The following is a 63965-nucleotide window of genomic DNA, read 5'->3' as shown; positions in this document are numbered from 1 at the left end:
TCATATTTTTATCAAAAAATCATCCAAACTTAGGAACGAAACATTTATATCGTTACTCAAATATGCTGTCATCAATGCGTAATGCATGTGGTAGCAAAGAAACTGGACCTGGTTAAATTTATACTTGTAGTTGAGTTATGGCTGTGAATGATTTTATCGATCGTTTTTGCGCCAACTTCAAAAATTATGTTTAAAAGTATTATCGAAGGTGTTTAAAGAATAAAATTATTTTTCACTTTTTAGAGCAATTTTGAAGTCGGTTCTATTTTTTTTTTCAAAATTTTTTTTATTTATTTATTTTTTATTTATTTTTTTGCGTCAACTGTGCCCACAGATATTAATGAAATGTTTATCATAGGACTCTAAAATCAGGGGTCGAAGTAGTCCTATATATCCTATATTTCCTATATTTTCAAAAAAAGCATCAAAATCGTCCTATATTTCCTATATTTTTCAAAAATGTCCTATATTTCCTATATTCCCGTTTTATACCATATATATCTTTTAAAAAGAACTGTAAATAAACTTTCTGACATCGAATTTTTCGCTGAAAGTACGTGCCCGAACGAATTTCAAATTAAAAAACACAAATGACTAAATTCTGCAACAGGCATCTTCTCTCATTAGCTACAGCAATGTGACGTCACAGTGGGTGGAGTTTCGAGAACTAGTGCTGGTTTTAGTATAGTATGGTATAGTTGGTTTTAGAATTTTGCATTTGGGGGGGGGGAGCAACAGCCGTTTGTTTTGTTTTCTATCATGGTTTTCGTTGGTATATTTTTGTGTTCGGTGCATTTTCTGATCGGAATGTTCTAATTTTCTTTTTGCAATCTTTTCTTTTTGTGGAATTTTGGGATCGTGGAATGGTTAGTTCCTTATGATGTTAAAACGTAGTTTGTTGTAATAAGTGGAATTATAATGGCGAAATCGCATTGCTTAACAACATTTCGTGTGGAGTTGTTGAACCAGGAGGACATTATTTCTTCATAATATGAAATCTAAGAGCAGTGGAATTAGTACTTGGGTCATGAGGGAGGAAGAAAAAATAAAAATTATCTTTGTTCAAATTTTGGTTAGTTATTTAGTCTGTAAAGTACACTTTTTTCAAAAATTATTCTTTTAACTACAGGAAAGTCATTATAGATGTAAGGTATTTTGTTTGAAGTTTTTTTTAAACAAAATCATTGATAAGAATAACTGAATAATATATGATATGTATTATTTCCTTTTTCATAGCAGAAATATTCATATAATGTGTCCTATATTTGTCCTATATTTTTTGTGGAAAATGTCCTATATGTGACAAGTCGGTCACTTCTACCCCTGCTAAAATGCAATTTTAAAATAATTTTATCAAAAATATTTCTTTTACGAGCCGTTTTTATACTTTTGATGCCTTCACTTTGAGAATTGCGATCTCTTTGCATCCGCTATGGGAATCCGATTTTTCGAATTTTTTATGTTTATTACACTTTGTTAAGAGGTAAACAATTAAAATATGTTTTTATTTTTGTTAAAATAACGGAATTTATAAGTTTTAATCGAAATTCTGTGTTTAAGATTCTCTTGGGTCAAAAAGTTAAATGCTGAACCCTATTCTGAAATTTATTTTTTTGTTACAATTATTTTAAATGCTGTACAGAAATATTTCTAGTATAATTTAACATAATGTAGAATGGTAGATAAATATTGATACTTGAGAGAGCAATGCCCCCCCCCCCCACCACCTACACCCACCCACCCCCCCCCCCCCCCCCCCCCCCCCCCCGCCAAATATCAGAAAAACACTCCAGAATGATTTTCTCGACATAGAAGAGTAAAACACTCAACTTTAAGTTTAATTGATGCAGTTTGTGCCATCTCTAAATTCTAAAATTTCGTTTTAACAATTCATTTTTCACAAAATGAATTCATTTTTCACAAAATTATTTGATTTTTCACAAAAAACGGACTTTGTGAAAAATCCTGGACAGACCCTTGGAGACTTTATATTGCATCTTGAGAACCTGTGCAATAATTTTGGGACACAGTTTACTTGTTGTATAATTCCAGTGTCTCCGATATTACTTTTTATCTCATGAAATATTTTTGACTGAGGCATTTTCACAAAACAGAGTTGTTATGGAAATGTGCTACCAATTATTTAGTGCCTTTAAAGCTATTTTACTCCTTTGAAATGTTTCAAGAATTAATAAAAGTAACTCACTTAATGACCAAAAAATTATTGAAGTACAAATAATTCAAATCTGCCATTCATGTTATGAGATTTTCAGATATTTTTTTTTTTACCTACAATGGTTATTCGTTAAGAAATAAAATGGTTTATTCTTCTGTTTCATTTAGGAAGTTTTTGAAAGCTGTTTTAATTGTTGTCACACCTGTCCCAATGATTTTGTCAAACTCGTCACAAACCTTTGTCACACCCATCACACCAAATTTTCCTAGAGAATAAATATTTGATCAAATTTAAACATTGTACTCATATTCAGACCTGTAAACATTATAACTTAGGAAAGTTTCATGTTTTTCCATGGAAGAATGCATTTGCTATGGTAACTTAAGCATCTTTTTTGTGAGGGTGTGACAACGTGACCTTATAACTTTATTTTTACTAAAAATCTTGTTAAATATTTGTTATGAAAAATTAAGTGTTCCAAAATATAGACAAATGTCACAAATGATAATATGTACAGACACACAACAAATTCTCCTGCTTTAAACAGGAATGAAGGTACTATGTTTTTCCTAAATACAAGTTTGTTTCTATTACGTTAACTTTAAGCTCAAAAAAATAAAGTAACTTTTACGAAAATTTTCTTTATAATTTCATAAACCTCGGTTTATAAGCTTAAATTTGATGTCTTACTTGTAGCAAAAAAAATTAAGTTTCAACCCTCATGTCCTCTTTTTCGTGGAATTACCCGCAGGCCAATCAACTTGCTAAGGCTAGATGAATTTCTGATGACCCAACCAGATCCTCCTCTGCCTCTGCGCAACATTAAACAAATTGTTTTTAACAAACTCAAAAATAACTTGATTTCTTCATATAGTGATGCAGCTGTGAGTAAAAAGTGGAATTGCCTGCTCAATAAAAGTAATAAAATCCCCAATTTATTACCTCGGTCTGATGGAGTGGCTTGTTTTCGTATAATCATAAGGCATGACTGTTTGCAAAAACATCTGCATTGAATTGGAGTAAAGGATTCCCCCCTGTTGTCCTCTTTGTTGCCAGGGTGAGATGGACGGTGATCATGTCAGCAACTGCCCCATTATTTTAAAATTTTTAAACGACAACTCTAAGGGTGCTAAATTTTATTCACATTATTGTTCTACTTCTTCACCTTATTGGGCCACTTGTCAATTAATGGCAGAAATGCCACAGACGGACGTAGGATGAAAAAAAAAATATCGTTAAAATTGTTTTATTTAAATATGAATATTGAAAATGTATTTTGTCTTTTATAGTATCAGTTACTCTTAATACTACTTTTTGTTTAAATTTTAACACAAAATAAAAATTTTACAGCAGATTTCAAGGCACTGCTAGCTTTCCACAACAAAGAAACAGCAACTTTCAACCTTTGGGCAAATTTTCAAATTTTAGTAATTCTCAAAATACTAACCAAGGCAATTACAAAAGCCAACGAGGTAGTTACAAACAGAAAAATTTTGGAGCACGACAGTTTGGAAAAGCTAAAAGACAGATGGATAGTAATAAGGTAATGTTTAATTGGTGTCAAATTAAAAAAATAATAATTAGCATTATTTGTGTTACCCTTTTTTTTTTAACTACAAATATTTCAGATTATAACATTGGGTAAAAGCGCTTTATTAATTACAATGTGCCAAATGCAGTTTCCTGCTATTATCTGTCTGCAAAAATGCATGAAGCCTAGTTTTTATGCCAATCTGCTTTTAAATAATAGCATAAATTCTGTAAGCAAGATAAATAAATCATGCTTTTGATTGTTTTTTTTTTTTTTTTTTTTTTGATTGAATTGTTTAGTAACTAATATGTTATTTTGGGAAACAGGCAGAGTTGAAATCTGTACTTCAAATTATACGTAGATGTAAAATATTACCACAAAAATTCATTTATATGCTTGTGTCTAATCAGCTCATTCCTCTTGCAATAAATTCTTCAATATTTGAGTTTCCTAAAGAATATTAAAAGATATTATGTATTAATTTGATTTTTTGTAAAGTGTTGGTGTATTTTGAAGCAATGTTTTTCATCCACCTTGCAATATATTCCATTTTGCACATTCACATATTTTTGATTATCATGTGGTGCACCAAACCTATTATTTCTAGTTCTAAATTTATGTTAAATTTTACTTTCAATTGCATGCAAGTACTCGTACTCATCAGTGAAATGATTTAATTTCTCAAATGTCACCTTCTTGAAGGTTTTAAGGTCCCTACATACTAGATAATTTTTTTAATGCAAGTGATTATTTCTTGCATTTACTCAAATTTATTGCATAGTTTAAATAAATTTTAAAAAAATCATAACTAATATCCTATTTTATCGTTTTTGAGCCGTGGCGGGGAGAGAATATCTTCAGAAATTAAAAAAAATATGCATATTTATCCTAAAATTTGTTTATTACTGTAATTCATGGTAATTTTTAGACAAGACACAATTAGAAATTTTTATTTTGCATTAATTTATATATTAATTACATTTTTTTGTTAGTTCTTCAGTAATTATCTGTCATAACTAGTGTTGGAATCAATGTTTTCATTCATTAATAGTATACTTTTTTTGTACTTTCTATAGAAGCAGTGGCATTGTGCAGTATGCAGCATAGATTTCACTTCTCAAATTCCTCTAGATATGCATTTGCGGGGTGCTAAACATGCTAAAAAGTTGAAATCCAGAGACATAATGAATGCTATTAATAATCCAGGTATAGCAAGCTCTTTAACTTAATCCATTCTGATTTTTCCTTAAGTAAATCATTTAAATAAATCCTTTAGAAAATTTCAGAATTGTTAAATTTACTTTGGAGGCTTAGCTGCTAACCTGTAAAGTTGTAAATTAGTAGCTTAGTTTTTAAAATAGTGCATTTCAATGAAAATTAGTGTGGAATTAAGTACTCAACTATTTTGAAAAGGCAATCAGAGCTGTTGACTTGTATCATTTTTTGGTACAATGAACAAATTTTGATAAGATCATAAGACTGTACAGAACACGTCTCTTTTTACATGCTTAGTCTCGAATTTAGTCTTTCAAGCCTTGTGAAGGCAGAAAATTAACAGTTTTATTCATACTACTATATAAAGGAAAGAAACCGAGTGACAATATTAGGGAATAATAACAATAGCAGGAAAAAAAGAAAATGACAAAAGGGGGGGGGGGAGGGAATTGAGGATTGTAAGAAGAATCTCCATGTCTGGTTATATGGCTCATTAACTACTGAAGGGGGGGGGAAAATGTGTCAGTGGTGACCTTAGACACAGGATCACTTTCCAAAGGTTTGTTCTTATTTCAGATTTCTGGTATGTCCGTTGAATATTTTACTTTGTATTCCTATTTTTTGATATGTTGAGATTTCTTTGATAAAAAACTATTTGAAAAAGATTTCAGCCATTTCTCGATTCATAGAACAATTTATATATACATTGACATTTCTACTCTGCGCTGAATATTTGAAATTTGGAGCAGGGTTGCTTGCTTCAATGTGAGATGAAAATAAACTTGATTATGACCTCATCAGAAGTGTTAAACTATTACACCACATTCACAGACAGGCATACATATACACACATAAATTCAAGTCTTACAACCATCTAGACTAGATTGACAAGTCAATTTTTCAATATCACAAATGGAGAATAATCTTATTAAAACTGTTCACCCACTTCAAACAACAGCTGTTTCCTATCAACTGCTCCAAATTCCATTCAACTCTTATGAGGTAGTAAGTATTATTAATTTCAAGATTGATTGGGGGGGGGGGGCTTGGGATTTAAAAAGCTTAAAACAATGACCTTTGTACAAGATAACTAAATAATGCTTAGAATGCATAGCTTTTCAAAAAATTGCAGATCAGCTTTAGGGTTTTTTTTACAATGCAAAAGAACTGAGCTTATGGAGGAAAATACTTCCAATAAAAGCTATATTTTGCATCCAGAAGTTAACTTTTGGTTCTTGGTTTTAATTTGTCTTCCGAATATAATTCTAGAAATATCATATAGGCTATTAGTTGCAATAGATGATTTTCCCCAGGCTTCAGGAGATCGTGAAATTCATGAAAACAACTATTGATAATAAGCTTAAAAAGTAAGCTATTTAAAATAAAAGTTTTAAAACCCAAATTTTTCTTCTTCGTAAGTTTTACTCACTTCTCAAAAGATCTCAGCAATTCAGGGCAAAATTTCTTGTTACTAATTGTATAGTTGTAATATAATGAATGTATTTATCTAACACATAGTATTGAATCTCAATTGATATATTATTAATCTTATTGAAAAGGTCTAGCAAGAAAATAGTAGTTTTTGTTTTGTATTTTCATAAAACATATGTATAATTTTCTCATCTGTCGCATACGTCACACTTGTGAAGGATCTGTTTTATATTTTTCAAGCCCTTTTCTAACCAAAGATAGGTGGCATATTCCGAGGTTTGCATGACATTTCATGCAGTTCTTTTTAGAATCTTATTGTGATCTTTGTGCAGTAAATTTTGTGTATTTATCAGAGTTTTTCGACCCTTGAAGCAAATTAAAACAATGCAATAATGCTAATTTCTTCAGTTTTAATGCTAATTTTCTTGTCAATTATTCGACTCAAATCTGCTAAATTGTCAACACCCATGAAATATCGGAGTTCTTTCATGTAGCCACATGGGTGGAAAGATCGCCAAGCTTGTGATTGGGTAAAATTTATCCCTATTAAGTCTTTTGAGTAAAATGGTCAGAAGTTTGCAGTAGTTTAACTTCTGGCAAACTAGTGCTAATAGAGCAAATTCTTTTCCGATGCATTTACTATGCAAATGGTAAAGCTGCTGATCTGTCTATTTTTGTGACTTTTTTCTATATAATGGTAGCCTGTACTTTGCATTTGTGCAGAAAATAATCCAATCTTGAATGTACCATTTTAGATTTTGCTTTAAATATAAATATTGTTTAAATTGATTAATCTGTTCAAAAGACTGATGTAATGAATTATCTTTAAATTGCTCCATCTTTGAAAACTTAATGAAAAAGCAAATGTATTTAAGTCAAAAAAGATCTTTAAACTTAAGGTTTGATATTAAGTAAAACATTTTAGTATTTCAAAATATTAGCTGGTAATGTTTACCATTCTGTGATTTAACATTTTGTTTTCATTCATGGGAATATAAAGCTCCGGCAAAAGGAAATGATCCTGTTCCTCAAGCAAAGGAGTTATACTGTGCATTATGCAACGTGCAGACAAATAGTTCTTTGCAATTACAGACCCATCTTGATGGTAAGTTATTCCTCTTTTTTATATTTTGTATTGATTTGTGAGTTGTGCTACTCTAGAATTTCTCAATATAATTTTAAAATAGTGAGAAATTCAGATTTTATTACTAGCAGTACCTGCACAGTGATGCCTGTGCTAAAAATTTAAAGAAAATCCGTTGAATTAAAGAAAAACAAATTACATCAAAATTACATTTGCAGTAGCTTTCAAATGTAAAAAAATCCATAATTCATCGCCAAATTCGCGGAGCGACTTTCTAATTAAAATGAAAAATCAATTAACGTACGCACTATGAATTCAAAATAAAGTAATAACAGTAAAATATTCATAAGTAACAAAGGCAACTTCCTCCAAAATGTTTAAAAAGAAAGTAATTGAAAAATTGTCTGGAAAGTGAACCTAGTGTTATACTTTTTTCTCCAAAGAGAAGCCTTGAAAATTGGCTCAATTAGAATCACTTATATCTCCAGTTCTAATTAAGTGAGAGAATTAGAACAAACACCTTCTTGTTCAGAAAAAAAAAAAAAAAAAAAAAAAACCTTTTCAACTATATATAATTTTAGGGGGTGGGGGGATTTTTTCAACTACCTATTTGGCGAAACATGTGAATTTTAGCAGACCCTCCGGGGTACGTTTGAATTTTGTGCCAAGTTTCAGGGCTGTAGGTGCTATGGGGGCTTCTGACCATCAGATGCAAACACTGTCACCTTTATATATATAAATGAAATAAATTGTACATAAACAATGAACTTGTTGATATTAATAGCAACAGTTTCTTTTTTTTTTTTTTTCTTTTTTTTTATAATTTTTATTTTTAAATTCCTTCTTCTGGCAGTGAATCTCAATACTGGTGACCAAAATTATTTTTAAAGAGTAGATACAATTTTTTCATCTCTGAAAGATTCAAAAGAAAATGAAGCTCATGCTTATCAATAAATTTATTGATATTGAAGTCAACTTTAATACTACACACGTTGTTTGTGGTGATTGAAGAAAAGCCCAATTTCACACTTTATTGTTGAAGAAAGTTTAGACGCTTTTCATATATTACAAAATCTAATCTGAAATTACTCAACAAAAGAGAAAAATTGTTTCTTACTAAGTTTTCAAATCACGAGTAGGAAAATGAATAATTAAGAATGTAAGTAAATGTTTCAAATGTGCAATAGCACTCAACAGTCTTGAAAGATTTTTAAAATCAGTCACATTGAACAAAATAACTTTAAAAGAAAGATATTTTAAAATGATTGGAAAAAAATCCTTACTTCTGTATTAAAAAAAACGAAAAATATTTTTACAATATTGGGGATCATTTAAGACCCTTAGTAAAAATACTTAGCCTTAAAAATATGTCAACACCAAAATAAATTTCCTAACAGAATATACTGTAGTTACTGAAAGCAAAAGTTTTGAAGCCGAAAGGCAGCTTGAATACTGTTGTAGTTACTCTAGTTTATTTATTACATGCTTTGCTGTAAAAAATTATCAAAATAGTTTTTTTTTTTACAGCTTTCAGTTTTTAAATTTTTTGCTATTTATGTAGGGGAGACCGGGGCAAGATGACGAATACCTTAATTTTTCCGTTTTCCAGAAGGTAACAGCATCAACTGGATACCACGGGCTCTCCTATTCGCTGTTCGCTCAGAAATAGTGTAGAGACGTTGAAATCGCCATATTTGTGTTAATTCTGAAGCTTTGATTGTTTATAGTTGTCACGATATAACTTTTGTGCATATGTAAATAAGCTCTGCTATAGATACAGATAAGATTTCTCGTGTTTCTTTAGTATTTATGAGTAACTTAGTTTAAATACTACCTATTACCATGAATAAATGTCAATTAATCGCCATCCTTTATGGAAATAGAGACGAATTCGTTCAAACAGGCAGTCCGGGGCACGATGACGGGCCGAAATGGGGGGCAAGATGACAAGCTCGTTGGTGATGAAGCTGAGAATAATAGTGCTAATACTCAGTCCTTGATAGTAGAAAACCAACATATAAACCCTCCAGACGAAGCAGAACTTGCAACAATTGCTGATTCCGATGCACCAAATAAGCCTGTTAGTGTTTCTGATTTCAATGCATTGCCTAAAGCAACACAATAAGAGAAGAAAAAAAAAGAAAAGGCAGAAAACTGAGCTCAAACATCCTTACAAGCACACCCATCAGAGAAATGTCAGAACAAGGAGCAAAACGAAAGGAAAAAATAGATTACTTAAGGAAAAAAAAAACAGGGAAAATAATCCCGTGAAGCTAAAAAGGGAGTAAAAACAACTCGAACTAAGTTCCTGTAGGTCCAAGTCTATACAATCTGTGCCAAGCAATCCAGTTGCTTCAACTTCAAAGGATGGTGTTATAATACGCCCTGCTTGTCCAGAGGAGTATTGTGACCATCCAACAGATGAATGGATCCAGTGCTGTAAAAGCCAGGAGTGGTGGCAGGACGAATGTTCCAATTATGAAAATGGCATTTTTATTTGTGCCCATTGTTTGCTGCACTGCACATCTTAATACTTCAACATTACGCTGCAATGTATTACGCTTACTTTGATACTTTGTAAGATGTAAAAACACAGTTATAATTTGTTAAACTAGATAACATATTCAAATCATAAACTATGTCCAAACTTTTTCAATGTTGTCATCTTGCCCCAACGTCAAAGTCATCTTGCCCCAGTACTGGGGCAAGATGACGATTTGTTAAAGTTGTGAAAAACTAAAAATATCCCTCATTATTTTATCTTAAAAACTAAATGGTAATATATTTAATGCTACAAAAGACTACTCTAACAGCTCATGTAAAATTAATTTTACTATCCTTAAAAATAAATTAATAAACAATGAAAATTGTTAACATAGTCATCCCCGATCTCCCCTACTTATTTTCAGTTTGGTGGTGTGCAAGGGCACCTATATAGGGGGGCAAGGGGGGTTCAAGCCCCCTTTAGAAATTGGAACTTCCTTGCTTTTAGTACTTTGCAAAAATGTAAAAACATTTCTTCTTCAGCCATTAATGAATAATTTATTAAAAATGTCAAACTTTAATAACTCTAATCTGTACTGAAATCGGTTTCCATGGGGAAAATATCTATTAAAACTTATTTGATTTCTCTGAGCAAATAGATCTACACAGTTCTAACTATTGAAGGCATGCCTTTCCTTGAAGGATGCGTACAGCATACCGACCAACTTTCCTTTTTTTATTTATTTTTCTTGAAATTTAGTTTCCAAAACTCATTTAACAATTTCTTTTTCCCTTTTTCTTTCAAGGGAGCAAACACAAGAATAAGCTGAAAGGTGATACACCAAAAGATGAAGCAGAAGCTAAAACAGTAGAAATAACAGAAACTAAGCCTAAAACACAAGTTAATGGTAAGTTGTGGTAAAAATACTTTTTTCTAATGCACTATGAAAGTTATTTGGCGAATGACATGTTGTACAAAGATCAAATGCTTAAAATTACAGATTCTTGTGACATGTGGATGATGACAAAATCAGTAGTTAGTGTAGCTGCCGTTGTGGGCTATAACCGTGGCCACAAGCCTCGGCATGGAATCAAAAAGGCTTTGGATGTATTGTAGGGCTATAGCAGTCCATGCTGCTTCCAAATATTGCCAAAATTGATCTGGCTGCAGATGGTGTATCATGGGCCCGGTCGTTGTGCAAGCATGGCACACACGTTTTTGATTGACTATAGATTGGGAGAACAAGCAGGCCAAGAAACAATTCAATCAGATGAGTATAGAACTTTTTGGCATGGCTGATGGCAAGTGCTGAATGTATGGAAGGACCATGGGCTCCAACACCTCGAGATGTAGCACTGGTTGTTCAGTGTACAGGCAATGCGTGCTAGAGAAGTTTAGCAGTGAAATTCAACACCACCCTAAAACATGATACCTGGTGCAGGACTACTATGGCGATGTATAACTCAACAGTTCAACAGCCTCGGTTCAATTACCTCGGTATCTTTAAACTCGAATCCGATCATCGTAATGTTGCAGGCCAAAGCAAGATTCATCAGTAATGTCTTTCCATTCCCTTACCGATATCCGCTTTTCATTGCATCCAGGTAGCGCAGATGCCTGGGGTTACCAGTCAAGGGTAAATGAAGTAATGAAGGCTTTATGGACATTCCACTCTGCGGAAAACTGCGCTGCAGGGTACGAGCAGACACTGAATGATCGGTAACTAACTGAATCTGTTGTGCTATGGTTTGTAATGTGGCTGCCTCATCCATCACTGCCATGCTCAATTTTCATGTCATTATGGGCAGTTGTGTAACGAGGTGGATACAATCAATCCCATCAGTCCGTCGTTCCTTCCTGCATCCAGGGATTATAGATCCGAATCTTTATTTCGTCCAACCCATTGACCGATTTCTCTGAAAAAATAAATCCACAATCTCTGTTGGTGTTCTTCCTTGGTCAAATTCAGATTCTTAATCAAAGGACTGTCAATGTCCTCCATAGGGCATAGGTAAACAGCTTATGAAAAAAGCAATTGCAATACTTCAAATCGCTAATCTGTACTTCTCTTATATAGTGCTTGCGGGTGGCGCTACGGAGACTTACGTGTTGTACATCTGCACTGCAATGCTATTGATTTCCTTATTTTATAACCTCAAATACATGACGTTGCATGCTTCCCTCAGGGTGTTGCATTTTGTTTCGCCAGCAGTGTGTGTGTGTATATATAGATAGATATAGATATATATATGAACAATTTTCTAGAAAAGTGTTATTTTGCACTCTAATTTTTAAACTTTTCAAAAGGGTAGTGGTTAGGCATCTTTTAGAAAGACAAAAAATGTATTTTTGTTTACGTGCAAAAGTTTACATAACATCTTGATTTATTTTAGAGATATTGAGGGTTGATTTTAAATTCGAAAAAAATTGTCATATGCAATTTTTTTTCATAGTTCTCTTTAGCTTTTACTAGCAGTGCCCGCACAGCGATGCCCGTGCTAAAAATTTAATTGAAATCCGTTAAATAAAAAAAATTGTTGCCCCCCTCCCCCTCTAATGTGAAATGATTATTTTTCTTTTTATGAAATGCATACAAACTTTAAAAAAAAAAACTTAAAAGTTTCTTTGGAATTTATAACTTTTCGTCAAATCATTAAATTAGTGTGGTGGAGAAGTGGTTAAATTCTCCAATTGTGGGAAAAGGAACCACCAATTAAAAAGGGGAAAAAAATTAGGCCGATTGTATTTAAAGTGTTTCCTCAAAACTCCAGAACGTCTCAATGTTTGGTGCCAACGTAGAACTAAAAGAGAAAAAGGTTTGACTTACCCCAGTGTTGTAATCAAAAAACACTCACAGATTATGGCACATCACACATCTTTTATTTTCCGACCATCATTTACACGAAGGTCTCGGGGAGCTCCCGCAAATTCAACCACAGATTTTCTTCTCACATGGAATGGATTAAAAATTTAGAATACAAGGTACGATTGTAAGACAGTCTATTGCACGGATTCAAGTTGTCAAAAGGGATGGATCAGCTTCACACATAAAAAAATGACATGAGTTGATGTTGCAGAAAAAAAAAACGACTTCAAACCAAAAAAAAAAAAACGGAGGAAGGATATTTCACATTATAACTTTAGCAGGACGAATGACGTGTTGCATCACTGGAGCTGGGGACGATCCACTGGTGGTGAAAAAGAGAAACTCATCTCACCACGAAAATGGCAATGCAGGTGTCTCAATTAACTTCTGATTCGACCGCACATACCGCTTTTGTTTCGCACGATATCACCAGATGTAGATGCCACCATCATCAATTTTGAACGAAGAAAAACGGGGTGGAACTAAAACTTCGAGATGAAATTTCATGAAGCATCGTTGGAACAAAAAATTAACGTGGACGTGGCCATTTTCTTTAATCTTGGTTCTTGGCTATTATATTTAGCAGAACTCTTTTACTAATCATTTATTTTATGCAGTTAACAGGGCTACTCAGCTCCTGTATCCATAATTATAGCATCTCATCACTTTATTAAAAGATGGATCGGGATTCATAATCCCCTTCATCGTCATTACTTACGACGACCTTTCACTGGTCTAGCGTCCGTGCTCCTCAAAAAGCAGCTCCTTCACATGTCACAGCTAGCACTCCACTACTCACGAACTTTTTTGAAACATCCCAGCGAAAACCCCATGCGGTCGCGTGAAAATCAGATATTCATGCATGGCGTCACTTAGCGCAACGAATGGGAATGCGGAAAAATGACATCACCGAGGCGTGATCATGCCTACAGCCAATGAGCGAAAAAAGAGGGAGAATAACACATCGTGGGAAGAAGGAGGCAAAACATGGCCGCCAAAAACTCTGGAAAGACGCCATTAAATTGCAAAAAATCTGAAAATGCGAACACAGGAAATAAAAACGCGAATCGATGAAAATATATGTGATTACTATATCACTATTAGATTTACAGTTGCTTTAAAACCAGGGATGAGATTTTTCTGGCTTTTTACGGAATTCCGGCTTTTTCTGTTGGTTTTTTAAACCTTTCCTCCTTTGTCTCTTTCAAGCCTTATTTTTCTCAAAAATCTGAAAATAAATACGATTTTTTTAAATTTTCAGTCCCCGATTTCTTAATCTTTCTATTTTTCCCCCCTCGAATCTTCATCTTCCGCGATATCTGCCGAAAACGAATGTTTTGGAATCATTCCAACGACGTCAGACACGTGCTGCGCCGAAAGTTGCATGCCTCGTTTGAGATTTCAATCTTTTTGCATCCTGCAAGTATTTCGATTATTTTTAATGTTGAGTGGGTTTTTACGATATGCTACCTTATATCTGCTTATTTTATTCATCATTTTCAATAATATCTGTATTACTTTAATTTATTTTAGAAAAAATGCAAAAGTTAATCAAAAAATGTGGCTTAACACCCACAGCCTCAAATTTTATTGAAACTTGGCATGGTTACTTTTTTTGTGTATTTAAAAAAAGTAAAAAATATTTATTGTGAATCTCAAACGGTTTAGGCTTTACAGCCTGTTAAAAGTTTTCTGATTTCATGAGGTAGCTGCAAGTTGTTCTTTTGATTCTGAAATCGTATTAGAAAGTTTTAAAAACAAATTTTGGGATCCAATAAGAGGAAAAAGATAACCAATTGTTTACATGCATATATATTTGTTTATTTCTAATTCTTACTATGAAAAGTATGTTCTACCTCATAAAGGAATTTTGGATTTTTCTCTGTGTTGTAAATTTTTACTTTACAAACAGACCTAATTTTGAAATCTATGTTCTCACTCATTTAAAACTATAAACTCATATGTTTTTAATGAAATAAATTTATTTTTCTCTAAAACAGGGTTCGTTCACTCCTTCAAAACTCCTCCAATACTCCTTCATTTATGAAATATTTTTGAAAGGCCCTTCATACTCCTTCATTTTGGTTTTAACTCCTTCAAAACTCCTTCTTTTTTAGTTCAAGACTACATAATCTTCCTCTATGACAGTAACTTAAAATACTTCGATTGACAACTAACTTCATCACAAAGGCAATTTTAATGTAGTAATTTCCTGCAATTTTTTTTTTAATTACAAATTGATCATAGTTAATTCATAAAGTTGAAGGTGAGAATTTTATTAGAAGACTAAGACATTTCGTAAGTGAAGTAAAACACGCTTAAATGGTGCTTGGTTATGTTTTCAAGTTTTATGATTATTGTTTTTCCCTCCACTGCACTCTCAGCAGCAAAATTCAGGTTGTCTAATTATTATTTAAATATTTAAAAATACATAAGTAATTGTATTACATTAAGTGATTGTATTTAAAAAAACAATTATTTTGTTAATTGCAGTTATGATATTGTAAAAAGGGTCATCCACAAGTGATGTCATGCTTTGAGGAGGAGACGGGCTCATGAAATTGTGACAAGGGGAAGAGAGAGGGTGACAAAGTGACATCACAGAGTTATTGTAACAATATGTTTGTGAAAAATATGACATGACAAGATGAGTTTGGGATGACACTTTGTGATAAAGGGCGCAGATGCTCAAAGATATTGAAAAAAAGTGTGACATCATTTAATGACACTCCATTAGTACTCCTTCAAAATCTCATTTTACTCCTTCAAAACTCCTTCATTTTATTTCTGAAGTTGAGTACGAACCCTGTAAAAAGTATAAAAAGTTGACACTATTGTGTGATGCAGCCAAGATTGATCTCTGACTCCCCCAACCCTTTGTTCAAGGACTCAGGGGTTGGAAATTGTTGCCTCTTTTACAAAATTTAGATTTATTTAGGATTAAATACTCTTGCAAAAAATGGTGCAATGCAGCAAATTGTACAAAATTATTACTCATACTTAATTAAATATGTATTATCTTTAAAACTGGTAAATTAGCCATTTTTTTTGTTGAATTTTTGAATATCATGGCTTCCAGGTTCTATTTTGATGCAGTTTTGGATTTCATCCCTTTCACAAATTTTTTTTTGGATATCATTCCCTTTACGAAATTGTTTTATATTTCCTCCTTTTTGTTCCCTGACCACTCTCATCCCTGTAAAACTCTATTTAGCGTGTGAAGCGGTTTTTGCTGCAATTTAAAATATTTTGCCAAATAAAAAAAAAAGACATCAAATTATATCTTTCAAATGTAGAAATAGCTTTGCAACTCTAATGTTTGTTGCCATTCTCGCCCAGGATCCACGCCATCATAATCCATCCATCTAAAAAAAAAAAAAAACCATCCAGTAGAACATTCAAAAATCATCGTCAGAAGAAAAAAAGAAAATGTCGCACATTTCAATCGGATAAAAACAAATCAAAAGTTTCTTTTCTTTCAAAACAATTAATTACATTCACGGTTGCTTTAAAACAATAATCCTAGACTGAACTGCTCAGTGCCTAATGCGCCAAGCTATCACGCCACTGGAACCCAGCCCTTTTGCGAGTGAAGGGGATGTTTTTCCTTTGGCAATAATAAATGTTTCGCCAAGCAAACAAAAAAGTCTAAAATCACATTAACAATAGCTTTTAAATCTTTATGTATTAAAAGCTGCGTTGCCCGTTTTTACCCGGTCTACCTTGAGAATAAAAATTGTCAAGTGACATATAATATTCAACAATCAGGCTTAAATAAGAGAAAAAAAACATAAAATTACCCTTCCAAACAATGACGACAGATATTAAATTACTTTTAAGAAATTAAAATGCGAAAGATGGATTTTAAAAGCGTAACCATGGAAACACGAAATAAAATAAGTTTAAGAAATTAAATGCAAAATAAGGAAAGAAACAATGGATTCAAAAAGCGTAACTGTGGAAACGCGAAAATAAAATGGTTGACAACCTGAATCAAAATGACATTTTTCGAATTTGATTTAAAAACGCTTGTAACTTTTTTTCCTTTGAAGATAGAAGCTAAGTTTCAACCATAGGTCAAAAGAGATCTGGAGTAAAAAATGTCGCTTTTTAAAGTGGTGTCAAAAAGAAAACTGTGGGACAATTCCTTCACTTTTTATTGATAGATTTAATGAAGAAAGTAGTGCCTACATTTCAGCTAAGCCTAAAAAAGTTTGAGCTAACAACGCAAATTACTCCCGCCATAATTAAGTTAGAGCATTGAAACAAATTGTTTAGAACGTGGAAAATTCTACCCTTTTCAACGATATGTAATATTTGCAAGTAATTTTTCACTCCCATATTCGGGAATTTATGTGAAATTTGGGCCTAAATTGGTATAAAAGAACTATTTATCGGATTTTTTCGAATTATAGCTTATGTCACTCTATAAGAAAGCATCTTTCATATAGTGAAGGAATTTTTCAAATAGGTGCAGTGGTTCTAGAGATTACCTCAAGCATGTAAAACACACAAAAATCCTCCCTCTCTCTTTATAATATTAGTATAGATTTATGAATCAATTGATTAAATAATTTTCATTGATTTTATCATATAAAATCCAAATAAATGCACTAAAAATGCTTATGTATTGAAACTTGTTTTAAATAATCATCAACCAATTTTTTTAAATGTCCTCAATTAAACTTATCTATTTAAACATTTGTAGTTGAAAAAAAAAATCTTTAAAAAAATAAAGCATCTAAAATATTAGAAGTATTGCTCTAAGTATCATTTTGCACTCAGTCTATGATTCCAACCACATATTAAAAACTTTTGTGTTGGATAATAATAACTAACAACCTGCCCCCCCCCCCCCCTCCCAGTTTACTTTGATATTAAACACACTCAGTCGGGAAGCATAGAAATTTTCGAATGCAAATTTTTTGTATTTTAATTATTACATTAATAAACAAAATAAATTGGCTATTCATTTTCTGAAAAACAATTAGTGTATGAATAAGCAAATTAATGAATTTCGAGGCAATCTTTCTAAACTCTCAGAAGATGTACCATTGTTTAACGTAAACTTCACACATGTACATACAAAATATTAAAAAATGAGAAATTTCATAAAATATTTTTGGCAGCAACTTTATCTGAGAACCATGTTTAAACCATAGACTAATAATAAGAGTAGACCGAGCTATGGCAACCCTTTTGCTGCTCATAAACCAAACCATGTGACTGGTGGATATCCTAGCAACAGCGGGCGTTAATCGTAGCAGACGATCAACGCCAACGCGAAATAAAATAAATAGAATTGATGGAACACGGAAGAATGATCTTTTATGGAGTCCGATTTGTAAATCTGTTATTTTAAGTTGTAAATATTTTGTTAATATAGTGAGTTTTTCGTTTAGATAGTGTGCATTTTCTTTAGTCAATTTCAATAACTTTCTAAGCAATAAAAGATGCAAGCGACCAAGAAGAATCAGCAAACGGTGAGATTTTTACCTACAGTTTCAATTTAAAATACCGATTAGTACATTTTTGCGTTAACGCAAAACGTTTACGCCATTTCGTTCACGCCAACGCTGACAGCTCCAAATGAAATAAAAGTTACCGAAAACTGATCAAAAACTATTACTAATGTCAAAATAATGCATAACTAAAAGAAAAACAGTTCAATCTCTGCACCTGGAAGTTTTTTTTAATGAAAACACAGTCTTAAAATACATGTCGAGTGCCAAACTATAGATAATGCTGCCATCTAGCAACCATGCTGCCAAAGTCTTCGCCAAGTCCTTCCACTAGTCACATGATACATCTATGAACCAATTTTCTTTATCAGCAAGAATGAGAAAGCTCGGTCTACTCTTATTATTAGTCTATGGTTTAAACAGATTTTTTTTTCTTTTCTCTCTTTTAGGCAATGGATCTATTACTAGGACTTTGCCTTCAGATTTTGATGAGCCTCAACCATCAAAATTAATGAAATTTTCTTGTGACATTTGCAATATTTGTATGAATTCTAGTATACAACTTTCACAGGTATTTTTGCTTTTTTATTTTAAGTAATTCTTTAAATTTTAATAGTCAATTACTTATTCTATAGCTGTTCAACAAAGAACAAAACCATTGTATAACATAACAGCCAGAACTAAATAAGTTTATTTGCCCGTATACTAAATTTAAACTAACATCATTAAAATCTTTTTCTGAATCGGCTTTGGCTGCAAATCCAAAATTCAAAAGATACTGTTCTAACACTTTTTTTGAGAACATAATGTCTCTTATGTTCTAAAAAAATATATTTTAGTATATTAAACTTTTCCAAAGAGTAGATTTTCCTACTATTTATTGCAAAGGTTAACCAGTTAATGAATATTCAGAATAAACATAACAATGACACTCAACCATAGTTGAAGATGTTTGTTTTATAAAAACATTGACTGTAGACTTTGTGAAGCTGGGCATTCATCCTACCACTAAGCCCCTATGCCCAGATTCGCATAATGGGCATTGCCGTTGGCTTTCAATTTTTTTGAGAAAAATACAGTTGCTTTTAGCACCAGTTGGTAGAGATCAGGAGTGAGATATTTTTCTGGTCTCTGGTGGCAAGAAGAAGCAAATTTATTATTGACCACTCTTTCCTTTCTACTTGTTACTCGTTTTGTTGACCAGAAAAGCAACTGAACCACAAAATAAAAGTTAAAAAATATCGACTAATCTGGTAAAAAGATTTTGATTTTGTATCCAGGATAAAGGGCACTGTTTTGAACATTATTGTGATTTGTCTATGTCTGACACCTGACAATAAAGATAATCTTTTAACCTTAGTGCTTTATTCTGCTGGCTTACATAATCCATCTATCTTTTAAATAAAACTCAACCACAAAGATTGATATGTGTGATTTTTGAAACACCCTGTACTAATTTTATTGTTTGTTTGTTTTTTCGTTTGACTTCTACCTGCACATTACGGTTGACTTCTACTACATTTGGCAAGGCCGTGGTGTCCTATCTTTAATGGAAAACAATTCAAAGCAAAAAGATTAATTACTGAGATTTAATAACTTACAAAATTAAGGTGGATATTGGCTTGTTTAACTGAATAAACTTAAAACTTTGTACCAAAAGTGTTTTATGAAATAATGTTTGTCAAAGCTGAAACAAAACCTTTTAATTCTATTTTAAATGCTATACTAGGCTGCAACATTTCCTGACAATAGAGAAGTAAGCTATGATCAATCATGCAAAGTAGCTCCCAGAGGGATGGTAAAATTTTAGATGAAATTAGGCGATTTGCTTAAGAAATCGAATAAGTTTGTTAAACCCAAGAATGTGCAGCCTTTTCTCCCCTCTTAATTTCTATAAATTGTTAAATATTTTCAATTGATGAGTGGCACAGCCTGAATTAATACAGCCATTTAAAGCGAGCACCCGAGTCTAAGAACTCCCAAACGGGTGATCTTCTCAAATTTGCCCAGTAGATAGCTATGAAGTTTGACATTTTTTCGATTCAAGCAGCTTTTCTTCCTCGCCTCTCAACGCCATTCTCAAGCAACATTTCAAACAAGTATGGATTTACATTTGTAGATAAATATGGGTAATTTATTAGTATAACCCTCTGAAATTTCATTCACTGCTAAATAAATAAATATTTAAATTTTTTGTGCTCATTTATATATATATATATGTATATATATATATATAATGAAAACACTTTTTTACAGCATTTAGCAAGTAAAAAGCATCAGGCTAAAGTTGAAGGTAAACCTCTGCTGAAAGGGAAAAAAGCAAAAGAAGCTACAGTAAGTGATTTTTCTACTGCTGTACAATAAGTCTTGAAACACTCTTATGTATCTTATATATCATCAGAATACTTTTCCTTTCTTTTCAATCCTCACTTCCCTCTTTATGTATTTAAGAAAGAATATAAAATATTTAAGGTTAATCTTATAGGGTTTAGGTTTTACAAGTTAGGTTTGCAAAATAATTTTGCAAAGGATTTCAGGATTAGATAACTGCTAGTTGCTCATTTAGAAACAGTAAATTATGTCTACATTCGAATTTTTGGAGTTGCTCTTATTTATATTCTTGGAATATTTTTTTCTGTGGAAAGTCTAATTTTCGAAATTTTCTACTACTTGATGCTTTTTTCCTAAAGTTGTCCAATGAGTCCTTCTTCATATAATGATGTTGAAACTTTCCTATTCTGTCGGCTAAGAATACTTCTGTGTGTTATGAGGATACTAATCACAGCTGTAAGCAGCCTGTCAGCATTTCTGCACATACTCAGCAAGAAGCTTTTCATGCTTGGGTAAAATAATTTGTCATTCTTAAAAATTAAAAAAGTTGGGCTCTTTTATAATAACTGAAATGTATAATATACAAAGAATACTTTTCTAGGAGCATTAATTAAAGTACATTGCAGTCATTTTAAAGTTAAATTAAATGTCAATCTACTAGAGTATCAAGTTGGTCAGTGAATTATCTAAGAATTTTCTGTATTCCGAATACAAACATTCAATTCTATTTATTCAGCATTTAAATACCCTTAATGTATGCAGAAAATATAAATTTTAGAAAGTTTCAACCAAAATTCTATACTGAGATGGAAAAGTTATTTTTTAAAATAACTGAGATTTATGAATTCAATTTAAAATATCCATAAGGATATTTTTAAAGATAAGCTTGCAATATGAAACTAATATATGAAAACTAAATATTTAAACCTTTTTTTCTTTTAGTCAGAAAATGTTGTAGGATAGGTCTTTTTGTTTGATAATTTGGCGTTGATCATGGTACGCCAAATTATCAAACAAAAAGATAGTAGACAATAGACATCTGGTGCGGCTTATTTCCAGTAAAACTATGTATAATTTAAAATTCAATTCTGTAAAATATTAACCCTTAGACTCCGGCTACGTATGATGCATATGTAGTTTGTACTACGTGCATAACAACGACTTTGTACGCTTCGTACATAGTGTACTTATTTCACTTTCATGCACAAAAGACAGTCATGTCGTTGCAAGGGCAATAAAGTTTTCTTGTGTCTCATAGAGAAGATATGATGCTTTTTTGCACATAGGATAATGTTGGCCCTTTGAACTAATAGCCTACCAGAAACATTCACTCCAGGAAGGAGGGTCAATGGACCTGATTCACATGGACACTTTGAACTAATAGCATATTAGAAACATTCACTCCAAAAAGGGGCTACAAGGAATTGTTATTTGTTTTGTTTGTGTTTGGAGTAAGTCTGTTTTTTAATGTTAATATATTAGTCCAGTCAATAGATAGATTTTACTTTACAAAAAATCGGGTCAAAGAGTTTTTTTTTTTTAAAATTTGTACATATTGGTGCCGACATGGAAAAATCAAGTTATCCAACACGAAAGACCCCGAGAGAACTTTTAAGGGCCGAAAAACCACAAAAATTTATGACTTTTTTTGTTTTTTTCCAAAATGTCTCCGAAATGGTTCAACTTAGAAAAAAGTATTAAGTATAAAGTTTAAAGAACATAAAATTTCCTACAACTTTTGTATTCACAACTGTTTTGTAGCACAAATAGCAATCTTGCTATAGCTCTTTGAAAATAGAGTTTTCCTCCACTCCGAAAAAAGAAAGCTTTCACACCGAAAGCAAGGCATCATAATTATTAGAACTTGAATAGAAACTTTAGTTTCAGAGTTTCAGAGAATTTATCTACAGTTAGAGTAGTTTGAGTTTCTCTCCCCCCCCCCCCCCCCCCCCCCCCCCGCTGAACACAGAGTAGCAATTCTGGCTGACAGATTAGTTCCCACTAGACTCCAAAAACAGACGATGTATTATGAAACTGAAATACATATATACACATTCATTTAAAGCACATACGACGATGAATTAATAAAAGAAAACCCGTCCCCCGCTGTACACGGACTGACATGTTTGGTCTGACAGAGGTAGTCTTCATCAGACTCCAATAACAGATGATATATTGCAGTTTGTAACTGGATTACACAATATATACATTCATTTGAGGCACATAATTCGTACATTCTAGTATTGCAAACAAAGATGCGATTTTTAAATATTAATGTGAAGGAATGAATATTAGGCAGCTAATAAGCAAACACAATCAACACAATCATGCATCCTATGCTCTGATACAATAATAATAATAAACCCTCCCCCACCGCTCACGAACTAATATTTCTGGTCTGACAGAGGTAGTCTTCATCAGACCCTAATAACATATGATTTATATTGCAGTTTGTAATTGAATTACATAATCTTCTCATTCATTTAAAACACATAATTTGTACCATCTATTCTATTACAAGCGAAAATGCGATATTTGAATATAAATGTGAATGAATAAATATTAGGGTGATAATAAGCAAACAATAGACATAGTAATGCATAAATGAAGGTACAATAGTAATACGTAATAAACTTTGAAAAAATTCTGCAGAAACTGACTTTTTGAGGCATAAAATCCCAAAAGAATTACTTTCAAAATGAAAATCCAACTGTAGAAGCTTAATACATACACCTAAATTACAGGGAGATCGACCTTAAAGCAAATAGGGAAAGGACAACAAAATACGCTGTTTATCCTCTTCGAAGCCGTTTTGAAGGCCCAGGTTCTCCCGGTTCAGAATCTGTAGGGGGTAGAAAGAAGCTGTGGTCCTTTAATTGTTCATCTCCTTGTTGCGGTAATTCCAAAAGCTCCTGGAACAAATAATCTTCAGCAGTCTCACCCAAAGATGAAATTTCTGCAACATTTTCACAATTTGTACCACTGCAGTGTTTGCACGTGCTGGAGCATTTTAAACCTGCCTTGCGACAAAAACAGGCTTCAGTACAATTTTTCTTGCAGGTACAAGGTACAATCTTCAAAAGATTCTGAGTAATTGAATCTCTTTTAGTGGCAACAGGCATTAGACCTTGTGTTCTGCGTTCCCAACCCCATTTCTCTGGATCAATTATGTTGCCCTAACAACTTTGAATTTGGTGGTAGCACCAATATGAGTGATAACGTCCAGCATCCCCTCCCCCCCTTGGGCTACCCCTCTTGGAGGTAGCCCTGCAAGATTTATTTTTGCCCTGTATACTAGTTTTATATAAAGATTAAATCGCAAAGTATCCAAAGATAGGTTCAAATACTTTACGTCGCCTGTGCATAATATTTTCAAAATGTTTTCTCCAGCTGCAGCTACGGCATCATGATGACTGATTGGGTACATAAATACTTCAATAGCTTCTTTAATTTCAGGAGTTTTTTTTTTTTTTTTTGACTATTTTGTACAACTTAATTTTGCCTTCGCCAAAGATTGCCGAAGTCGTATCACACCCACTAAACGCATGAAAAGAATATTGCTGGGGTCAAACTTAAAAGATTTAGTGGGGGAAAAACAAATCACAAGCATTCCCTCTTCCATGTTTTAAAAAGAACAAGTTGCTGAAAGGCTGTCCTAAAGCTGTCATCATCATCAGCACCAACAGATCTATATGTGAATTGCAATTGGCAGTGTGAATTGTCACTTCTTTTAACTCCTTCAAAAAACGCTGATGTTCTTCATTTTGACGCTTTGCGCTGCATCTTTGAAGATTTTCTATTCCCCTCTCCTTCACAATCTTTGTTTCGCATTCATTAAAACTGCTTTCGTAAAAAAAAAAAAAACACCTGGGTCAGGCCTAATCATTTCTAGAAAAAAAAAATTGTAATACAGATCACACAGATTGATAAAACATACTTTCGCTCGAACTCTGAAGTGACCAACATGAGTAGCTATTGAGTCGATTCATCTCATTTGGAGAGCAAAAAAAGGGGGGGGATAGAATGGGGGTGTTTTGTTTAAGTTAAAGGGAACGGAGGCATTTACCCTCAGCTCACAAATCATTTCCAAGGTCCCACTGACGGCGTTTCTCCTTTTTTCCTCCATTATCCGATGCGCAGGGGCGGCAAATAGGGGGATCAAGAGGGGGCGGTCGCACCCCCAAATATTTTGAGAGGAATGACAAAAAATGAGCAAATTCAATTTACGTAAATCGCAAATCAATGTTCATGAAATCTTGCTGGTTCTCCATAATGGTTGATGAAACTCGACACATTTCCAGACCAGAGCAAGTGTTTTCCGTTTTTTGAATGATTAATCAGAAATTCATCAAGCCTTTACTGACCTTTTCAGAACAGAAAAAACTGATGAAGAATCACGGTTAGTTTTAACTGAAGACGTAATTTCTTCATATAGACTAAATATTTCATTCTTGTGTGCTCTGTAAAGATGGTTATAAGAGGCTCGTGCAGTGGTGTAGCTGCATGATTTTCACAAGAAAATGTCTCGGTATTTTACGTTCATATTTTAAGTGTGTTTAATTAATCAGTGTTTATCACTTTCTTCTGCTAGAAACAGATTTCAACTACTCAATGCATGTTATGCTTTCATAGATACTTCGTAAAAATACATACTATTTTTGATAAAAATATTTGACATCAATAAATATCTTTTCTGGGGGCACTTTAATTATACAATCTCGAATTAACACAATATTGTCTTCAAGAGGGTTTTTTAAACCATAAAAACCCTTCTCGATAATTTCGAAACGGGGTCATTCCATGCGAAATCAGCAAAATTCGCAAAAAAGTAGTGGCCGCATGGTAACAGATTTTTATGAAATTTGGTATACAGGTTCCTTTTATGCCTATATAAAAATATCTAAAATATTTTTGCTTAAAATTTTTTATTGAAATAGTTACATGCGATTGAAAATTGGTCAAATTGAACAGCATTCTCATAAATGCTAAATGTTGCACTTTTGAAGGCTTGTATCTCATTAACTATTTAATGAAAACATAAAAGTTATATGTTTTTGAAATCTATGGAGTACGGTAATCAATCTGATATCAGTAAAATTTTCAAAGTTATTATAGTTAACTTTTAACCAAGTCTCAAAAACTGAAAATATATCAATTTTCTCATAATTAAGCATTTTATTTTTTAATCTCAATCTTTAAGGAATGCATTAGCTTTGATGAAATTAATACCCAATAATGTGCTAAGTATCATAAAAGAAATACCTTACTTTTGAAGTTGTATTTTAACTCCTTTGCCTTCAAAATCAGTTTTAAACTTAGTGACATTTTATAAAATGATGATTTTCCCTTTCACAAAGACACAAAAATTCAAATGAGGGAAAATTCAGGCAACTTCAAAATTTTACAAGAATATAGAGCTGTGTTTCTACTATTTGCTTGAAGAAACTCGAAATTGGTTTTTGATTTCCAAACGTAAAATAAAATTCAGAAAAATTGCATTTTCTTTCTGTTTCATGGGTCAATCCATACAGGTTCGACGGATGGTTGCGCTCGACCATTTTTAATTTTTTTGAAATTCATATCCCTAAAAGCTGCATGTGGAAAATGTTTAAAACCTCTTTTATTTTTTCTCTCAACTTTGATTTTTTGGAGGTCATCAAAAGTGATTTTCGTAGTCAAAAATGGGACTTTTAGACCTTTGCATTTTGGCCAAAATCTATTTGAATTACATTTATGACAGCTAATTTAACGTTTTGATGTTAAAGTGCATAAGTTGATAGTCTTACATGCTGAGTTACGTAGCTGTACGTTAATAATTAAAATAATGGCAACAGGTTAAAGTTCAAGACCAAATGTAAAAATTTTACTCATTTCGAAGGGGGATAACTCACGTAGGGGACGGAAACACAAAATGAAATACGGCAAAAACTAATCACTGGAACCATGCTAAAAAGAGTATGTAACTGTTGCTGTGTGTTTGTGTACCCTTTATAGATTACAGCCCCTCAAAATTCGGAAAAATGACATTTTTAGACCCCTATAAACCAAAAGGGGATTGAATTAAAAATAAAATTTCCTGGTCAATTGAATATTCCATTCAAGTACTATACATGTCATACATACTGTTTTTTGTATTTGGTTTGTAAAAAAGATACAGGTCTTTGAAATTAAGCAATTTCGCTAGTCAATTCACACACTAAAACAGAAATAAAAAGTGTAAAAACTTCATGGCACCTTCTTAAATTACGTACATTGTGCCCTATATAGTACATTATACTGAAAAAACATATTGTAATTTTCAAAATAATTATTTTAATTTGATAACTTAGAAATATTTGGACATGAATGAGTTGTTTATACTGTGTGGAACCTGCATAGATTGACCCTTATGTGAAATTACAAGAATTCAAAGAACTTGATAAACGACTAAATGATACAAAAGCAAGTAAAACTGACATTTATTTCAATTTTAAAAAATGTACATTTCAGCATATACTTCATAAACATGCTTTTGAGAAAATGAAACACGAAAGAAATGGTTAGTTTTGCTAAACTTACAAAATAAAAAGAAATAGCTAATGAAATTTTACCTTAGTTCAAGTTACTCTAGTAACAAAAATACGCTAATACCAATGATTAAAAATTGAGTAGCATCTAAAAGACACTTCAATATATTATGTAAAAAAATTGAGCAAATTTAGATCATTCCCTCATTTTCAAAAAAACATCTGAAATAGAGGAAAAAATTAAATTTTTGGAAATTTTCGATTTTTTTAAGTACAATTTCGTCATTAAGAAATTCATAAACAGTTACTAAATTAGAGCAGATAGTTACTTTAGATAGTTTTTCAATCTGAATCATTTTTACTGTTATTTTTTCATTAAAAGAGCTTGAAGAGTGATTTAAAAATCTGAAGTAAATTGGCAAAATTTTAATCTTTATTAATATCTCAGATTCAAAAAAAGATCCGAATAAATTGTACTTTGCTTTTTCCAATAGAGATTTGTATATAGAATGCGGAAATATTTATTTTTTAAGTGTACGTTTATAACTTATGGAGTTATTGAGTCACAAACTGGCAGCAATGAACTCTGAAAATTTAGGCTTAGCATAAGCATCAACTTCTAATTTCAATAACAAAGCAACAAACAGTTTTTAAACTTTCATACTTTGCATATGCTCATAGATATGCATGGTTTACCTAAATAAAAATTTTCATTGAAATCTGTGACATGTCAGCCACAGCTGATTTGCTCATTTCGCATGGAATGACCCAAAGGTGATTTTGGAAAACGACTCTTTCAAAAGTTAAAAAGCTAATATACTTTAACATGTCTTCGTTTGATTTTTTATTCGCTTTGTTTGTATTGAAGAGAGTTTTTGAACAATGCTTTCTTCAACCAACTAACCTTAATTTTTGGACTGTTCAAGCTTTAATTCAAGCTACAATTGAAACTATTAATAAATTTTGCTTAGATGGATATTTCGACCAAGCTTGAATCTTTTCAAAAAAACAAAAACAAATGAATTTAGAAGAGCTGACCAAAATGCACATGATGATGTAAAGTCAAACATTGATTTAACTTATTGTAAAAAAGAATAAACTCAGTTTTTAATGAAATTAACACAAGATTTGATGATAAATATTTTCCTGTATTATTTTTACATTCCTGTACTGTTGGCTCTATATTATCTGGATTGGATATTGAAAACAAAAAATTAAATGTTTCAATTATGAGTAAAATTTATTGCATGAGGCAAGAAGAATTGTTTAGAGACTAGACTATTCAATGGTGAAAAATAAATACCAGCACAAACATGGGTGATTTTGAAGTGAAAGATGTGAAAGGTGTGCTTTCATACGGAACTTTATTACTTCAATTATTTTTAAACTACTCCAATCAGTTCATCTAGTAGAGAAAATTCCTTTTCGTGTCTCACGAGGTTAGAGAATTATTTTCAAAGCTCAAAGCGGGGGAAGGGGGGGGGCTTACTGAAAAAAAGAGCATGATGCTGGGCATTGCTGGATTAGAAACAAGATTTCCAGCTATTTTGTTTTAAAAATCAAGCATTAAAACTTTATTAAGAGATGAAAACTGCAGTATCAAGATACTTTGCTGATAACATTGTGTTATAAAATGAATTACAAATTTCGTTATAAAAATTTAAGTTGTTTTTGAACACTAATTTTATTAATTCTTAACCCATATCATGATTACTTGCTGTTAACCAATATATGCTTTGTTCCATGCTCATATTTGAGAAACTCGACCCCCCAAATGAAATGCTGCCCTTGCCGATGCGCTTTCACGCACTTTGCTGAGGGGTTCAGAAAAAGTGTGACTTTCAAGTAGTTGTAACTCGCTTGCTTTTCATGCTACAACAGCTCATTAGCTAATTCAGTTATCGTGACAGGCAATGACTATTGCCACTATGTGAATTACGTCCACTTATTTGTAATGCTTAATACCCTGTGTTTCAATGGATTTTCATTCAGATAATTTCTTTGGTTAACTGGCTCCTGAATAACTCAAGTCTTTCGTGCTTAGAAACTTAACAACTTTCCTTTTTCCAGCAGAATGAATTACCCAAAGAGGAAAGTGAAAGTAATCAAGCATCAGAACCTATGGATACCTCTTCTAAAGATCTCAAGACTGTGATAGGTGTTCAAGCATTGTCATCATCATTTGTCCAATCAGGAACATTATTGTAAAATTTGTCACTTTGTTTGCAAAAAATATTTCTGGATACTTTCATTTATTTTTCTGCACACTCCTAATCTGATAAGTAAATGAAAGCATAATTTTGTAATTATGATGTTCTATACTTAAGTTCTTCATTGAAAAATTGGAACAATTTGTGAAAGACTTTTTTGTTTTCAAGTATCCCCCCCCCCCCTCGTCTTTAGTATCTTTAAAAGGAGAATAACCAACTTTCTTCACTTACATATACAAATATATGTAAATTCATCTAATTATTGGGTTTCAAAGGATCATTTTGAATAGTTTTCAATTTTTTTCCCAGTGGTATTTTTTTAAAACACCTGTAGTTTTTTGTCTTGTTTTTGAAATTGTAACCACATTGGAATGTGAGGAAATTCTTCGTACAAATATTTTGTTTTTTGACAAGGTTCATTTAAATCTCTTAACGTTAGAAAGCGTTCCCCCCCTTTTCCAATGTTTCTCTTCATAATAATATTTCTATTATTACTTACATATAGAAATAAAAATTATCTGGTTTCAAGTACTTCTTGACCATGGTTTCCTACATAGTCGCAACCACACATTATTTTCTGTATAGTGTAAAAAATTTAAATTTTTAAATTTTCATTTGCACAAATTTTATTTTCATACCATATGGAAAGTGTAATATACATATAGGTGTTGAGGGCCTCATCCATCAATATTACATACCCATTCTTTTAGTATTTTAGCTAACTATTTTTTCTTTTAATTTAGTGTGTAACTAAAAAGTACATACCATATAATATAGGACAGGTAATGCAGTGTGTCAATTTATTGTACATATTATTATAAATTTTTTCTTCAATACTGAGAAAAACAAGCTTTTGTTTCATTTGTTGTGTACATATATCGTAGCAAGTATGTTTGAAAAATTGTATTCAATTAAAATTCGAGAAAATATGCATAACTTTAAACTGTTGCAGTATTTCATACCATTTCTTGTATGTACTCTAAGAAATATTAAATGGTTTTTCTCAAATTCCAAGTTTGTTGGTGGAACTTATTTAAAAATATAAATAAGCAAATATTATATTAATGATACATTCTATTGTTTCCAAAATATTAAGTAATATTTTGTATTTAAAAAAAAAGGCAAACAATTGTCTTACAAAATATACTACTCAAAAGTTTTAAGCACAACACATATGCTTTCAAATATCCACTGAGGCGTGTAAGAAAATCATAAATATTTAGCTGAAGTTAAGATAAAATTATAGTAGTGAAAATCCGGAATCACAGATTTTTCAGGGTGGCGACGGATCATGGAAAAGTCGGGGAATTTCGAAAAAATTACAAAAAATCAGAAAAAATTGATTTTATGAAGAAAAAAATTTTTTTTTTTTTTTGCTTTACAAAATTAAGTACCCTAATTCCCTGCCAATTATCTGTTCAAAAAAAAGTAAAATAAATGAGGTGCGATTATACACTGCCGCATAACTTTATATCTTTTTCCCTCAAGGTCAAAGTATTGAATCTTACTTATTAACCGCAGGATGAACTTCCTGAGATTGCTTTTGTGTCTGTTAGGTTGTTTATTTTACCTAGCTTGAAATTTCCTTTCATGCTTTCAATGCGACGTAAAATAAGCAACCATACAGGCAAAGAGGAAGCCTTCATTAATGCCTTAGCTCCTTTGCCTTTATTCCATTGTCTCGAAGTGATTAGCGTACTGTAATCACGATTTCAAGAAGAAATCTTTGGTTTTTGAAATAATATTGATAAAAGCTTAAAAGCTATTACTTCTTCACGTTTTTAATTTAATTGCTAAAATTGAACTTTCAATATAAAAAAAATGCTATACTATTTGCTGTCACCGCAGACAAAGGTTTTCTTTTCTTCAGACTTAAATGATTCTTTTATTTTATAACCAAGTTGTATTCTTCTTTTATATATTTTAAAATTGACGAATTGCTTTTTTTTTTTCTGTTTTTTTTTTTTTTTTTTTTTGCATTTCAAAGTTGTTTCTTACAAAAGCAATCTAAGATTTTTTCGTTACATACTTAAATCATTTGAAATAGAGTTAACTTGTATACTTAACTAAATATCTTTATTTTTTTATTGTTAAAATGCTTTATTCATTCATTAAAACCTATGTTCTTGAGTAGAGAAAAGCTCCCTATGAATGGATGTCGAAAGGTTTCATCTGTTTTGCATAAATATGTCAATTAGATAAATAAGAATAACTACATTACTTCCATTCTTTCACTATTACTTGTTATTCTTGCAACAATTATTATACTGTTTGAAAATTTAGTTCAAAATAATTTCAATTCTACATTCTACCATAAATACACATGTTTTTAAGAGTGATTTTAATAGTTTCTTAACATTCTGATGCTAAGTGGTTTCTAGAAGTAAAGTACTTTTTAAAAATTTTCTATAATCTTTCCATTGCAGAAAAGTTTAATATACTGTTTTGTAGTTTCTTTTTCCAAAAAAATTAACTTGATATGTTTTTTTTACCATATTGTTAAAAAGTAGCATCTTTTTAAAATATATCTCTAGTTCAACAACTATAAACAACTTAAAATGTTTAAAATACTGCATTTTATACAAACATACAATGGATTTCAAGTAGAGCAAAGAAAGGAAACCATTATCATTGGTAACTTAAATCAGGGAAATTTTGCGAACTTAATCAGGGAAATCAGGGAACTTTTTTTCACAGTTCCTGTCGCCACCTTGTTTTTTTAATGTGCAAAAGTTATGCACAAATAAGATTTATGCGAATACAGAAAACTCCTGATAATTCACCTCTGAGTTATCTGCTTTGTGGGCTTTCCGCAAGCCTATAATAGACGCGTTTTTAGCCCTTTTTTACTAAACAGAAATTCTATATGAACACTGAAAAATCTTTGGTAGATTCTGAAAGAAAAGAGACCATTCAGGATATAGCAAATTGAGGGAAATTTGTTGCTAGTGGAGACGATGCCGATGAAAATAATATTGAGTGAATTGATTGTGACACTAATGATTCACTCTTGAAGCATGTAACTAATAAATAAATGATAAACATAGTGTAAGGTAAAAATTTAAAGAGAACGATGAAAAGAGGACAAAATACAAAGATGAGACACCATGTAGCTCAAGCCCTAGTGGAAGGTTATATTTGGCATTTAGAGGAAGAAAAGCATGCTTTACTTTATGGTAAAATAGTGCTAAAAATTCTATTCTAAATAAAAGTTAATGTAAAATTCTTTGACGGAATTTATTCTTAAGATATTAAATGAAATTTGTAAGCAGTGAATAATGAAGACTTCTTTTAGATTATAATGTTTTGCAAATTACTGAACATGTTAACAAAATCTCGAAATCTTTTCTTTGAAGTTCTTGCCTGAGTAAGTTTTAAAAATTCCTTTTCCGAATTAACCTGGTTTAAACTGGGTCTTTTCCATTCTTCCTTACATTTCTACCATCACAGCGTATGATATGATTTTAGTAAGTGATGTAGAAAATAATGTATTTTATGTGATACATATCCTAACAGTTTGCAGTTTGGAAAATAATATAAAGATAAACGTTACGAAGATTTTGAGAATGCAGAATTCCTTCGTAATGCCGTAACTTTCACATTAAATTTTGTTCAAATTTTTTCACTTATTACCCATAAAACTAATGAAAATGAAACGACATACTACTGGGTTCATACAGAGCCCAGCAGTGGATTTCTATGGACAACTACTGGAGCAATTTCTCAAATTAAAAAAAAAAAATTTCTGAAACAAGTTAGTGAATCATTATCAGAAAAGTGTAGTTTTCAATGTCTAAAGTTTTACAATGTTTTGGTTGTTGTTGTATTGATTGCTGAAATTTATAGATTAACAAAAAATAACTTTCAAGCTTTTAATTGGAAGACTACTGGTGCTTTTACCATAACATTCAAGAGCCCGGGCATCCCGAACCATGACTTACTGAAGATCTTACTAAAGTAACATTTGAAAAGTATTCTAAATATTCAGTTTTCGTTTATTTTAATGAAGAAAAAAGTCCCTGACAGCAACACAGCTCTCTCGTAACTCAACACTGGATCATCTGAAATCAAAAACCACAATGATAATAAGTTCTTGCAGATTATAACACCAAGTTTGTTTTCTTTTATTGATTTTTCAATTTTTTACAACTGTTAGACGTCAAAATATTTGGTTTTCATCAAAAAATTAAAAATTTTACTATTTAAAATTGTTAAAAATTTTACAGAAACAAATTGACATTGTTACCTGCAGAGACTTATAATTTTGGTGTGGGATTTCAGATGAACCAGTGATGAAGGACACCCCAATGAAACTCCCCCCTCCCCCTCAAACGACACCAGAAAGACTCAATCGATGGCTCTACAGGAATGAAAATTTCAGAGAGTAACCTTCAACTGTCACTTTATTGTGAACTAACAATAGAAATAAAAATATATCAACTGAGTCATCAAAATATGCTTTTTCTTTTGTATGGAATAAACTTGATTCCCCCCCCCCTTAAATTTAGTTTCCTTTCAGCGCAATTTTCATACATCCAAAGAGGAATTTATATAATTTAATACATTTCCATGTTTATTTTTTTTTTTGATGTCAGGATTTGAAAACCAAATGTCTTTAGAATGCTTTTAATAAGTTTATAGTAAACAGAAAGAGCATAAGATTTTTCTTATCTGATACAGAGTGTGAGCGCGCACCCCAGGGAGCAAGAGCATTTTCAATCAACATGTATTAAAAACCATTAGCACTAAATTCATCAAGTTGTGTACATGAAATATTTGTTCTTCAAAATGATAAAGTATTATAAAGTATCTGAGCATGCAACTTTAATACTATCTGCAAGTTTGAAAAACATTCTACAGTTAAGTAAAAGTTTTAGTATGAAAGCCTATTAGTTTTAATTATGTATCCAGGAAAGCAAGAGGTTAACTTTTTTCATAATTAGCAAATTTTGAACATAAGTAATGCTTAATATGGATGCTAATTAATGAATATCAGATGATGCACATAACTGCACCAGTGTCGGATCTTGGATTTTCCTGAGCCAGAAAAATTTTTTAAACTGTTGCCTCTACCCATCCCTTTTCAAGTAAGGTTTTATATCAAGTTTTAACAAGAAAAAAAAAAAAAAAAACCTGTTGAATTTGCCACCTGGGGCAAGGGTCTCCGCTTGCTCCCCCTAAATCTGGCACTGCTGCATCAAGCAATAAATGTATCTGCGTGAGTCTATATTATCTAGTTATGCTTATACAAAAGAAATTTTTTGTCAAAAATGACAGTATTCTTTTCTAAGCAAGGAGTTTAACCGTAATATTTCTCAATCTCGAATGAGAAAATCATACAAAGTAGTATCAATCAGGGTTCGTACGCTCCGGGAAAACCGGGAATTGTCAGGGAAAATAACACTGTCAAAAATATCAGGGAAAAGTCAGGGAGTTTTCAAATTTTGTCCTCCAAAAAATTTTTTCCATTTTTTTCCCAAGGAATTAAGTACTATGAGATCTAGTCTTCGTTTTTATTGTGATTTCACGAAAAAAATTGTAAATTTTTATCGAAACCGACGTTGGCACTTAAAAACTGCAATCGAAAAATGAACGTTTTTTTTTTCACAACGAAAAATGCGCCAAAAGAGCGAAGATTTTCTTACATGGAGTCAGTGAGGGGAACGCATTTCTTTCTACTGCCTAAAGTTTTAGATGGGTTGCCACAACATTCTGTTCGGTTCAGTGTTCGTACGCTCCGGGAAAACTTGGAATTATCAGGGAAAATGACTTAGTCAAAAATGTCAAGGAATTTTCCAAATGTGTCCCCAAAATTTTTCTTTTCCCAATTTTTTCCCAGGGAATTTCGTTTTATAAGATCTAATCTTCATTTTTATCGATGTATTTAAAAAAAATTGTAACAATTTTAAAGCAATGAAAAAAAGTGGCGACCCAAAAAATCTTCAGCAGCCGCCATTTTGGCTCTCAGTAGTTCCCAAGGGAAAAAAATCAGGTGAACAGCAATTATGCACAAACTCAACAGGAGAGAAGACAATTTACTGCTTCGGAAGCACAACCTGTAGATGGGAGGGTCGATCGGGGAAAATGTTTTTTTTTTTTTTGATCGGAAAATCATTTCAGCTACGTGTGAAACGTAGTCGCCATCTTTGGTCATTCACAAGATGGAAGCAGATACGATCCAAAAATGCCTAAGTTTCTAAAAACAAAGCAGAATTGGATGTTTTCTTTAATTGAAAACTGATGAAAACAACAAAAAATGGTCTGCAAATTGTTTTTCTATTATTATTTGAAATAATTTTCTTGAGAAATGAAAAATTTTGTTCTTAAAACTTAATCTTATCCTCACTGCCTCGGACGCAAATGTGATAAAATCTTTTCAATGAATTGTAGTATCATGAAGATTTATTATTTTTTAATTGTCTTCATGCAACAAATTAAAAAAAAAGTTATTTCTTATTTTTGGGCATAGCCGCCATATTTGGTCATTCCCAAGATGGAAGTACACAAGACTTTTTCAAGTGCCTAAGTTCCCGAAAACGGCATTGGATGTTAATTGCAATGCAAACTATTGAAAACAACACAAATTGTGCCCTTTTTTTTTGTATATTTTGTAATTATTTTCTGGAAAAATGCCAAATTTAATCTTCATAACATTTTTTTGTTGTAATTGATTTAGACTCTTATGTGCTAAATACTGATTATTTTGCTTTTATTGTAGTTTTTTAAGGATTATTAATTATTTATTACTACTTTTATACTACAAATCCAAAAATCTACTTATTATTTTAAATTTTTCACTTTGTCGCCATATTTGATCGTTTGCACAATGGAAGTAGACTTAAACTTCCAGAAACAGAATTGGACGTTTATATCAATGTGTAATATTGAAAATAACATTAAATGTGCAAAAAGTTATGAATTTTTGAAAATTAACTATTACTTTCTGGAAAAGAAAGTTTGAAATTTTAATGTAAGCGTCCTTTAATATGTGAAAAAAAAAAAAAAGATTATTGGCATTGGCCTATGATTGGCGGATGTTGATTTTTGTTACTATGCATTACATGGTATGCCGATTGATGCAACAAGTTAATCATATTTATACTGAAATTTAGCATTGCATTTTGCTCAATATGTTTCGTGTAACCTACTTATAAGAAAATAAAAAGTATTGTAAACCGAAAGCGGATGCTAAAAGGTTGCTGCAGGACTACAGCAAAACGCTATAATATTACGCGTGACATCAAAGAAACGCTAAAATAAGTTGAAAGTATTCTGTTTTCAACAAATAGTAAACAAACAAAAAAAAAACCAAGTTTTTTTTTTTTTTTTTTAAATCTAAGGGGAGAAGTTTCAGTTCTTCTGCATCGCTACTTTAAACAATTTTAATTATTTTGAAAATATTACTATTTAAACTTAAATTTTGAATGAAGCGAGTAACCTGGAATTTTCTAAAAAACAACCTGGAAAACCTGGAAAAGTCAGGGAACTTTTTTTAACCAAAAGTGTATGAACCAGGGTTCCCAATAGAGCGCGAGACCGCGAGAATCTCGCACTTTCAAACGAAATCTCGCATAAAAAATATTTTGATGCGAGACATTCTCGCGCCTATTAATATTTAATCAAAGTGCGAGATTCTCGCGAATTATCAGGCCACATAACCACAAAAAAAAAAATCCTTTAAATCGGCGATTTCGGAAAGTTCTGACAAATTTTTCAGCCTCTCGCTACAACGTATCTCTTTTCTTCATAACCAGTTTTACCACCAAAACACTTGAAACGAAGGAGAGATTTCTGACCCTATGACCTCTAACCTGTCTTGCCAGTACGCCCATCGATCACTAAGCAATTGTCCAACACGTCAATGGTCACCCACTAGTGGTGGCTAGGGAGATCATTTTAGCAAACGTGCTTTGTGCATGTTTCGCCTGGAAAATATTCTCACTCATCCTTAGCAATGGAAAAGTATCTACTTGCGAGTTCTAATGTTTCAAATAAAAAGAAAATGGAAAATAGTGAGAAAGAAAATGATCAATTAAATATGCCACCGGAAAAAAAGAAAAAGCTTGACAAATATCAACCAAAATGGCAAAGTATATATGATTGGCTGGAAACGGAAGAAAAAAATGGAGTTATCCTTATGTTTTGTAAACTTAGCCGAGCCCACAAGAAGCGTAATCCATTTGCAAAAGGTAAATTCAAAGTATTTTATTTATTAATTTTTTCATCTAATAATTACAGTAAAAGCTCAATTATTTGTCCTGTATTTAAATCCAAAAGAAATCCAAATTTTACCAAAATCCAAAGTAATGATTTAATATTTTATCAGTAAATATTTTATAAGTCGCTCAAAAAAATTATTTTTAAAATAAAAGTTGCAACTATGAACGAAAAAAAAAATTTAACAGTATACCAATGGCCTAATTTTTTTTTCTTATTCTTGGATAAGGAAATGCAAATAACGAATTATAATATATATTTAAAAAAAAATATTTTTATATGAGTACGAAATTTGTACATTACCAAATTTTAATTCAATCATTGAATTTTATTATTATTTGGAAAAATAAAAAAACATTTTGTATTTAAAGCTTAAAACAACTGTTTCAAAGAGAGTCGCCGAATCATCTTGCAGGGATATTTTGCGAATGCTTGAAATATTGCTAAGCTTGATTCTTAGCTCGTTTCCAACACGACGTGAAATTAAAGAGGAGAAATGTGTTCCCATAAGATTTTTAAAAAATGATAGAAGTAGGAATTCAGTTAACTTGAACGAGCTTTTACTGTACATGTATTGTTTGTGAGTTTGTGACATTATTTCTGTTAATTAGTGTATCATGTAAGGGCGGATCCAGTGATTGCTTTTAGTGATATTGTTGTTGGAAGAGAGTGGCGGTGGGGAGGAGAGGGGGCATAAAAGGAACATTCGAAAGAAGATGGGGTGTAAGGGGGGAATTTTTAGAAATTCAAATTTCCAAAATAATATTTTTGGCTGTATTTGGTTGATTTTATGAAAGGGGGGGGGGGAGCATGCCTCCGTCACCCTTACTCTGGATCCGCACTTGGTGTCAAGGTAGAAAATAGTGTTAATGTTAAACAATCATCCAAAAACAAAAATTCCTAAAAATATTTTTTATAACTGCATTATCCTTAAAATAACAACGTCCATAAACAAATTTAAAATCTAAATAAATAAAAAAACCGCCAAGAAATATAAAATTCAATAATACGTAGAGTTGTGTTGTATATTTAAATTTCATTTTAAATTTTAATAGTCTTAACTATGTAGCATCTGAAAAATAAAATTAAGAAAATGAAATTATTTACTTTTTGATATTAAGCTGTCCGCCGAAAGTTAAAATGTCATTAAAATGATAAATATTTCAAAAAAAATACATAAATAAATAAATAAATTCTCAGACAACCTGTGTACTAAATTTTATAGCTGTAAATTTGGTAGTTTACTCGTAGTTTGAATTTCTTCGATACACTAACAGAAACTTTTTGTAATAAATAGATATAAATCCGAATATTCGTTTATTTTTATTCAAATTACTTTTGTTTCAGAGGGTTGTACTTCGTATAAAACAACTTCTCTGGATCGCCATAAAATGTGTAAAGAACATTTGCAAACCATTGAGGCAGAATCCTGCAAAAGAGATATGCAAGTAGCTACGGTAAATTTAGACAACAGAAATAAATCATTTTTAATTTCTTGTTTAAAAGCGCGCTGTTCGTAGCAATCAATGAATTGCCAAATTCGCTGTTTGGTAATCTTCAACAGTTCATAAAACTCCAAGGATGTGATGTTAAAAATTCCAAAATAAGATATGAACACAGTGATTCTGTGAATGAACTTCATTCATGCATTGCTGAGGTGATTGAGGATAATCTTTTGGAAGAAGTGAAACAAGTGGGTGTTTGCTCATTAATTTGTGATGAAACGTGCGATTTGGCCAATGAAAAACATCTCGGCATTAACATTAGATATGTAACGAATGGAAAAGTAAAATGCGAATTTTTGGAAAATATTTTTATCCAGGATGGTAAAGCTGATACATTAATGTTTTCTATTCAAGAAATGTTGGATAAAAAAGGAATCAACATTTCAAAAATGGTTGCGTTGGGCTGCGATGATGCGCGAGTTATGTTGGGAAAAAATGCAGGCTTGATTGCTCGTTTGAAAGAGGTAAATCCCTGTATAATTGCAATAAATTGTACAGCTCACAGACTGGCTCTTGTTATGCAGGATGCTGTCAAAAATTTACAGATTATTCGTTCTTATAGCGATACAGTCAGAGCAATATTCGCATACTTCAATGCTTCAGCTGTCCGATCAGCAAAGTTAGCAGCTGTTCAAAAATTAGTAAGTGAAACGGTAGTGAAATATGTAACATTTCACTCTATTCGCTGGTTGTCGCTACATAAAGCTGTAGAAGTTCTATATAAAACTTTGGACTCGCTCATGGTCTATTTGGACTCGCAAACGGAGAGAAATGACCCAACAGCACCTGGACTATTGAGATCCGTAAGACATATTAGGTTTGTGTACATAACACACATTTTGAACGATATACTACCAATACTTACTAATCTTTCGAAAGCATTTCAATCAGATTCAGCAGATTTATCTATTGTCATGCCCAAAATTCATGCTGCAGGAATACACTAGAAAATTTAAAACACAGTCCAGGCGTGAATGAAAAGCGATTCATTCACAATATTATCGTAAATGAAGAAAATGATAGGGAAGAAATGGAAGGTGCTAGCGAAGGTTATTACTCAACGATTAATAAAAAGATAATTTCAGCTTCCTCACTGGATCAGCTCACTGCCACTAAAATATCATTAATAAATTCAATTAAAGAAAGTATGGATAGAAGATTCCCAGAAGAATCTATGAATATTATTCAAAACTTTAGCGCCTTTGACCCTTTTTTATTAAAATCTGCTAACAATGAAGAGATGAAAGCAAAAGTGCTATCGTTAGGAAACCATTTTGTTACTTACGTAAATTGCGAAAAACTGATTGAAGAATATGAAGATGTTTCTGTTATGCTGAAGCATAGTTACAAAGATTTAAACCTAAGTGAAGTGGCAGAACTGTTTCCGCGAAAATACAAAAATACATACCCGAACACATCAACATTAATGGAAATTTATTTGGTGATACCCATAAGTTCAGCCTCTGTTGAGAGATCCTTTAGTACCCAAAATAGAATCAAAAATAAGTTTCGAAATAGACTTGCTCCAAAAACGCTCAGCAATTTAATACGCATATGTGATGCAGGTGTAGACTTGGAGAACTTTCCATATGATGTAGCTGCCACTAAATTTAATGAACGCAAAAATAGGCGGTGCTAAATCCTTACTATGTAAATGTGGAACTTTGTAATTTTTATGGAATAAAAAATTCTTTAAATAAATTTTCTCACTCAGTTTTTTTAAATCTCACTCAACTTTTAGCAAGTGGCGAGATTCGCCCACCCATTTTCCCGTCCCTATTGGGAACCCTGGTATGAACCCTGTATCAATATTAGGAATGACTGAACGAGGAGAGGAATCAAGATGGATTTTCAGTAATGCATACATTTTGGCACAGCATGCAATAGGAGGACTTCTATTCTATCTGGTTATTCCTTTTAACATTTCTTCTATGGCAAGTTTGCAAAAACATGATTTTATCTTCAAAAACACAGCAGAACCCTGTTGCTACTTCAAGACTGAGAAATGTTTTGCATTTGTATCCACATTATAACACAACTGAGATAAATTAAAATTGCTTTCTACCTGAATGTAAATTATTTAAGCACAATACGACATTAACACAGTAAAACATGTTGCAATACACATTGAAATTAATGTTGTAAATGTTTTAAATGAAAATTATATGTATTACTGAACATAGAATCTTTCAATAAACTGCATTTAAAATTGAGATATGCATAAAATAACAGTAATTAGATTCAATACAGTAGAAACTCAAACTGAATGACAGGTGGTGTAACTTATTCTGGAGCTTGGAAGGCAGAATTAGATATTGTATGTAAAATCAAAGGTTGGACGTGTGAGACTAATATCAACTTGAAAGAAAATAGAATTTTAAAACATGTTTCATAAAGGAGACATGATGATGGCATGCGCAACCCGATTCTGCTCTGCGGTAGAGCAGGGTTCTGCTGTATTGTTTACTTTTATCTACCAATAAGTACTTTTATATTATAGAATCTAGTAACTTTGTTTTTAATAAATTGCAGTTTCGTTACTCACATGAGACAACTAGCTGATTGTGTCACACAGTGGTGTAGAAAGAAATTTTCTATGGGAGGTGTCTAGCCTAAAAACAGGAAACTCTTACATTTGTAGATGTAAATAGCATCAGTCATTTAATTTAATTTTCACATAGACAGTTATGCACACACAAAAGTGATTAGATGATGAACAACATCTTTGAAACAGAAAAGAGCGACTTAAATTTCCATTTCAAAAATTTCATTTTCAGCTTCACGTCTGAACCAGGGACCACCCATTTTATATGCCATTTTGTATCACTGGTTTCACATGAGTAACAAATCTGCAAATTTCAAGTTTCATGGTAAAGTCAAAGAATGTGTAAAAAGCTGCTGAAAAGATTTATTTGTTACTTGATTACAAAGCTCTTTAATTTGTAAACAAAAGTCCACAAGATTTTTAGACAGAACAAAACATTTATAGGGCATGCAACTTACAAAGTCTTAAAAAAACATTAAGAATTCATAGAAAGGTGAATATACAAATAATGTAAAATACAGAAGAAAAACATTTGATCATATACCATACCAGATGGTATCACAAAACGAATTAATTTAAAATGGCTGATACTGAGTTCGTTCGTCTAGAACAAATTCAAAATTGGAAGACAAAAACTTCTAATGACTGGGAAATCGACAGCTATTTTTACTTGGCTAGAGTAATACTTAAAATCATTTTTAAAAAGAACTATCACTTAAATAAGTGAAAGGATAAAGGTAATGAAATTAACTATAAACATAACTACCATATTGAATGGTAAATATATATGAAAATAAGATTAAACTATGGAAAAAAATCAGTTATAATAAGTTTTTCTCTGAATAAATACTACTGATCTCAATCTGTATGAAAAAAACATTTTGCAAAAAGTTGAATTGAACGAAAGCATGCAGAGATTCTAAGCATCATGCAATCGTGCACATATTTGCAAACTTAAAAATATTTATCACAGAAAACATGACTGAAAAGTTCTTATGACAAACAATTTTTTTGTTGAATTTCTACTAACTCATATTTTAAAGAAAACTTCATTATACTAGCCAATGATAGAAAAGCTACTTGAAAATTATAAGTTCTTGAAAGCAAGTAAAGTTGAATCTGCATAAGGCCACCTAGAGATACCTAAACTTGTCCTTTTAAAAATGGTGTCCTGGAATGTGGATATATGGTTTTTCGGCATAGGGATGCATATATGGAATGTTTATTTCAGATTTTTTTTTCTCAAAAAATTGATTAATTTTAATGTCAAATTATTAAACATTTTCAATGATTCAACAGATAACAATAACTACTATGTTTTGGCATAAATAAAAAAATAGAATTTTTTTTCACATTCTAAGTCAGTGAAGAAGTTATGGTAACATTTTAAAAGTACTTATAATACATCCAGAGGAACAGCAGCAACATTTTTCTTCTGTTAGGTGGAGTTAAATAAGTGAACTATCAACCAAGGAAAAGCGCACTGTACAAAGTATTTATAAAAGCAACACTAATATTTTACAAGTCAATCAATCAGTCCCCAGTCACCTTTTCACTCTAATAAATATAGCTCTACAATGTTTTAAATCACAGCCCTGCAATGGTTTGGTTGCTAGTGGAATGTTAACAGAAGTGAAACAACTTTACAGTGATTATTTACAGAACATTCAATTAACGCAAGGGACGGCCGCACTATCACGTTGGCACTTCGTGTAGTAGCTAGTTAATAGTAGTCTCTTTTGGGGGCCACTGTTGTCTTTTTACCCTGCCAGAGGCTGTTCTGAATTGTGAAGGCATCAATTGTTGCTGTCAAATGCTTTGTGTGTATCTGAGTAAATGACTTTCCACCAGAGTTATACCTAAAAAAACATTAGATTATTAACCAGAACTGTAAAAAAAAAAAAAAACAATTACATTATTTAAACATACAGAAGGCTCTCGGCCAATTTAAATAACCAGTAAAGTTTAACAGCTGGTAATTATACATTTCCGATACAAAAAAAAGAGAATCATCTTTCCAAACTTATTCATATTATCTGTGATTTTTTTTTTTTTTTTTGCATGAATATTAGACTGGTGTACAGGTAGAAATCTTGCAGTGCAGTAAACTCCGGACTATCCACTTAGTGGATAATCTCCGAGCCAAAACTTCCCTTATTCCCATGTTTAGGATGAAACTTATTTCTCTAATGTAGGATGATTTTTAGACCTTTTTTACTAAACACATATACTTTTTGACCTTAATAATTGCACAACCAGATAAGGTAGTTAGACAATTAAAGATCCTCAATGTTTTTCACTATTTCACTACAATTCCAAATTTTATCCTAAAGCCACATAATTCTTTCTATTCAGCAAAAATGAAAATTTTGTCTCATACATTCAGAATCAAGTAGTCGATTGACTTGGTGCAGAATATTTAGGATACATTTTTTGAACATTTATTAGTAGAATTCAATAAGCATATTTAACATAAAATTCCCCTTTTTTTTCAACTACTGCATTAAAATGAGATGTAAGATATGCTTTTACTGTAATTAAGTCATGAAGAACAGTACAAAAAAAAAAAAAAAAAAAAAAAAAAAAAAAAAAAAAAAAAAACCTCCAGTTGAAGGGGGGAAAATATTACACAGAATTTCAGGCATTACTACAAAAAATTTCTGATTACAATTACTAACAGGGCATCTGCTAAATTTAAAGTTTTCAAATTCATGACTTTCTATGATTTTCTATTACCTCCAATAGTAACTTTCCATAACTCACTGAATGCATGTTTTTCAGAAAAAATGCACATTTTTCATAAGAGTTGTATAAATCAGGGATTTGCCAACTTGCGGCCCATGCAAAGACCTATTCAAAATTTTTAAAACATTGGGAAAATCTTAGGAGATTCGAGACCTGAGCAATCATCTTTCTTGATGAGCCGAAGACTAAAGAGCAAACTGATCGAAAGAAAATGACTGAATGCAAACTTCGAGATAAAGGGGGAATTTTAGAGTTATAAGGCTTCAAGTTATTGGGAGTCAATTGCGTAACAAAGCAAAATATGGCATCATGAATTGTTTGGATTACAATACTGCATGTTCTTTGCTTTGAATGAAAATTATGACATTACAGAGTATGCACAGCTAAGCATATTTGTTTGTAACATGAATCATAATTTTGATATTGTAGGAGAACTTCTTGATTTGTGTTAACTAGCTTCAACTACAAAAGGGAACATTTTAAAATAATTTAACATTTAACTGAATTTAAGAAAGTAGTGAACAAAATAAGATAGTGTTCTCACAAATGGAGCACCTTACATGGTTAGCAGCATATAAGGTTTTGTTACACTGCTAAAAAAATTATTGGGAAGAAGAATTTTTAAGTAGAACTTTGTATTGTTCATCAAGAAACCTTTATGACAAGGACTAAAACTTGTCTTCTGTAGCTGTCCCTGTAGTGGGTTATTTCAACAAAATACAAAGTGTAGTTCGGGTGATGTTTGAGTTCTAAATAAGCAAGCTTTTTCTGTTCCGAGCTTCTCTACTACTTGGATTTACACAGAAAAAAATGCTATTTAAGTAAAACATATATAATCAGCTTTTAAATACATTTTTCAATTTTTTTGGTAAGTTGAAAAGAATTGAAAGTGGAGCACAGATTTTTTTTCCCAAAAGGTGGCACTTTTCCAAATATTTGATCACAAAATGTTTGACCAAAATGTCTAAATTAGTATTTTGAGAAAATAATGAATTGCAATCATTTGAGCAACGCTTTGCATATATATTTCTAAAATTTTCAAAGCAAAATGTAACGAGCTGTGCTAGTTTTATTACTAAACAACAATAATTGCAGCTTATGATTTTCAAATACTATTGCCTGAACATTCTTAAGTTTTTTGAGCAATTTTATTTCAAAATATCTTCATAAAATTAGGATAAATACTGGTGAAAATTAATGAAAAAATGACAATTTGTACGAGTGGTATTAGCTTGAAATAACTTGGATGCAAATGGATTAAAATTTTCAAGTGGGCGTTGCAAAATGATAAGTGTGCAACCTTTCAACACCGTATAAAATGGAAGAAGAGTTAAAAATAAAGTTTTATAAAAGCAGTTGCAATCGGATTTAATATAAGTAAAAGTAGGAACTTAAACATAAAAAACAGCTAAATGTATGTTTTAGTACTTAATACTCATTAAAAATAACATGTTTCTATGATTTTGGAACATTTTTTCCTGAAAGTCATGGTTTTCCATAATAATGATCGAAATACGTGACTTTCCAGGGGTGCGGTACTCGGTACAAATCAACTGCTAAAGGAGTTGCAAATATCACATGAGTAAATGTAGAATTAAATCCTACAGAGCACAAATGCATTACATTCAAAGCAATTCCACAACTTAAATGTTCCAGCAAATCAAGTACTTTTCATACCTTATTGCATCTAAATATGTTTTGTTTTGATTTTGAACCTATCCTACTGTTGTGTTTCCTACTTTTTTCCTTAAACAATTCCTACTTTTATTCCTCTGTTATTCAAAAATTGTTTTACAAACCCTGAATAATGACAGCTGTACTCTTGAAATCCCTTTGATTTTAATTATTTACAACACACATTTTTGCTTAAAATTATATCATGATTATGAATTTCTCAACTTAAAAGCTGTGGCAAAAAAATAAGTCTAAATTACTTGTAAAATCTGTCGAACATTTTCTCAGTAATTACTCTAGGACCAATTCCATACAGCTTGATCACTTCTTCTGTTTCAGGATTATAGGAATAAAGAGCACGAAATTGGCAACCAGCATCCCGAAAAAGGATTAGAAAATGCTTTCCTTCTGAACGTTCTATTTCCTAAGGAAGAAAAAAAATAAAAATTGAATAGGTCCATCACAACTTTATTTTTTTTAAGTTGTGAAAAACTGTGTACTTAGAAATATTTTTAAAAAATGGTTTTGTCATCAGGAGTCGTCTCCTTAAACAGATATGTTTGATTTTAAAATTCTTTTCATATAACTTTTCTTAAAACAAATCATCTCAAGAAAACTTTTTTCTTACCTCCACTACTTTCTTCTTCGTTTCTGAATTGACAGCACCAGCTAAAACAGTATTGACTGCATTTGTAACAATATTTCGATTTGATTTGGCTGAAGGTTTCACAAACAATTTAGGCCCAGAATACTCTGACGCCCAGGCAGAAGAGACAGTTGAGCTACTATCTGAAAGTCCATCACTTGGAGTACTTCGATTTCGAAAACTGTTTCCACCAAGTATGCCAGAGAGCAAGGGTCCTGGGGAAGAAGGATACGAAGTAGGCGAAATAGGTGAGGAGTGAGGGTAGTTGCGGGTTCGACAGGGAGATGGTGCATATCCATGTTCTGATGATACTTCATCTGGATAACCACCTGATCAGATAGAATAAAAATAGTCTAATTGTATTTTTCAAGTGAAAAACAACTCAACACATGCACATAGTTTTTTACTATTATTTTAACTATTACATAGTTTTCTGAAGAACTTTTAAAATAAAAACTACAATTTGTGCAAATGCAAGGAGGAGCAAGTGGGTGCAGCAGTACCTTGGTGTCCACATGGAGAAGCGAGGAGTGCCGTAAATTATTGATTGTACCAGCCGTTACAGTGGAAAATGAGTTTTTTCATAGAACAACTAGACAAGTCAGTTAAATTATATAAAAGTTTTAAATTCTGCAATTTAACTAGGTATTTATAGAATAATGATTACTTGATCGTTAAAGTATGAAATACAGCACTCAAACGTTCTTTAAAGTAGTTCTAGTTGCTATTAGTCAGTTTTGAACTGCTTATAGCTGCTTTGCAATGATGTGTACATGTGCACGTTTGAACACTTGCTTTTAGACCAGGAATTTCTACAGTGTATTTGTTACTTTTTTTAGCAATAATAAATTATATCATTTGCTTTTCCTTACTATTTATCAATTAATGATCCACAAAAAGATAAAACGTATTTTTTGAGAGGTTTTAGCCACTAATAATCAATTAATTTATAAAATAACTTTGAAATTATTTAGTTTTTACTTTAAAAGTCTACAATTAGTTGAATCATAGAGAAACTAGGTAAAATATGATTTTTTCCATCTATTATATAATTCAATGCACTTGTCAAATTATTTCATTAAATACCTATTTATTCTATGAAAAATCTGGATCATACACTTTAACAGTAATATATACCAAGGAGGATAGAAGGAAGGGAAGACACCCAACGTGGGGAAACGTGTAGCCAAAACCATAACCCGCTCTAACTGGTGCGGCAAAAAGTACCAAAAACATTCGGCTTTAAAGGGCTTTAACATTGGTATTTGCTCAGAAATGGTAGTGTAATGCTGTGTTTAGTGGTGAATATTTTCTATTCATTATTTCTTATCATGATTACATCTTTGATCCTGGATCTTTGACTACATTTGCTGAGCACATAGTGCATTATATTGCAGGGTTTGTTTGCAGAAAGCTGTCGCCGACACTAAAGTGCTTGTTACGTGCTGATGCTGTTATTACCACTGACTCCAATTTTTTAAAGTCTTTAATTTCCTTCAAAACTAGAGGTGGATTGGTGCATCCATCTGTTGTTGTGTTGAGTTCTGAATTGTAGAACTACAGAAATAATTTTAGCTATCAATATTATTATTAATTATATTTATTTATAAATTGCAAAATTTTGCATTTAGTAATAAAAACAATCATTTTAAATCTCCAATACAACATGTTGCAAAATAACGTAGTAAACATTTTTAAAACTCTAATTCTTTTAATAATAATAATAATAATAATAATAATAATAATAATAATATATATATATATATATATATATATATATATATATATATATATATATATATATTAAAAATTAGGTTTGGCACAGTTTTGCCTAAGCTAGGAAAAAAAAGGTAAAACTTCTAGCAAAAATACTTTTGCCCATATTCTATAAAGTGGTAAAACTAGACGAAGGGCTCCTACCACACTTTAGCCATAGAAAAGGGTAAAAGAGGACCATTTTCAATCAAAAAGGGGACCAAAGAGGACAGGGGCGTAGCTAAGGGGGGGGGGTTGGGGACAAACCCCCCCCCCCCCCCCCCCGAAACGTTAGTCTCAAAAAAAAAGAGAAAAAGAAGAGAGAAGAGAAAGAAAAAAAAAGAAGAAAAAGAAAAATTCCAAGCGATTTTTTTCTGACTAACAAAGGTCAAAAATCCACTTTGCTCCCCCCCCCCCCGATGCCATTGAAAATCTGCTCCATGTGTGACCCTCAAGCATAAAGACGCCTTTCTCTGCTGCGACATTTTTTTGATAATTGAGTGAAAGTTGACACTTCACTTTAGAAATGAGATTGATTTGTTAAATCCACGTATATGCAGCCTTTCTTTGTCATACATTCTGCAAATTGTTAAATATGTTTAATTTTATGAGCCGCGCAGTGGGAATATTGCATACAGTCGAATCTGTATATTTCGAATTTCACATTAAAGAAAAAATCGAGATAAAGAGGTTTTGAGATACGGGGGCAAGAAATTTTTTATGGAAATTTGAAATTTGATGGTGAAAATTTGAAATCAATACTAAAGACAATATTGAGCTCTTGATTAAAATTCCTCTTTATTAGTTTTGTTAGGTATTCATTCTATTATTACATTATTAAGTGCTTTATTGCGAGTTTAAGAAATCATTTCGACAGTAAAAGAAACTTTAAGCGTATCTTTTTCAAGAAAAAGTCTTTTATTGCTTTTTAGTCCCGGAATTTTTTTTTTTTTATTCATTATTTATCCTCTTGAGGTTAGCAATTGCTGCAAATCTAACTTGGCCAGTATTCTACGATTTTCCTTTTTTCATCACTTGAAAAAAAAACTTATACTTTCTTTTCACTCCTATCATTTCGGGTTTCTAAGGAGTCACAATTTTAAGAAAGAGAGCAACCAAAGAACAGTACTAATCCAGATAACAGAGCGAAATGGCTTTTAACTGGAATGACCTTTAACCATAAACTTGAAATGTTCATCTTGCATGTCAAACCTGTGAATATCACCACTTTACTCTTCTTCCAAGAAAGTGCGCGAAACGACTGTCCTTTGGTTAATCTTCCTGGAAAGCCTATTCGTGGAACGCATTTCTCCCTCTTTTCCACTGCCTCCTCAGCTCTTGAAGACAATTGCTCTGTTTCTGAGTTGAAGAAAATGTTTTTGTTTGCTGCTTTAAGATCATTGGGCTTCGAATCCGAAAATGATAGCATAACCAGAATTCGAGACGATAGAGTTTTTGTTGGTCTGGTCTCGTTTGTGTCATACGTCATAGTCAAAACGACATTTGCTAACCAGAGTATCCATTGCAATCACATTGATTTTTCAGCCAGTATTTACAGTGTATTCTTTTGTAAACGTGCAGTCTGTTTAAAATAGTACATTCTAAGTGAAAGTTGTTGCATAATGAAGCGAGCAAACCGATAACAAGCTTTTTTAAACCCAAAGAAAAAAAATAAAATGACGAAAAGTATTGCTCTAAAAAGAGAAAGTTAACGTCGTCTGAAGAAAACGAAGTACAGTCTGCAAAGCAGCATTAGTCCCATTGGATCCTTCTGAAGGTAATTTTATCTTAATTCAAAAGAAAAACTGCATAGCATTACATGAATAAAATGTTTAAAAACAAAATGAATCTATATTATTTCTGTTAGCTTGGTTCGCATTAAAAAGTAGAAAATAAAAAAGACTTCTGTTTATACTACTTGAAAATTGCTGTTGCTTTCTGAAATAGATATTTATGTAAATTCTAAAGCAGCTAATAAAATTAAAAATAAAGACTTGTGAGGAGAACAGATGGTATGCATTTGAGCAAATAACTTTCTACCGCCTATATTTCTTCCCTAACTTTTTTTATTCAAATTTTCTTAACTGCTTTAGAATTAGTATAAATGTAAATACATAAAAAGCAACATATAAATATAACGATATGAAAAGCATTTTCATTTTTTGCGGGTTATAATCCAAGAAGTCTTTTTTTATTTTATTTCATACTTTTAGTGCAAACCAAGTTGGTAAAAATAGTCTTTATAGTCTGACCACCGATGATATTGAAAGTCAAACCTCCAGTTTACAGGCGGAAATGGAAGTACCCATTAGCTTTCAGGGATGCGAGATTTTGTAGATGTGTGTTAGCCTCTAAATTAAGCAGTCACACTGAAATGAACAGAACACGCTCATCAGATAATTGATTTCCCACTGATTTGGATAGACTGCTTTTGACAAGACGTTGCTAGAAAATTTCACTTTAAATTAAATGGAGGGAAAAGAAAAAAAAGTTGAATTTTCCATAACATTAAAAAAAAAAAAAATCTTTTTGGTTTTGTTTTGTTTGACACAAGTATCTGAATTGGGGCACCCCATTCCAAAGTATGTAAGATTCCCCTCCCTCTTATTTTTTAATACTAAAAATTTATATATATATATATATATATATATATATATATATATATGTATATATATATATATATATAAAAGAAGTAACCCCCCCCCCCCCCCCGAAAGTCGGGTCTAGCTACGCCACTGAAAGAGGACCAGTTAGGAATAAAAAGAACGACCTTGGGAGGACCATTCATAGTTAAACCCAGGGAAGCATTAAAAGGCAAATTAGCTGCCTGCTGCTAAATAAGCGACGGAAATTTGTTAATTAACCATAATGATTTTTAATGATACACTTCCTTTATCACCTTCTGTAGAACTGAACTTTTTTTCATTGAATTATATTATTTACACAAACATTTGTATGGGGGGAGGTGGCGACAAACAAGCATGTATCTGACCATCTTATAGAGTAATTTTAATTGAAAAATAAATTTTCTACTAATTAACCAGTGAAAACTGGTTGATTATAAATAATCAGCTAAGTGATCGATGAATCAGTACATACCTAAAAACTGCTTAAGGTTTTCACGGCCGGCTTCAATACGAAGAGAGGACATTTACGGGCTTATTGGCTGTGGTCTAAATGAAGACAAAGAAACACCATACGTTTCGTCGAGCTCTGCGGCCGACATCATTGGTGGATGGATTTGAAGTGACTAATGGGTTGCTCAAGTTGTCAGGTATTTAAGTCAAGCTGCTGGTGGGTCCAGGTTCCTTATTGGATCCAACCCTTACTCACCGAGCGGAAAGAATCTACGAAGCCTCACATTTTAAGGAGGAGCACACCTTGAACAAGCATTTCCAGCTAATGGATTCACTACACAGGAAATTAGAAGAGCCCTTCATCCAAGGAGATTTCAAAGAAATTAAACAAAAAATTACCTAATCTATGGTGGCGTATGCTAAAATAACTTCAGATTACCAAAAATATCAAAATATTTACAAGATGCAAAAAGATTGAACTCGCAAACGCAGGAAGCAATTTTTCGTAATGCTGCATACCGAACACTCATTCAGAAAATTGCAACGATGAAATATTCTTGAAAAAAAAAAGAGCACAATTTAATTATTTACGACCGATTTCAAGCACAAAAAAACTTCCTCATTTTTTTCAACGTTTAAAAACTGTCAAGGTCCCCCCCCCCCAAGTACTTCAAAATTAAATTTTTATTTCAAGCACTTTTCCAAGGTTTTTCAAGGGCGTACGAACCCTGGAGCAATATCGGTAGTAATCTGCTTTGATCTGACGTCATAACTCCTCTCTCGAACCTCTTTGCTAGATTTCTATGCTGCAGTGGTTGATGAAAGAAGAGTATTGACATCAATTTGAAGCGAGAAATAATACAGGAAAGTCAGGTGCAATAGAAAAATGCGCTGTGACTGCGTGTTTGGGCGCAACAGACATCAGCACAGAGAATCTTTTAAAGTAATGTGAGAGCTTTTAACATCTAATTTTTAAGTAAAAACAACATAAAAGCGGACTAATTAAACCAAAATGTTAAAAAGTGGTCTAAAGCGGACTTTACCCTAAAAAACGGACTTTGGCAGGAAAAGCGGACCATTTGAGAGCCCTGCAGATGTGCTTTATTTATGGGGATTGGATGTTATTAGTTTAATATTATAGTAATATTAACTGTATTCTAATAATTTTCATGTTTTATGCCTAAAATATTATATTACATCAGTGAAACAGTAATCCACATCTTAAGTTTGTACTGTTTCAGTAAAATGCTTTTCTAATTAATACTTTGAATGCAGAACGAAAGGAAGGAGAGAGTAAATAATAATAAAATAACTCACTGACTTTGGTTTAAACTATTAAACTGTCCCAAACTATTAAATGAGAAATTCTTATCTTTTAGTTCATTTTTGGCGGATAAGTAGTGCAAATTTCGCAATGCCATGAGAGAAAAAAAAAAAAAGAAGTAAACCATGATTGTATCAAGTGTGAAACATAAATATGAAAAAATGTATAACTCTAATAATACTAAATAATATATTTGTTATTGAAAATTACTCATGAAATAGTTCAAGCACATTTAAATTCAATTGAATTTTGTAAAGCAGGACTATTTTTAACATTGCTTTATGATAGTCAAGTTTTAAAACAGTACCTATTTCCCCTAACATTACTTTAAATTGCTTTAAATATAAACTTATATTAATGAAAAACCTAGTTAAGTCTCAATTGTCTAATTTGATTCAAGTTTCAATTAAATTACATACAAAATTATATTGTTCTTTTGAAATTTTTTATAACTGGCAATTTTTTAGTTTTTGTAGGTTTTTGCTACTTTTTCTAGCAAAAATAACCTTTTGCTGACAGAACAACCAATCCTATCAAAAAAGGCATATGGCTCAATGTTCAAATCCATTTGCAGTGGTGTGATGTTTTACGCAATACATTTGCGCTTTATTTCCGGAATTTTAAACTTTGGCTTTTAATTGTGATTTACAAATCCTGGTTTTTTGAATACAGATAAACTTAATAAAGTTGCTACTTAATATTATGATACACAATGATTCATTACATTCGAATATATTACAGCTTAAAAGTCAAACTTTAAAATCCCAGAAATAAAGAGAACATATATCGTAACAATTTCTCATTTACGCAAATAGCTTGAGCAACATATAAATCGTGAACTAATAGGCAGATTTTTTTTAACAAAACTTTTTGAAGGGAGCTCTTTACGAAGGAAATGCAATAGAAAAATTATTTAAATTCTTGTCTTTTTTTAAGAGTATTTTTTGAGAAATCAAAGTTTTTGTTCTACATTTGTTTTACTTTCAATATATCAAAATTTATTGTGCATAATAAAAATATTTTCTGTATTTTGTGCATTCTGTAGTTCTTTCAAACAATGTTCAAAATTTAAGATCAAATGAATCATCATTTTAAAGTATAATTTATATGTTACATGTTTATACACTATTTAAAGATTCTGCCTAATTCTTACTAAACATTTATTAGACATACTTTTTCATTAAGTGCATTTAAGCTTCTGAAATCAGTGGTAATGAGGAGAAATGACTCTACATTCCAAAAATGCATTCACTAGCAACAAAAACAAATAAAAATAAGAACCCTTGCCCACCTTAAATATAGTTTTTACATTGTTGTATGTGATAAGTAAAGCATATTTTGCGCTCTGAAAATAAAAATTATGAAAGTGCGACACATTTCTTCCTCTTTATAAACGTTTTCCCTAGTGTTCCACATTGGATACCAATGCTTTTCCCCTCCCCTTACCCGCCTCTGTCCGTGGCGTCAAGTGCGTGCCGCAAGTTTGCAGCTTTCGTAGTCTCCCTCCCCTTTCTTCTATCCTCCTTGACATATACATGTATAATGAAAAGATTACTGAATGCATGAGTTACTTGATTGAACATAATAGGAAAGAAAAATTGCTATATCTTACCAGATAAATTAAACTGCGAACCCCTATTAACAGGAGAATCCAAAGAAGAGGGAGATGATAGGGTCTGGCTTCGACTGTTGGACTGCCCACTCCTCTGCCTAGGTCGTGTGACTGATGCTGACCTTCAGTGAGAATTACAGAATCAGTAATTCAAAATTTATAATGAATATTGGCAATAAAATTGTTTCACACTTAATATATATCTAGTCTTGGGAAATATTATTAGGACAAGCAAAAAATCATCTTAAAATAAGTTTTACTTTGATTTTTTAATTGCATTCATGATATTTTTTAAAAGAGAGATTTCATTCAAGAGCATGGGTTTTTATGATTTGAAACGCTTGCTACTTGTAAAATTATACCAGAGTTCATACTCTATTTGGATAGAAAAATTCCACGATTTTTCCATTCCTTTTCCTCATAAAAATTTTCACGACCTTGTTGCATAAAAAAAACAGTACGATTTTATATCAAACCAGTCAATTTTTGGAAATGAGCATTAGCAAAACTTCTACATGAATGCCACTACCTCATTGAAGCACTTACTTGTGATTAAAAAAAAAAAAAACAGTGTTCACCTAAGAAACTAAACTATTCTTCTTTGTCTTCATTATATAAATCTAAGTAAAGTGAAAATACAGTGAATGGAATGGAATGATGCTTAAATGTTTAATAATTTTTCTATAAACAGGCAGAATGATAATGAATAGGACAAAGGTTGGATGAGTCATTACTAAGTTTCAATAAAGTTGCTTCAAAAAATGCCTTTTAGTGTCAACAGTTCCTTTAATCATCCTAATAACTTGACAGTATTTTGGTTCTTTAAAGTTAAAAAAAAAAAAAAAATTAGTAGTGAATAAATCTTCTAATTCAAATGTATTTGTTCACTAATTTGCACATTTTCAAGTGCATATATATATAGGTTCAGTAATTCCAGAACATAGTTCTTGACTCCTGATATTGAATGTAGCAGTGGGTCACATGGATTAATTTTGTGGGCCATATGTTGGGCACTGCTGTTTTAGAGAATAGAATTCCTCGCATTCTCTATTCTATCATCTGACTAAAGATTTTTGTTTTCTAAAACCTTCAACAAACTAAGATATAAACTCTGGTAAATTTAATAATAAAATTTTTAAGAGAGCTGGAAACAAACTCAGATGCAATTGAATTGCTTTTGAGTAAGCGTGGCAAAATGTAGAATGTAAAAGTTCGCTACTACAGAATATAAAATAAAAGAAGTGTTGAAAATAATGGTAAATTCAAAATGAGTGATGTCCAAGCAGTAAAATCACGTTGTAAAATAAGACGGGCGGCTGCTACAGAAGTTGACGCTGTGAGATTTCAAATTTCAGTTTTGTTTTTGAGATTATTCAATTTTTCAGTTTTAATAGCTTTTATGCACTGTTACATCACTCAAGATTTTTAATGCTCTTTTAGCTAACTGTTACTTTATTTTTGCCCAGGACATTTTTCCATAACTTCAAATAAATTTCCATGACTTTGAAGGGAAATTTTAATTTTCCATGACTTTTTCAGGTCTGAAATTTGCTTATTTTTTCCCATGACTTTCCGGGATTTCCATGACCCGTACGAACCCTGTTATACAAACAGGCATTTCTTTTGAAATTCCAACAAAAATTTGTACATAATAGTGAAAAGAAGAGACCACTATATAGCTTCAAGTGTTTTCTAAAAATGAATTTGAATCACTTTTCTACAGTGCTACTAATATTGAGTTAGAGTGGAGGGTGATCATTGAAATATTTCCAATAGAATATTCACTAATATCTCAATTAACATTAAAAATTTTATCTATGAAGAAACATGAGCACTTTGAAGTTCAAAACAGTGACAGCGATCATTAAAATATAAATCATTTCTGTTAAAATGAAGAAACTGAACATAAAAGATAAAATTTGTAAGCAAATTTAGGAAAAATAAAGGCAAAAAATGAGTCATAAATTTAAAAAAAAAAAAAAAAAAAAAAAAACACTCATCCAACATTTTTCAAACTGGTCTCTAAACCTTTCTGGAGCTAAAAGAAACAGAAATTTTCAGTGAAATCAGCCAGGTAGTTCTAGAGTTTTGGGCGTTCAAACACACAGATGCTCTTTGGAGACTTCCTTTTATACAATGTAGAGATGTGGAGGTGAAAACAAGGAAAGAAAATATGTTTCAAAAGTGTTTTTATAAAAGAAACTGAACATGTAGAGTACACATTCACTGTGAGTGGATTTGCTTATGCATTTAAATGTGAAAAAAAGCTACAAAATTAGTCTAATGACCGACGAGATGGAAAGGCAAACATTGGGTTTAGAGGTAGAAATGAACCTCTTTATTAGTTTTCAGGTATGCCAGCTGTTGCAGATGAGTGTTAGCCTCTAAATTAAGCAGTGTGACATTGAAATTAATGGAGTATGCACATCAAATTTTTACTTTTACCCCTTATTCAGATAGACTTGTCTTAACTGGATGTTTGCCAATTCCATATCATCTGTGGGTAGACTAACTATATTTTAAATGTGAAGATTAGGCAGCTGACTGAGCTCTTGCCTAAATATACACTAATAGAAATCGGCCCTTACCTTGACTTAGACCTTGTCATTGTGGCACCCCTACTAGCAGCAGTTCTTTCTTCTCTGCCCCGCGTATGGCCTCCTGAAGTAGCATCTTCCTCTTCTTGAGCTTTTCGTTGACGATATTGTTCCAAAATTAATTGCCTTCTTAGTTTCTCTTCCTCTTTCTTCTTCTCTTGCTGTTCTCGTTTTAACCTACATTTTGTTAAAATTATATTATTGAAAATAAAAAATATTATCATATATTTTTATACATACAACATACAACTGAACTCTTATGAATGCATTCATTTACAGTAAAAGTCCTCTAATGCAGATACTAACGGGACAACTTTTTTTGTTTGCAATAGAGAGGATAGGGGTTTAATAATGTCATTTGCCTTGGAATGGAGGAATTAAAAATTGTCTGCACAAGACGGGTGTCCATTAGAAGGGGTTTTACTGTATATAGAAAAAGTCAAAATCCAGACAATTGTCCCTTTCAGGGTTTCAAGTGCTCGAAAGTTGCAACTATAGCACTGCCTAAAATCACCCTAGAAGGTTACATATGGTCAAAACAGTTCAGATAGGAAAGTGAGCAAAACCCCTCTTAACAAAACATTTTAAACTGAGTGTGCTTGCCAGCTTTTAAAGCTACCTCAAATAATTTAACAAATTCAAATATTTTCAATGTTTCAAGACTCAACAATACCTTTCCTCATCTCTCTTTTTTAAATATTCTTGCTGTTGTTCATTCTTTTTCTTTTCCTGCTCCGCTCTTCTACGTAAGGACATCATCATTATCATTTCTTTTCTTCTAGTCATTTCAAGCTCTTTGTCCTAAAATACAAATTTCCAATTCAAGATTTTGATGATAAAACAATCAATATGTCTATTTCCTAAAACGTTTACAAGTAAAAAACCAACTGCATAATTGGGAGTGATTCATTATTTGAAAATTTGTATAGGAGGCACTTCTCTTTCAGAGGGAGTGAGGTTCAAGCAGATATAGCTTCAGATAAATGGCAAACCATCTGCAGCCTTTCACTTTTTCAAAAAAAAATAAATAAATAAATAATGATGATCAACTGAATCTAGATAAATATACCCATTCTAACTTAATAAGTGAAAAAATATTTTAAGACATTCCTTTTTGTTTCTTCCCCTTTTCTTGCACTAATATCAAACCTTTCTAAGTCACTGCAACTCCTTTTTTTTACTTTCTTCTATATCTAATATATAGAAGAAAGTATTGGATGTTTAAGCAAAAACTACCGCATGAAATCAAACAAAATTTGATACAAATATTTGCCCCTATGTGAACTTGTGCCCATGGGTTTTTGGCGTGAATTCCTCCAAGGAGGGTGGAGCAATGGGACGTTTCTTGAGTTAAATGCCTGCTATTCCCCAAAAAGTAACTAGCGGAATCAAACAAAATTTGGTCTGTATGTTGCCCCTTAAATGTATAGGTGCTGATTCAATTTTGGTGTCAATAGCTCAAACGGGGGATGAGATATAGAATGTTTTTTGTCGTCAATTGTGACTGCTATATCTCAAGAAATAATGAACAGAAGCAAACAAAAATTTATCGACAAGTACTCCTTAGCGGGTATGAGAGCTGATTCTATTTTGGAGCCAATAGCTGAAAAGGGAGTGGCGCAATTGAACGTTGGTTCTATTTCATTGCGAGCGCCATATCTCAAGAAGTGATGCTACGTTCTGGATGAGATTTGGAAGAAATGTGAACCCATGTGTAAACAGGTGTTGGTTCAATTTTGGGGCCAATCGCTCCAAGAGGGGCTTTTTTTTTTTTTTTTTGTGGGAATAAAACTTTATTAATGCAGCAATAAGAAAGATAAATCGTAATAGACTGTCGTCTGCATATTTTGTGTGATTTTAATTGTTGGGAAATGATCAGAAATATTATCTCAATGATTTAAAAATTTTAACTATTGACATCTTATGTTTGTTAACAAATAAAATATTTGTAATTAATTTATGCAAGGCTTTTAAAATAACATTCAATTTTCGCTCTTTGCTTTGCTTTTGCAATAACTTGGACATTGGGGTGGTCATCAAGTTTTTGAGTGTGTAATTTTGTTTTTGTTGGAAATATTGCTTCCTTGTCAAGCATGGGGAGGGATCAGAGTTCATAAGAAAGATATAGAAGAAAGTTTCATGATGGCCACAACATACTAGTTATATCTGCACTACTTACTGATTTTTAAATCTACACTACTAGCTGAAACCTAATTTTTATATCTGCAGGGTTAAACAAATGACTAGACAAGTTTTGTTTGGAAAAATTATCCTCCCCTATATGTTTTTGGTGTAACCTAGCTGGATCTGTTTCAGTTAGTCTATTTGTACAATTTGCTCGTGTATATGTGTAATCCATTTGCAATAACGAGCAATCCTTTTTTAGCTTTTGCATATATTTTTTACACACAGTTAATACTTTCAGCTAAACTTTAAATGTAGGTAAGTGTTATTGATTTTTTTTTCGAAGTTATTGCATACACTTACAACGTCTTTTACCTATTTTGTAGATTATCTGCGAAATTCGAGTATACCCAGTTACTGTGACACCCTATTCCAAAGATAATCGATATTTAAGTATAATAATAGTAAAAGAAAGGTTAAACTGCATGTAAGTTGTTCAACTTTATGTTGATTTCTGCTCTATTCTGTTTCTGTCTTCTCACAGTAGCTTGAATTTACTGATGCTTCAATTTTAAAACATTAGTAGGGGAATGTGGGGCAAAGTGAAATGGTTAAAATGACTAAATTTTTTTTCATAATGAACAAATCGGAAATTTGTTTTGAAAATTACAGTACATTAAGAAAGAACATTGTATTTTATGATAAAATTTGTGTGGAAACCGTACTTTTTACTTTTGGCAGTAAATTTGAGTCTTCAAAAAAAAGAAGTAAAAAAATTTCACTTGTTTTTTCATGGGGCAAAGTGAAAAGTAAAATACTTTTCTAATGAAATATTTTCTGTTCAATAATAAAACATATTTTTAATCAAAAGAATCAGTAAATAAAAGGTTGAATGTTTAAAGGAAAAGATAATGAAGCAATAAACGAATAATTAAATCAATAAATTAATTAATATATGAAGGAAAAAAATGAGCGAGTAAAAGAATGAATGAATAAGAAAATAAGTGAATGAATGAATAAATAAGTGAATTACTAATTGAAAGAATGCAAATAATTTAATTCATTAATAAAAACGCAAGTGATTTGTAATAAGTGATTGAGTAAGTAATTGAAACAAACTATTTCACAATGCCCCATCCACTTTGCGCCGTTTGTACTTTTAAAAGTGAGTAAGCTAGCCTCCACATTGCTGAGAGTTGCAGATAAATTTGGCTAGTGAATTGCTGCTATACAGTGATACAGAAAATTCTGCTACTGAAATGTTAGATCTTTCCAATAGTCTCAAATGAATTACTCTTTTTTAACCAATCTTAAGTCAAATGATAATTTTTACATAGTACTTACAGAGAAAAAACTGCCAAATATAGGGTTAAATTAATAGAAAAATGCATTCTTCTAAATATGTACATATTTAGACCTTACCTTTTTTAATATAAAGAGAAAAATAATGCAGATGGAGTTTGTGAATTGCTACTAAAGTGATACCGAAAAATCTGTTTCTGGAGCTAGAGCTAAAGTGAAATGTTTCCAATTGAGAAAATAAATTTTCCTTCTTTAACCAATCTTACACCCAAAGATAAATTGTTTCAAACCACTTGTTCTTTTGACGAGTCCACCCAAATATTTTTTCCAACTACAGCACTCAGCGGATTACACAGCAAACAGGAATTTTTCAAAGAAGCCTGGGGGGGGGGGGGGAATCCAGGAACAAAGGTTCAAAAGTCTCATACTCCAACACGCATCCAAAGATATTCTTATTTGATCTTGCAAATTGTCGGGAATAAAAAACATTAAAGAGTACAAGAATGAATGCATTTACTTTTCTCATAACTGAAAATAAAAACAGTGAGGCAAAATCATCTTTATAGAACAATTTATGCTCACATATGGTTCAATTTCAGAGGGGAAGAAAGAGAAAATAAATTAAAATTTTTCCTTTACTAAGTCTAAAGTTATTGTTACCATTGCATGGAACTATTTTACGTATGACATACATAGGATTATAATCAATCAAAAAATTCAAGGGTTATGAGTTGGGTTCGGACTCTCCCTTTGTGTGCGCCAATGACAGCACTGTATATCTCCAGTTCAGAGTAACAGTAAGACATCTCATCCCAGGAATAACAGTAAAATATTCTATTGTTGCTTTGAGGGCAACAATAAATAAAAATTAAGTGAAAAAAATTCTGATTTTGTTCCAATTCCATCAGAAAATCTTTGCAGATTAAAATTCTCCTTCACAAAATTAAATATATTTTTCTATTGTCTGCTGCATCCTATGTTGGGCAAAAAATAAAGCATCGACAGAAACTTCTGGGACTTTAAATTTGTTTAAAAAATATTAATATTCCAAGTATTCTGTATTTTCCTGAATGTATGCACCCTGATTAGAGATGTATTAAAATCTATTTTTGTATAATTGTCTAATTTACAGAACAAAAAGGCTGTTACTCACAGGATCATTTTCAACAGGTCCAGGACCCACGACAAAGCCAACACTAGAATTTGGCGGAGGGCAAGAATGTGATGTTTCACTGCTCTGTTCAGAGGTTTCAGATGCACATTCATCTTGTTTAGCATTTTCCAGTTCGCCAGTATTATCTTCAGAACTATTTTTATCCCACCGTTTCCTGAAACAGGTTTCTGTGTTTGGATTAGAGTGAGATTGTTCATTACAAGATTCTGCTTTACGGGACTCATTATCTATTTTCTTTTGTTGATTACGAGCTTTGAGATGCTTTGGCTTTAATTTTGGCTTGGGTTTACGGGGTTCTTCTTCAAAAGAAATGTAAAATCCTTTATCTTTTGGCTGATTTTCATTCTCAGTATTAGTTTTTGACTCTGTTTGTTCTTGCATTTCAGGCTGTTCTTCAGGTAGAGACTGACCAAAAGAAGGATTTTGTTTATAATTGGGGGAAGTTGGTGAAGCTACTTTAGATTTATTTACCCTAAAAGTTTTACCAAGAACAGGCCTATTAGGTGGGGAATGCTGTAATTCTGAATTACGAACATGACGCCCAAATTCATCAGTTGAAACTTCTAAAGCATTGTTCCTGTGATTCATTATGTCAGATGCAGAATTTGAAGGATAAATATCAAATTGGTTAGCAGAGGGACTGTGGGTAATTGTGCGAGGATAATTATCAGGCACATCAGCAAGATAAGGTTCAGAAGGATTGCGATGCAAATGAAAGCCTCTCGAGTCAGAACGATTTAAGCCTTGACTCATACTTCTAGTAAAAGTATTTTGCATAACTGGATAGTTTGTTTGTTGAAAATTAGAATAAGGATATTGTCCTTGAGCATGGATATTGTTTGTTTGAGGCTCATTTGAATAGTAAGAACTTGATGGGTAATAATTATTATAGTTGGAAGATGGCATATTCTGTGGATGAAGCGAAAAGCCCTGATTAAATGGAACATTGTCATACATTTGAGATGACATATTCATAGGTTGTCCATACATCATTTGTGGATCTACAGAGGAGGATCTAACAGAATGTGATGATTGTTGCCACATTGGAATATTTTGATGTTGAGGTTGTTGCTGCTGCTGCTGAGGGAAACCTCCAAAAGGAATAACTGGTTGACCCCAATGTCCACGACTTCCAATGTGAGGAGCAATTTCGGGCATCACATTTTGAGAATACATGGGAGAATTATTCTGAAATGAGTTTACTGGTTCAGCCCATTTGCTTGGAATTTTGTTCTGGGAGTTAATATTTTGGTCATGAGGAAAATGTGACTGAATATCATTTTGAGGAGGAGTATTGTTTTTTAGAAGTTTTTGTATCATCTCTTGCTGTTCCGTTAATCGGGAAATATCAAACTGTAAGTCTGATAAGCTAGAATTTAGCTGTTCAATTGACATTTGAATATCATCAGATGGTATTTCATTTTCAAAATCTTCAGCATTTTTCCTTTCCAGCCACTTTCTTCGAACTGTATCCAATTCATCAGAAAGATCTTCGACAGAAAATTGGCGATTTTTGCTGTAAAAATCATCCCTGTTTAGTGCACTAGAGCTTCCACCTTTAACAGCTTGCATAAAAGCTGCTTTACCCATTTTTTCTCTTTGCTTTTTAGATAATTTTTCAAGCAGAGCTTTTTCATGTTCAATTCTCTTTCTTTTTTCTTCTAACTTTAATCGGATATCATGCATTTGAGCAGCTACAGAGGAATCTGTAACAGACTGGTTCTTATTGTCATTGCATTTTATCCAGTCTGAAGAATTAGCATGGCTAGATGTAGGACTATTTCCATCCATAGATGGATGAGACTTATTGATATGTAAGTAACCAGGTCTAGTAGGCTTTTTATAAGTTCCTAGATCACTTTCGTGGTCTTGGTGCATGTAAACAATATTTATGGCTGAACCAGAATTATTCTTTTGCTTTGACAAATTAGCAAAACTCATAACTCCTCCCTGATTTTCTCCTTTTTGTTCATCTGAAACCTGGTATATCCCATTTTCTGAATCAACATTCTCTTTATTCCATTCAGACTGTGAAAACAAATCTTTTGGCTTTTTCCACGTAAGGCTACCTGATAGAGATTTATTTTGATTTTCAATGTCAGAAGGAGTCCACTTTCCACAGTCTGTACTGTATCTTCTTGAAGATGCAGTACTAGTGCCTGAGTTATCAGCAAAAGAATGCGAAGACTCATGAAAAGAGTTCCGATTTCTGCGTGGTTCTCGAGTGAAAGTTCGAGGGGAATAATGTTCATGTGAAACAGACTGCACTTGGTAAAGATTACTATCACAATCATTATTTTGCTTATTTGTTAATTTTTTATCCTGCGACAAATGCAAATCTGATTGGCTTCTTTGACAGGAGTACCCTCTA

At 32.0% G+C, this 63965-nt stretch overlaps 3 protein-coding genes across 3 annotated transcripts in view; 2 read left to right on the top strand and 1 right to left on the bottom strand.

Moving 5' to 3' along the window:
- Positions 1 to 3290: 3290 nt before the first annotated feature.
- LOC129221337 (zinc finger protein 385A-like) lies at positions 3291 to 30298 on the top strand. The gene is made up of 7 exons (XM_054855808.1): positions 3291 to 3719; positions 4784 to 4913; positions 7354 to 7458; positions 10728 to 10829; positions 18700 to 18821; positions 20507 to 20584; positions 29158 to 30298. Exons 1-7 carry the CDS (start codon positions 3705 to 3707, stop codon positions 29293 to 29295), a joined length of 690 nt encoding a protein of 229 aa, XP_054711783.1. The 5' UTR covers positions 3291 to 3704; the 3' UTR covers positions 29296 to 30298.
- A 6953-nt stretch (positions 30299 to 37251) lies between these two features.
- LOC129235171 (zinc finger BED domain-containing protein 5-like) lies at positions 37252 to 40658 on the top strand. Its single transcript, XM_054868863.1, has 4 exons — positions 37252 to 37486; positions 38862 to 38971; positions 39079 to 39836; positions 39956 to 40658. The coding sequence occupies exons 1-4, from the start codon at positions 37252 to 37254 to the stop codon at positions 40656 to 40658; spliced, it is 1806 nt and encodes a 601-aa protein (XP_054724838.1).
- A 2132-nt stretch (positions 40659 to 42790) lies between these two features.
- The window catches only part of LOC129235161 (calmodulin-regulated spectrin-associated protein 1-like), a 48940-nt gene continuing 27765 nt past the window's right edge, over positions 42791 to 63965 (bottom strand). The window contains exons 2-8 of the mRNA XM_054868853.1: positions 61574 to 63965; positions 57668 to 57795; positions 56986 to 57171; positions 54398 to 54519; positions 46612 to 46958; positions 46244 to 46407; positions 42791 to 43423 (exon numbers count right to left, since the gene is read on the bottom strand). The exon at positions 61574 to 63965 is cut by the window's right edge and continues 366 nt beyond it. Of these exons, the coding sequence (XP_054724828.1) occupies positions 43288 to 43423; positions 46244 to 46407; positions 46612 to 46958; positions 54398 to 54519; positions 56986 to 57171; positions 57668 to 57795; positions 61574 to 63965 (3475 nt within the window). The 3' untranslated portion in view covers positions 42791 to 43287. The remainder of the gene's footprint in view (positions 43424 to 46243; positions 46408 to 46611; positions 46959 to 54397; positions 54520 to 56985; positions 57172 to 57667; positions 57796 to 61573) is intronic.

This window comes from Uloborus diversus, chromosome 1, assembly GCF_026930045.1.
Source record: "Uloborus diversus isolate 005 chromosome 1, Udiv.v.3.1, whole genome shotgun sequence".
Taxonomy (NCBI): Eukaryota; Metazoa; Arthropoda; class Arachnida; order Araneae; family Uloboridae; genus Uloborus; species Uloborus diversus.
The sequence above is the reverse complement of the archived record's forward strand: the minus strand, read 5'-3'. Positions and strand labels throughout refer to the sequence as shown.

Coding starts and splice junctions, on each gene's coding strand:
- LOC129221337 (XM_054855808.1), top strand. Junction 7,459..10,727: donor ATTACAGACCCATCTTGATG/GTAAGTTATTCC, acceptor TTTTCTTTCAAG/GGAGCAAACACAAGAATAAG. Junction 20,585..29,157: donor AAAAAGCAAAAGAAGCTACA/GTAAGTGATTTT, acceptor TCCTTTTTCCAG/CAGAATGAATTACCCAAAGA.
- LOC129235171 (XM_054868863.1), top strand. CDS start 37,252: ATGGAAAAGTATCTACTTGCGAGTTCTAATGTTTCAAATAAAAAGAAA. Junction 38,972..39,078: donor GAGATATGCAAGTAGCTACG/GTAAATTTAGAC, acceptor AATCTTCAACAG/TTCATAAAACTCCAAGGATG. Junction 39,837..39,955: donor AGATCCGTAAGACATATTAG/GTTTGTGTACAT, acceptor TTCATGCTGCAG/GAATACACTAGAAAATTTAA.